The 70,583-nt window shown below is 46.7% G+C and overlaps 2 protein-coding genes and 1 non-coding gene across 3 annotated transcripts; 2 read left to right on the top strand and 1 right to left on the bottom strand.

The window, feature by feature from the left end:
- The first annotated feature begins 13,940 nt into the window (after window positions 1-13,940).
- On the top strand, window positions 13,941-35,739 carry GSDMA (gasdermin A). The gene is made up of 10 exons (XM_060255253.1): window positions 13,941-14,180; window positions 17,284-17,473; window positions 20,481-20,646; window positions 22,933-23,026; window positions 25,498-25,536; window positions 27,857-27,889; window positions 29,416-29,576; window positions 31,635-31,785; window positions 34,677-34,750; window positions 35,449-35,739. Exons 1-10 carry the CDS (start codon window positions 13,967-13,969, stop codon window positions 35,686-35,688), a joined length of 1,362 nt encoding a protein of 453 aa, XP_060111236.1. The 5' UTR covers window positions 13,941-13,966; the 3' UTR covers window positions 35,689-35,739.
- A 6,259-nt stretch (window positions 35,740-41,998) lies between these two features.
- Window positions 41,999-67,058, top strand: PSMD3 (proteasome 26S subunit, non-ATPase 3). Its single transcript, XM_060255794.1, has 12 exons — window positions 41,999-42,269; window positions 47,563-47,753; window positions 49,900-50,037; window positions 51,052-51,188; window positions 51,882-52,072; window positions 54,337-54,440; window positions 54,571-54,685; window positions 57,956-58,075; window positions 58,341-58,444; window positions 59,647-59,802; window positions 63,824-63,874; window positions 66,556-67,058. Exons 1-12 carry the CDS (start codon window positions 42,089-42,091, stop codon window positions 66,631-66,633), a joined length of 1,566 nt encoding a protein of 521 aa, XP_060111777.1. The 5' UTR covers window positions 41,999-42,088; the 3' UTR covers window positions 66,634-67,058.
- TRNAT-GGU (transfer RNA threonine (anticodon GGU)) lies at window positions 42,863-42,934 on the bottom strand. Its single transcript has one exon. It is a non-coding gene; the product is annotated as a tRNA-Thr (tRNA).
- Window positions 67,059-70,583: the final 3,525 nt, after the last annotated feature.

Raw genomic sequence — 70,583 nt, 5'->3', positions numbered from 1 at the left:
AAATTGCTATGTTTTATGCGAATCATGGGACTCCCATGTCTGTTATATTGTTTAATGTGAATCATGGGACTCCCATGTCTGTTAGCCGCCCTGAGCCCGCCTAGCGGGGAGGGCGGGATATAAAAATAAAATATTATTATTATTATTATTATTACAAGTTTAAAACGATGATACATAAACCATTAACTATTTAAAAACAAGATAGCAGGTGCTATACAAAACCTTGAAGCATAGACAGATCAGATTATATTAGATCTTCTGTTTATCTATTGGCGGCCCTTCTGATGGGATTGCTCAGCAGCATAGAGCGGCAGCCTTCTCCAGCTAGTTACTATACGCCCGTCAAAAAAGTTCGGTTTTACAAGCCTTGCAAAATTGGGAGAGGTCCTGCAGGACTCTTATGGCTTCAGGGAGAGCATTCCACAGCACTGGAGCTGCCACTGAGAAGGCCCTGGCCCGTGTAGAGCCTAGTCTGGCCTCCCTTGGTCCAGGGATGGACAACAGATTTTGAGTTCTCAAATGCACTGCTCTCTGGGGAACATATGGGGAAAGGCGGTCCCATAGATAGACAGGTCCTTGACCATATAGGGCTTTAAAGGTCAATACCAGCACTTTGAAACGGACTCGGTACACAATAGGCAACCAGTGCAGCTCTTTCGACACTGGTCGAATGTGCTCCCATTGAGGGAGCCCCATTAACAACTGTGCCACAGCGTTCTGCACTAGCTCCAGTTTCCGAGTCAGAGTCAAGGGCAGCCCCATTTAGAGGGCATTACAGTAGTCTATTATCGAGGTGACTGTAGCAAGGATCACCGTTGCTAAGTCGCGATGCTCCAGAAAAGGAGCCAACTGCCATACCCGTCACAGATGGCAAAAGGCGGACTTGGCAGTGGTTGCTACTTGGGCCTCCATAGACAAGGAGGACTCCAGGAGCGCTCCCAGGCTCTTGACCTTTGGGGCCGGAACTAGTGGCATCCCATCAAAAGCCAGCCAGGGGATCTCCTTTCCCTGGCCACCATGACTCAGATAGAGAATCTCCGTCTTCGTCAGATTCAACTTCAATCAACTCAGCCTGAGCCAAGATGTCGCGGCTTGTAGTGCCAGGTCCAAGTTGTCCAGGACACAGCCGGTTCGGCCACCCATCAATAGATAGAGCTGGGTGTCATCCGCATATTGATAACAAAATAAATAGATAACAAAGGTAACACAACAATTAACGTGATCCTGTGATGCAAATTAAGAAAAGCCCCAGCCTTGTAATGCTACAGAGCAGCCTCTGTAATGAGCCAACGGGCATCCAGATGTTAGCCCGTTTCGTGGTTAATCTTCCTCAGAAGATATTCTTAGCAAGTCTTCCTCTGTGGTTATTTCTGTAGTATTTATGACTGCATTTATATAGGAAGTAAGTCAGTCCTTTGGTCTTTTCATAATATGGTATTAAGAACAGAAGACTAATTCGGACCGCATTATGAAAAGACTGACTTGGTTCCTATATATATGCAGAGTAATAGGGAATAATAATAGGGGAAATAATAATACCACACCTGAAACTTGAGCTGAGCTTTCCTGGGGGCGCTTGCTTTGAGGGGCTGTAACGGACATCCCAAACCCAATCTTTGCCAAACTTGGAGGGCCAGTGGAGGAGAACCTGCTGAAGACTTCCTGTGAATGTGGTGTCTCTAACTTGTGAGGGGACCTCCCAAGCAAAGGTACCACGAACCAGTTCGGGAAATCAAGCGAACGAATACAAACCACCACTTTCCCGGTTCGTTCCCCTCTCTAGTAGCCATTATCCACAGTGTTTGTTTCGCTTCTGATCTCTAATAGGCAAGGAATAAGATCCTTTTGGGTTGGGGAGACTCGGCACACATATGATCAGCTTCCATAAAAGCTGGATTTGTATTCCTTTCGGAAACGTTTTGAAGGAGAGAGACGTGTTCGTGAAAAGGAAAAGTGACAAGGAGAAACAATGTGAAATATACGAAGGAGGAAGGTCAAAAGGGCAGGGCATCATGAAGTAATTCTGATTTGAAAAAGAGGCAATGTTAATTTATGTGATGTGGAAGGGGGGACCCTCATCTACGGCTCCGAATCGTGGGTTTTATACCATCATCACCTGCGACTCCTCGAGCACTTTCATCAGCGCTGCCTTCGCACCATCCTCAACATCCACTGGAGTGACTTTGTGACCAACACTGAAGTTCTCAAGCGGGCGGAGGTTACCAGCATCGAGGCACTGCTGTTGAAGACGCAGCTGCGCTGGGCAGGACATATTTCTAGGATGGAAAACCACCGCCTTCCCAAGATTGCCCTGTATGGCGAACTCTCCATCGGCCATCGAAATAGAGGGGCACCAAAGAAGAGGTACAAGGACTCCTTGAAGAAATCCCTTGGCACCTGTCGCATCAACCATCACCAGTGGTCTGACCTAGCCTCAGATCGCAAAGCATGGAGGCACACCATCCACCAGGCTGTCTCTTCTTTTGAGAACGCACGCATAGCTGGTCTTGAGGAGATTGAGGAGATTGAGGAAGAATCGCACTGCTACAGCCCCAACCCCAAATCAGACTTTTCCCTGCAGCCACTGTGGCCGGACCTGCCTGTCCCGCATTGGTCTTGTCAGCCACCAGCGAGCCTGCAGCAGACGTGGACTATTGCACCCTTCTTAAATCTTCGTTCGCGAAGCCAAGCCGAGAGAGGGAAGGGGGGATTTGTTGGTTCTGGAACAACAAATAGATAACAAAGGTAACACATTAACATGATCCTGTGATGTAACATCGTGCACATTTTGGTTTCAACATTAGACTTTCCTTTCCTCTTTCTGCTGGAAAAAGAAGGTGACTGAGGCACTGCAGACAGAACTCTGGCACCGTCTTCCAGCTTCCAACCAAGTTCCGCAATCCAAAAACTGCTTTCCCGCAATTTCAGCACCAAATGCTGTAGGAGCCAAGCAGATAGAATAGCACTGAAAAACAATGAGTATACTTCAGTCCTTCTATATGATTTATCCTATATACAACTTTAAACCAGTGTATACAAATATCAACATCCATTTCCAATTTCTTCCCTCCAAAAAAATTACAAGTTATTAACAAACAATTACTTCCAATATTTTCCAATAGAGGGGTTTTCAGAAATCCTTTCTCCAATGTACAAAGTTCATCATGCAGTCCATAACTTCTTGTGAAATTCTTTCCGATGGAGGGGCCAGGAAATCCTTGCAGCCTTCATAAGACGTCTCTTCTAGATTTCAAGACATTTCAATGCTGGTCGTCTTCATTTAAGTAGGCTGTTAAAATGGAACCCGATTTCAATGATTTCTTACATGGACTCAGAGTTCAAAGCTACAACAGAATTGTTGGGTTCTCCAAGATTTCTTTGGAGGAGGAATGGGATTTAAATTTGAGAACACAAAAATTTCACCTCCTCCAGGAAAGAGGTCCTCTGCCTAAGTTTCCACTGAGCAAAATTCAACATGAATTTGGAGGTCAAAACAACAACAAAGAATGTCAGGACAAGGAAAAGGTTTGTGTGTTTTTTTTAATTAAAGCAACAATTGAAGATGCCAAGATGTTTTCGTGTGCATGCCCGCTTCTTCAGATAGAAGAAGAAGAAGAAGAAGAAGAAGAAGAAGAAGAAGAAGAAGAAGAAGAAGAAGAAGAAGAAGAAGAAGAAGAAGAAGAAGAAGAAGAAGAAGAAGAAGAAGAAGAAGAAGAAGAAGAAGAAGAAGAAGAAGAAGAAGAAGAAGAAGAAGAAGAAGAAGAAGAAGATGATGATGATGATGATGATGATGATGATGATGATGATGATGATGATGATGATGATGATGATGATGATGATGATGATGATGATGATGATGATGATGATGATGATGATGATGATGATATTGGATTTCTATCCCGCCCTCCACTCCGAAGAGTCTCAGAGCGGCTCACAATCTCCTTTACCTTCCTCCCCCACAACAGACACCCTGTGAGGTGGGTGGGGCTGGAGAGGGCTCTCACAGCAGCTGCCCTTTCAAGGACAACCTCTGCCAGAGCTATGGCGGACCCAAGGCCATGCCAGCAGGTGAAAGTGGAGGAGTGGGGAATCAAACCCGGTTCTCCCAGATAAGAGTCCGCACACTAGAAGATACTAGAAGGTTTAAAGGTAAAGGTAGTCCCCTGTGCAAGCACCAGTCATTTCCGACTCTGGGGTGACGTTGCTTTCACAGCATTTTCACGGCACATTTCTTACAGGGTGGTTTTCCATTGCCTTCCCCAGTCATCTACACTCCCCCCCCCCACCAGCAAGCTGGGTCCTCATTTTACCGACCTCTGAAGAATGGAAGGCTGAGTCAACCTCGAGCCGGCTACCTGAACCCAGCTTCCGCCGGGATCGAACTCAGATTGTGAGTAGAGTAGAGTATTGTGACAGCAATACTGCAGCTTACCGCTCTGTGCCATGAGGACATATTTCCCAACCGACTATTTCAAACAAATGACCACATACGAATCTCATTTTAAATACCTTTCCTATTTAAGCTATGACCATTGCAACAAACTAGGAATATTCCTGAGTCCAGTGGTGCCTTTAAGACCAACAAAAGTTTATTCAAGGTATGAGGTTTTGTGTGTACCTTGCTGCTTCTCCTTTTGCTCTCAGCCACAATAGTGAATCTTTCATGGCTCATTTCAAAATGACAATAAAGTTATCAAACAATTTTGATGACAATAACTGGAATTACAGTTACTCAGAAAAAAAAATTCTTTAAAAAGGCCAACGCCATGCTGGGAATTATTAGGAAGGGAATTGAAAACAAATCAGCCAGTATCATAATGCCCCTGTATAAATCGATGGTGCGGTCTCATTTGGAATACTGTGTGCAATTCTGGTCACCGCACCTCGAAAAGGATATTATAGCATTGGGGAAAGTGCAGAAAAGGGCAACTGGAATGATTACAGGTTTGGAACACTTTCCCTATGAAGAAAGGTTAAAACGCTTGGGGCTCTTTAGCTTGGAGGAACGTCGACTGCGGGGTGACGTGATAAAGGTTTACAAGAGTATGCATGGGATGGAGAAAGCAGAGAAAGAAGTCCTTTTCTCCCTTTCTCACAATACAAGAACTCGTGGGCATTCGATGAAATTGCTGAGCAGTCGGGCTAGAACGGATAAAAGGAGGTACTTCTTCACCCAAAGGGTGATTAACATGTGGAATTCACTGCCACAGAAAGTGGTGGTGGCTATAAGCATAGCCAGCTTCAAAAGGGGGTTAGATAAAAATATGGAGCAGAGGTCCATCAGTGGCTATTAGCCACAGTGTGTATATATATGTATATATAAACTTTTGGCCACTGTGTGATACGGCGTGTTAGACTGGATGAGGCATTGGCCTGATCCAACATGGCTTCTCTTATGTTCTTAATTCAATTTTTCTGTAGCATAAAATTACTATCACAACTGATCACATTAGCTTGGAAATCAGCTGTAATTCCAGGACAGCTCCAGCCCCCAGCTGGGGGTTGGCAAGCCAATCAGCACCCCAGTTTGCACTTTTGCATTTCTCGGGGATTGGGGGGGGGCAAGGCCAGCCCTCCCACTAGGCAAACTAGGTGACTGCCTAGGGCGCTGGCCTTCTGGGGGTGCCCCATGTGACTTGGTGACGTTATCAGTGCAGGGAGGGTGCCAGAAGCTAGTCTTGCCTAGGATGCCAGACAGTCTGCAGCCCCGTAGCCAGAAATTTTGGGGTGGGGGGGCCCAGGGCATAACATTTTGGGTGGGGGGGGGCGTGGAGGCTTGGCTGCTTTTTCCAGCAGCCAGCTGCCCAGCCCCAGCTCGCTCACTCTCACACTCTTGGGGGTGGGAAGAGCCTGGGGGGAGTGGCAGCAGCAAAAATGGGGCTGCGGGGAGAGTGGGGGAGGCGGGGAAGAGCCCGGAGAGAGTGGCATCGGCGAAAACGGGGCCATGGGGAGAGTGGGGGAGGCAGGAAAGAGCCTGGGGAGACCGGCAGCGGCAAAAACGGGGCCGTGGGGAGAGTGGGGGAGGCAAGAAAGAGCCCAGAGAGAGCGGCATCAGCAAAAACGGGGCTGCAGGGAGAGTGGGGGAGGGGCCAGCCCCCCCCCCCCCCCCGTGGCTGTGGGCCTGAGCTTAGGGCTGGCCCTGGGTGGGGGCCTGGAGAGAGCAGAGTTTGGAGAGGAGAGGGAGCTCAGCATCAATATTATGCCAACGCAGTCCACCCTCCAAAGCCACCATTTTCTCCAGTCAAACTGATCTGTGTAGACTGGAGATCAGACATAATTCCAGGAAAACTCCAGGCCGTACCTGGAAAATGGCAGCCATAGCAATGGGAGGAATGCCAGCACTTGCCTGGTATATTTCATGTGCAGCTTGTGAACAAATGGCTGTCGAATGAAGAACAAATCTCCAGTAAAGACAGTTGTGTAACAAATAAATGGCTATATGGTGTTAAACAGTATGTAAATTCTGGAAAAGCACTGTAGTAATGGAATGTAAACAAAAGCATCCTCTAATAATTACAAAGAACCTTGCTATTATTAATTGTTCTTAAAGGATGCAGTACATGCTTATACAATGTCGAGCCGCAACATTTGAATTTAAACCCGCAGCAATAACCATGGCAACGGATGTCCCAGGTAAATCTGTTTCGACCCTTCGTCAGGCTGCAATTCTACAGTAAAGCTACAACAAAAATGACAAATTGAACATATTCTACACGTATGTTAAATGCAATCATCAGAATTGGAATTATTCTCACCCTGGAGCGTTCGTACACGCTATTCAGTCTCCTCTTTGAAATGGAGTTTTACCTGGGACATCGGGTTGCCAATCCCCAGGTGGGGAGCAGGGAATCTCACAGTTCATCAGAAAGTGGTGGGGAGTTAAATGGCACTCCATTATTCCCTATGGAGACCAATTTCCATAGGGTGTAATGGAGTTTTGATCTGCAGGTATCTGGGGCTCTGGGGGGGCCTGTTTTTTGAGGTAGAGACACCAGATTTCCAGGATAGCTTCCTATGCCTCTCAAAACATCCTCCAAGTTTCAGGGGGTCCAATTCTATGAGCCCCCGAAGAAGGTGCCCGTATCCTTCATTATTTCCAGTGGAGGGAAGGCGTTTAAAAGGTGTGCAGTCCCTTTAAATGCGATGGCCAGAACTCGCTTTGGAGTTCAATGATGCTTGTCACACCCTTGCTCCTGGCTCCACCCCCAAAGTCCCCACATATTTCTTGAATTGGACTTGGCAACCCTCGTGGTTATTACTGTGTGTTTAAATTCAAGTTTTTGTGGTTCAACATTGTATAGCCATGTACTGCATCCTTTAAGAACAATGAATAAAAGAGCAAAGTTCTTTGTGATTCTTAGTGGGTTTTGGGGTTACCTTCCATTCCTACAGTGCTTTTTCGGAATGCACATACAGTGAAACAAGACAGGAAAGGGAACTGACCAATTCGCAGCAGATTCCGGGATGGAGAGCAAAGGACTTCGCTTGGGTGAGTCACTCACTGGCTTTAAAGGAAAGTGAAACAAGAACTCTCTTCTGGCGTGAGAGAGGAAGTTAGAAGGACTGAGATTCCTGCCTTGTCGGAAGAGTGGGAAAACAACAAGAAAACCCCTTAAGGAAAGGAGGCGTCCTTGCTTGAAGACCGAGCCCCAAACCTTCGAGAGAGCTCAGCACTGAACGACAGAGGGCAGGTAAGAGGCGACTTCTGCTTAAGAGACTGCCCTGCGTGCCTGCGGTGGGCGGACGTGCGTTTCTGAGCCGCTGGATTCTCGGTTGTGTTTGCTAAAGGCTGCAAAAGAAACAAGTGAGGCAGAGGTCTTTACATAACCGCAGACGGCGTGAAATGTTGGTTCAGGGAGTCCGCAAACCAGGGAAGCAACCGGTGTTCCCTCGAAGCTGAGTTAGTGGAGTCAGCTCGCAGTTTTTTTAGCCTCTGGCTCACACATTTTTGTCTTGGCTCAGGAAAAAAAAAAAGGGCCCCAGAGCAAGCCGGTTTATGCAGTAGATTGCAGTTTTGATGCCAGTGGCTCACGAAGTAGCATTTTTGCTCACAAGGCTCCACAGCTTAGAAGGAACATCGGAGGCAACCTAAAGGGAGTAAATGGAGTGATTATCGACACCAAAGATTCTCCCACATTAGGATGGATTTTGCACGTGTCCGGAGAGCCAAAAGGGAGAGACCCCGGGGGGCCTTTGAGGCAGGCCTCATTTTGGGCGGGAACCTCGAAATGTTATTGTGCCCTTTCTTTACCCCCCCCCCCCCAAAAAAAAAAACCTTGCTTCTGGGCTTCATTGTCCAAACCTCCAGGGAGAATTTTGCTGAACTCTTAAGATTGGAATAACCCAAACATATAAAACAGACAGGTGGAAATCGTCATCCTGCCGCTGTGGCCAAATAGGAGAAAGTAATTTTAAAAGTATGATGGGAGTAAAGTTTATGATGACAATGAGGGCTTTTTTGGAGCCGGAACACAGTTCCGGCTGGCTTGGTGTCAGGGGGTGTGGCCTAATATGCAAATGAGTCCCTGCTGGGCTTTTTCTACAAAAAAAGCCCTGATGACAATTATAATTCAAGAAGCATTTTAAGGTAGATGCTGATAAAATTGAGTACACTTTCTGGTGATGTCAGGGGTATGTGTGGCATATGCAAATGAGTTATGAAAATGAGTTGTGGTAATGAACTCCAGCGCCTCTTTTTCTACAAAATGACCCCTGCTTCTAGGGCACAAAAATTCCTGCTTGGGAAAATAAATGGAAATATCCCACCTCACATACCAACCAATCTCATTTCTTTTAATCCAAGCGTTTAGAGCAGGGGTGGCCAAAATGAGGCTCAGGAGCTACATGTGGCTTTTTCACATGTATTATGTGGCTCTCAAAGCTCCCAGCACCCCATTGGCCTGCTTGGAGAAGGCATTTGGCTCTTGAAATCATTTCTCCAAGCCAAGCCAACTGGTGACGTGGACAATGCGTTTCAAGTTAAAGTTGCTTTCTTTCCCCCTGCCCCATCTATTTGCCTTCCTTCCTTCCTTCCTTCCTTCCTTCCTTCCTTCCTTCCTTCCTTCCTTCCTTCCTTCCTTCCTTCCTTCCTGAGAGCCAGTTTGGTGTAGTGGTTGTGTGCGGACTCTTATCTGGGAGAACCGGGTTTGATTCCCCTCTCCTCCACTTGCACCTGCTGGAATGGCCTTGGGTCAGCCATAGCTCTGGCAGAGGTTGTCCTTGAAAGGGCAGCTGCTGTGAGAGCCCTCTCCAGCCCCACCCACCTCACATGGTGTCTGTTGTGGGGGAGGAAGATAAAGGAGATTGTGAGCCGCTCTGAGACTCTTCGGAGTGGAGGGCGGGATATAAATCCAGTATCTTCATCTACCTCACAGGGTGTCTGTTGTGGGGGAGGAAGGGAAAGGAGATTGTGAGCCGCTCTGAGGCTCTTCGGAGTGGAGGGCGGGATATAAATCCAATATCTTCATCTACCTCACAGGGTGTCTGTTGTGGGGGAGGAAGGGAAAGGAGATTGTGAGCTTCTCTGAGACTCTTCGGAGTAGAGGGCGGGATATAAACCCAATATCTTCTTCATCTTCAATATCTCCTTCCTTCCTTCCTTCCTTCCTTCCTTCCTTCCTTCCTTCCTTCCTTCCTTCCTTCCTTCCTTCCTTCCTTCCTTCCTTCCTTCCTTGTGGCTCTCAAACAGCTGACATTCATGTCTTGTGGCTCTTCAACATCTGGTGTTTATTCTATGTGGCTCCTACATTAAGCTGGTTTGGCCACCCCTGGTTTAGAACAAGGCACTGGTAGCCAGCATTAATTCTCTGGCAGGCTGCCATGGGGACAGGGAATTCACCAAGTGTCTCAGCTTCAAACTGTTTGGGTCAAATCTAACACTTTAAAGTGGGACTGTCTGTCTATTTAGTACTGCTGTTACAGCTCTCACCCTGAGCAGAAAATAAAACGCTGAAAGCCTTTGTTTCCCTCATATTTAATTATTGCTCCTATAAATTATGCCACAGTATCCTCGGTGTTTTCTGAGTATCTGAACTGCATTCCAGCATTTGCTTATCCACAGTGTACAGGAATTGCAATGATTTAATGCATTACATAATCTTACGTAGAACAGTTTTTAGAAATAATATTGGAGGAGTAAATTTCTGAGCACTTTGTCATAAACGTGTTATTTATCTCTGTAAAAGGAAATATTCCTGAATCCTTCCAACACCCCCCCCCCCAATTTTCCTATAAAAACCTAGCTTTTGGAAAAAACAGGGAGGGGAGTCCCCCCTCCTTTCCCACATATTTTCTGGACCTTCCCATATCTGCACCAGGATCCTAGAAAGGTAAATTATTCCAGGTGTTTTCTGGGCCTTCCGATCTCTGCACCAGGATCCTAGAAAGGTAAATTATTCCGGGTGTTTTCTGGGCCTTCCCACCTCTGCACCAGGATCCTAGAAAGGTAATTATTCCGAGTGTTTTCTGGGCCTTCCCACCTCTGCACCAGGATCCTAGAAAGGTAAATTATTCCGGGTGTTTTCTGGGCCTTCCCACCTCTGCACCAGGATCCTAGAAAGGTAAATTATTCCGGATGTTTTCTGGGCCTTCCCACCTCTGCACCAGGATCCTAGAAAGGTAAATTATTCCGGGTGTTTTCTGGGCCTTCCGATCTCTGCACCAGGATCCTAGAAAGGTAAATTATTCCGGGTGTTTTCTGGGCCTTCCCACCTCTGCACCAGGATCCTAGAAAGGTAAATTATTCCGAGTGTTTTCTGGGCCTTCCCACCTCTGCACCAGGATCCTAGAAAGGTAAATTATTCCGGGTGTTTTCTGGGCCTTCCCACCTCTGCACCAGGATCCTAGAAAGGTAAATTATTCCGGGTGTTTTCTGGGCCTTCCCACCTCTGCACCAGGATCCTAGAAAGGTAAATTATTCCAGGTGTTTTCTGGGCCTTCCCACCTCTGCACCAGGATCCTAGAAAGGTAAATTATTCCAGGTGTTTTCTGGGCCTTCCCACCTCTGCACCAGGATCCTAGAAAGGTAAATTATTCCAGGTGTTTTCTGGGCCTTCCCACCTCTGCACCAGGATCCTAGAAAGGTAAATTATTCCGGGTGTTTTCTGGGCCTTCCCACCTCTGCACCAGGATCCTAGAAAAGTAAATTATTCCGGGTGTTTTCTGGGCCTTCCCACCTCTGCACCAGGATCCTAGAAAGGTAAATTATTCCGAGTGTTTTCTGGGCCTTCCGATCTCTGCACCAGGATCCTAGAAAGGTAAATTATTCCGGGTGTTTTCTGGGCCTTCCCACCTCTGCACCAGGATCCTAGAAAGGTAAATTATTCCGGGTGTTTTCTGGGCCTTCCCACCTCTGCACCAGGATCCTAGAAAGGTAAATTATTCCGGGTGTTTTCTGGGCCTTCCCATCTTTGCACCAGGATCCTAGAAAGGTAAATTATTTTGGCAAGACACAAATTCAGTTCCTCGCTGTGTCGCTAATGCTATCAAGTCCTGGTACCTACTTGTGAGGGCTCTAGGCTTATTCAACGGCCTAATCTGAAGACAGAACACTAGAGGATGCTCAAAGAACAATATACCATTACCATTGCTTGCAAATGGGAAAGGAAAAACTTGGCATTGCTCAGATTACAAGGGTCTCTCCTGATGGGCTTCCATAGCTACCTACCTGATTGCCCCTCAAGATCTCCGACACCCCACCCCACCCTGCTCTTTCTATCATATATCTCTCTGTCTGGTTAACTGGCCAAGATGGAAATCTCCAGTTTGGCATGACTTTATTATGTTGTCCAGATCCACTCATGCGATAATCCTTTATAGCTGCTGTGAGGGACCGTCAGGATCAGCTTGGGAGGGTGACCACTATAAATTTTTCCCCAGTCACCTTCCCTCAGTCCCTCAGGCACACACACAGAAATCCTGTCAGACCTCTAAGAAAAATAGACACCAGACAGTTTTAAATTCTAAAACCAAATAAATATGTATTGGATTACAAAAGGCAAGGGAGAGGGGTAAAATAATATTGATTAGAATTAATCAATAACAACAAATCAGTTGGCAGGCAGGTGATTGGCAAAATAATCAAATACTAACCCCAGAGGTTTATCAGGCTGAGGAAAAGTTAAATGTAACACTGGCAGAAGATTTTTAATCTACCAAACAGGCAGGCTTCAGAATATCACAGCATTCTGACAGGCAGGCAGGGCCTACTAGGCACTAAAAATGCTTTTCCGTTCAGTTGATATAGCCCTAGGCTACTCAAATAATAAAAATAACAAACTGACAGTCACTCTCTCCATACACACATAGAGAACTCCAGACTGGTGCCAGATTAATTCTCCCTCACAGACACTCCACACTAACTTCCAGGACTCACACCTCTGAGGTCTAATACCAGCCCCTCACTTCTGGTGTGTTTCAGCCCAAGCTAGTTTTCTGGTCTGAATCTTGGGTAACCCTGCTGACCACCAGAATCCAGTCCTCCCTTCTGAGTGTTTTTGTGTGATCTCAGTTTGTACACAGGAGACTGCCTGGATGTGCTGGCAAAATCTCCCTCAGAGAGTTTCCTTCACAGAAGGTGCCTGGTTTTTGCCCCCTTCTGGCTTCAAACTCTCCCTCTCAGACAGAAGCTAAGCCCAGCTCTGTCTACACTAGGAACTCAGCCGCACTGGCTGTTCTCCGCTCCTTGTCTAGTTGCTCTCACAACTGACCAGCCTAAGCCCACAGTCTTCACTCCAGACTCTCTCTGAAGACTTCTCTCACTGAAGACTCCAAACCCCTGAGGCATTCTCTGCCAAGCCTCTTCATTTTGCAACATTATGGTAGTGTCTCAGCCAGTCGCTGTAAGCCTGTTCTCCAGCTTCTCGGGCTAAATTCCTGAGTCCGTCACAGCTGCCTGCCTCTCTCTCTTCACATGCTGGGCTCTATCAGCCCCATCCCAAGAGTCCCATCAGACACCTTTTGTCTGAAGAAATGTTGTGCCTCCCAAGCTGCTAAAAGACTCCCTTTCTATCTGGAGCTTGGCCAGAATCCAAAGGAATCCTGGTTGGACTCAACAGGAACAGCATTCGTCCTTGAACTCCAGCAGAGAGGTTGGCATGAAAGTTGGGGGGGGGGGTTAAACCCCAGAGTCCCCCAGGGCCATATGGAGGAGGGCTTGGACTTTGCGTTTTGAGACTGGAACTTCTTATTGGAATATTTAGTCCATATGTTTGCCCATAGAAGCAGGATACTGAGTGCAGGAAATAAATCTATCAAGAAATATATTGCAAAAAAGTAAATGTACATTTATTCAAGTAGATCCATTTCACATTCAGGTTACAGTCAAAGGAAGAGAAAGAAGCCTAACCCAAAGAGCTCTTTCCCTATCACAGATAGCAGGTTTGTCTGGCATCATGTGTGTGGAAGTATGAGGGCACTGTATCTACTAGAGCGACCTGCAGAGACACCGCCCCCTACCCCCATGGCTACGAGCCTGGTGGGGAATCAAACCCGGTTCTCCTAGATAAGAGTCTGCGCGCTTAACCGCTCCACCAAACCAGAACAAAGGAGAAGATAGCTATCCTTGCTGGTAGAGGCGTTCTTTAAACAAAAATAATACAATGCATTCTATTTCTTATTCTATATGAATTTGTAATTATTATATGTCAACAATTTACCCCTCGCAACTTTCCTGCCAACCCGACTGCTGGAGTTTCGGGGATTGTTCCACTCCCCTTGTCTTGCAGAGCAGCATGTGAGAAAAGAACTTGGGCTGTCACTTATATAAGGACCTGAAGGGAGAGCTAAAATTGAGAGAAGATAGTTTGGGGTGAAGAGATGCCTTTCTTCCACGACCTCTTTCTTCCACGATCTGAGCCCAAGAGGAAGGAAGCTCTCGGACAGATTGTGCAAAAGGTCGCAAGTCACAATTTTGTTTCTTTTCTTATTGCTTCTTTCTTAAGACCAAGCCGCGAAGCTCCTAGAAAGGATGTTCCATAAGACAACCAAATCGTTGGCTAAACAACTGGACCCAGAAGGAGACTTGATCCCAGTCCGCTGCCTTGTAGACCAGAACCATTTCAGACCTCTGTGCCTAGTTCAAAAGAAGAGCAAGGTCCCATGGTGGCAGAAGGACCGTTACCATAAAACCGGCTACAGCCTACTTGATGTCCTCTTGCCAGAAGAGCATGCTTCACAACCAGGTAATCTCCCAAGATCGAGTCTCCTAATCGAAATATTCACAGGGTTGTGTGTATTGCTGCATTTCTGGAACCCACAGGGAAGTGCAAAATTGTAAGGTTGCCAATCCCCAGGTGGAGGCAGGGGATCCCTTGGTTTGGAGGCCCTCCCCCCGCTTCAGGATCATCAGAAAGTGGCGGGGGGGGGGGGGAGGGAGAGAAATGTCTGCTGGGAACTCTATTGTTCCCTATGGAGACTTATTCCCATAGGAAATAGTGGGAAATTGATCTGTGGGTATCTGGGGCTCTGGGGGAGCTATTTTTTGAGATAGAGGTACCAAATTTTCCGTATATCATACAGTGCCTCTCCCCAAAATGCCCCCCAGGTTTCAAAAAGATTGGATAAGGGGATCCAATTCTATGAGCCCCAAAAGAAGTTGCCTCATCCCCAAAAGAAGTTGCCTCATCCACCTATGGAAGGAAGGCATTTAAAAAGGTGTGCGGTCCCTTTAAATGTGATGACCAGAACTCCCTTGGAGTTCAATTATGGTTGTCGCGCCCTTGCTCCTGGCTCCACCCACAAAGTCCCCAGATATTTCTTGAATTGGACTTGGCAACCCTACAAAGTTGGCTGCACAATTCAGCATCCTCAGCCGCCCTGAGCCCGCTTTGGTGGGGTAGGGCAGGATATAAATCAAATAAAATGGAAATGGAAAAATCTCAGGTTTTATTGTCTTATAGAGGATGGTGTGGAGTTGTTTTCCGTGGCCCGAGAAGATCAGGCTTCTGGAATGGCCTTGGGTTATTGCAGGAGTTGTCCTTGAAAGGGCAGCTGCTGTGTGAGAGCCCACTCAGCCCCATCCACCTCACAGAGTGTCTGTTGTGGTGGGGGAAGGTAAAGGAGATTGTAAACCGCTCTGAGACTCTGAGATTCAGATGAAGGGCAGAATATAAATTCAATTTCTTCTTCTTCTTCTTCTTCTTCTTCTTCTTCTTCTTCTTCTTCTTCTTCTTCTTCTTCTTCTTCTTCTTCTTTTTTCAGCAAACTCTGCTATATTAACCACATATTCCAATAGTTTTAATATTTAAAATGTTTACTGTTTTGGTCTCCACCTTGGGGACCCTATTTGGGTGGAAAGGCAGCGCAGAAATGTTTTAAATAAAACACATAAATGTTAGGGTTGGATCCAGCTAGTTTTTCTACAGGTGTAGAAGGGGATGTGTAAAAGGGTCTGTGAAAATGAAAAAAAAAATCACCAAACAGCTATGCTGGGGTTCATGCAAAGTTGTAATATGGAGGGGACTTGGGTAAGATTAAGTGGGGGAAAAACTGGCTGAACCCAATCCTTAAACATTTTTAGTACAAAATACACCCAGCCCTAGTTATGTTAACTAGCAGGAACCCACAGGAATGCAGTTCCGGCTGGCTTGGTGTCAGGGGGCATGGCCTAATATGCCATGCCCCCTGTCACCTAATATTCCGATACCGGCAGAAGCTGAGTTCAGGCAGCCAGCTCAAGGACTGCTGTCTCAGTAAATAAATCTTATGACAAACTGGTTTCATGTCAGGTGTTTATAACTTTATTGTATACCAGTTTCTGTAACTAAATAGGTCTACTATAGTTGAGTCGAATGGTAATTCTTGGCCAGTTCCGCAGGGCCTGTAAGACAGCCCTTTTCCGGCTGGCCTATAACTAACTGGCATTGGAAACTCTACGGAAGATTGCAGTGTAGTATTCTGATAGATTGCTTGTTTTTATGTTTTACCATTTTACTGTTTTAACGGTGTAATTTGTTGTATTTTAAATCCAAAACCTATGTTAGTTCTTATGTGTTGTAAGCTGCCCTGAGCCACTTCGGTGGGAAGGGTGGGTTATAAATTGAAATAAACTGAAACTGAAATTCTATTTCTGTAATTATTATGTTCTTAATTTTCCATCAGTCGGCTCTTGGCTTATATATATACCTCTGCTCTGCAAGCTTATTCCTTGTACTAGTGCCCAGAGAGGTCGAAGACACATACATACACCCCACAAATCACAGTGTGTACCATCATGAAGATGTGTAACTGGTTTTGCAGAATGTACTGCTACGGGGAAAACTACAACTGCCAACCAGTTTCCAATGAACTTGTCCAAAGAGCTTCTGAAATTCCTGGAATTCCTGGCTCTGGTGACCAAGTGTCCACAGAAAATACCATAGCTTAAAAAAAATGTTGTGTATTTACCAAAAAAGTTAAAAGCATGCATGCAACAAACATGTTTTGGAAACCAAATGTATGGACATTGAAGTACACTTTTCCAATGTTCATGGATTTGATCCACAGGTTGTGTTCTGCCAGCAGATGGCTCCACAGTACAGCAGAACCTTTGGACCATTCTTGCAAGCGTAAGAACTTCAACATGGCTTCTCTTATGTTCTTCTGTGACACAGAGTGTTGGACTGGATGGGCCATTGGCCTGATCCAACATGGCTTCTCTTATGTTCTTATGTGACACAGAATGTTGGACTGGATGGGCCATTGGCCTGATCCAACATGGCTTCTCTTATGTTCTTATGTGACACAGAGTGTTGGACTGGATGGGCCATTGGCCTGATCCAACATGGCTTCTCTTATGTTCTTATGTGACACAGAATGTTGGACTGGATGGGCCATTGGCCTGATCCAACATGGCTTCTCTTATGTTGTTATGTGACACAGAGTGTTGGACTGGATGGGCCATTGGCCTGATCCAACATGGCTTCTCTTATGTTCTTATGTGACACAGAATGTTGGACTGGATGGGCCATTGGCCTGATCCAACATGGCTTCTCTTATGTTGTTATGTGACACAGAGTGTTGGACTGGATGGGCCATTGGCCTGATCCAACATGGCTTCTCTTATGTTCTTATGTTCTTACAACCACGTTATGCACTCATCGGCTCTTTCACGTTTTGCAACAGTTTTCGTTTTCCTCCATAATGTGTACGATCTGCTCAGCCCATTTTCCTTTGTTATTTCCTTTTCTATAATTGAGTTCTTCTATAATGCATTATTCTGTTCCTTGGGCATCCTCCCTACCAAATACAATTCTTTCTAGGGAGTCTCTTTTCCTCATCACAGGTTTTCTCCCCTTCTGCCCCTAGATATCAAAGATGAAGAACCAGTCACTATTGTGGACCACATGGATGGGAGACTAGAGGGGGACCTGACTGCGCCTTCTGACCTGGCAATCTTGGAAATTAAGAGCAGCGCCAGCATGTCTCATGCGAGGTCTGTGAAAGTGAAAAAGCGGCACATCGATGCCCAAGTTCTTGATTCTCTAAATGTAAACAGGTAAGCTGGAAGAGAACAACTGAATGCACGCCTCATTTTGGGCAGGAGCTCACAGGAGCAGAGCTCCGGAACCTCTAAATTTATTGTGGTCGTACTTTCTTACCCACCCACCCCCCGACACTAGGGTTGCCAAATCCAATTCAAGAAATATCTGGAGACTTTGGGGGTGGAGCCAGGAAACATTGGGGCGGAGCCAGGAGCAAGGGTGTGACAAGCATAATTGAACTCCAGGGGAGTTCTGGCCATCACATTTAAAGGGACCGCACACCTTTTTAAATGCCTTCCTTCCATAGGAAATAATGAAGGATAGGGGCACCTTCTTTTGGGGCTCATACAACTGGACCCCCTGGTCCAATCTTTTTGAAACTTGGGGGGTATTTTGGGGAGAGGCACTGGATGCTACACTTAAAATTTGGTGCCTCTACCTCAAAACACAGCTCCCCCAGAGCCCCAGATACCCACAGATCAATTCTCCATTATTTCCTATGGGAATAATACTCCATACGAAATAATAGAGTTCCCAGCAGACATTTCCCTCCGCTGCCCCCCCCCCGCTTTCTGATGACCCTGAAGGGGGGGGAAGGGCCTCCAAACCGGAGGGATCCCCTGCCTCCACCTGGGGATTGTGAAACCTAGAGTCCCACAGAGCAGAAACGTAATAGAAAGCCGCAAAAAAACTGTCAAACAATAACGAAAAAGACTGAAAATTATTTCAAAAATATATGTGATTAATCAAATGCCTCTTAAGCAATATAATCATTAATATCACTATAAATTCAAAAAAAAAGAGGCAAATGTGCTAGAGAGCAAGTTTACACCATCCTTTCAGTTCATCATGTCAGTTTCAGTTCATCGTGTCAGTTTTAGACTTCAAGCGCTCGATGACTATTCCCCTGGCTCCGCGGGAAGAATAAAGTGCCAGTGCCGACCAGATTTCAAGTGCAGATGATTTCAGTTTTTCAAAGATGTTTCTTCTGTTGCAGGTGTTCTATTCAAACTTCCATCTTTTTTAAAGCAATTTTAAATTCAGTGGGTTTCCACAGCCTCTAACAGTAAAGCTGCCTGTAACACTGTTTCACTTTCCTTCATCTAAGAGACGTTTCCCACTCATCTGCAATCAAAGACATACATCAGTCCAACATACGTTACCAATAATTAATACAATGTAGCCAAGTCAGAAAACAACTTACCAACAATCAATCAATCAATTTTTATTCGTATCCCGCCCTCCCCGCCGAGGCAGGCTCAGGGCGGCTAACAGCAAAGTCAATAATTTACATTGTACAATATTTAACAGTAAAATACAATTCAACAATTTAATTAAAACTCTATTAAAATTCTAAAAGCAATAAAATTAACTAATATGTTGGTGCTATTATACAGATGGTAAGCTTGCTCAGCAGTCTTTCTCTTGGTCAGTGAAGGCCATTCGGAAAAGGATGGTCTTGCAGGCCCTGCGGAACTGCTCAAACACACAAAGAAAGCACTTCTCACAGCACTAGCTTTGGAGAAAACTCTCAAAGGGTTTCCCCACACATTCTAGCTTATATTGTCACAATTAAAAACAGCTGGTGAAAATTTAAAGTGACATTTAAAGTAACGTTTAACCAAACGGAAATAGGAAAAAGAGCTGGAAGCCCTGCACCATTTCAAAAGCAAAATAGAATAACATTATAGAAAGCATGACAAATCTAATGCTGGACTTAAACCCATGGGTTCTAATGCATCCATTTTAAAAATAAGAGCAGCCTCCTCCCTAAGCAGTATTTTTTGATTTTCGCTTTGAGTTTCGTTAGTCCCTTGATATTTATACAAAACACAAAACCTCATGTCCTTCTCTGTATGATTTTTAGACACATAGTGTTCCATCAGGAGCCTCCATGTTTTTATGACGAAAGCGAGATTGGTGCTCCTGGAGATTTGGGGGTGGAGCCTGGGGAGGACAGGGACCTCAGTGCAATAGAGTCCACCCTCCAAAGCAGCCATTTTCTCCAGGGAAACTCATCTCTGAAGCCTGCAGATAAGCTGTAATTCCAGGGGATCCCCAGGTCTCACCTGGAGGTTGGCATCCCTACCTCAGAACAGCCCTGTGAAGTAATTTAGGCTGAGAGAATGACTGGCCCAAGATCACCCCCCAACTATGCTTGATGGTAGAGATTTGCAGATCGCTCTCCCAGAGGCTTGTCTCGGATTCTATCCACTATACCACATTGGCTGTTAATACAGAGGCCGTATATTGTCAAAAGACGTATATGTACTGGACTCTGAAAAATACATCATACATCACTGAGGGCAGGTGTCGTGTTACCTTGCAAAGGGTGCAGGTGTGAAGGAGGAGGGAAAGGGCGCCGGTGGCGTCGTTATCCCATCCTGAACAAATGGTGTGTGCACCTTCTTCACACAAAAGTGAAAGCGGAGAGTAGCTGATCTGGTGGCTTTAAAGGGAAGGATGAGAAAGTGACGATATGTATATTTTTCACGACTCGCTTCACCTCCCACAAAAAACGGTCAGGGGTCCCCTCCATTAAATTTAGCTTGGAGTAAATTGATTCTAGCGGCCCCGTGGCGCAGAGCGGTAAAGCTGCAGTACTGCAGTCCCGACTCTCTGTTCACGACCTGAGTTCGATACTGGCGGAAGCTGAGTTCAGGCAGCCAGCTCAAGGTTGACTCAGCCTTCCATCCTTCCGAGGTCGGTAAAATGAGTCCCCAGCTTGCTGGGGGGAAAGTGTAGATGACTGGGGAAGGCAATGGCAAACCACCCCGTAAAAAGTCTGCCGTGAGAACGCCATGATGTGACATCACCCCAGAGTCAGAAACGACTGGTGCTTGCACGGGGGAGTACCTTTACCTTTTTAAATGAATTCTGCGTAGGATTGCACTGGAAGTTGTTTGGAAAGTAAACGGTCGCTTTCTGCCTAACCTTGCAATAGACGGTTAGAAAAATTACTCTTAGCATTTATATGAATGCAACCTTGTTTTTACAGTGGATTCTCATCTCTTCCTATAGCAAAATCAACTTGGATCACCCGCTTATTAATCAATCGGAGAAGCTCCAGAGGGATCTGTATATCATCAGTGAGACAGTAGAGACTGTTGAAGCGGCCGAGTTTAGAGACTCCAGCAAAACAGAAGGCAGCATCCTCACTGAACTCCGCCTCAAAGCGAAATTTACGGTCAGATTTGTATTTCTGTGGCAGAAACTGGAGAGAGAGGTTTGGTTCAGACATAATGCAGCGTTCTGGTTTAATTAAACCAGCTATGGCTAATGTGATTGTCTGAACACAAGGCATCCCACTGTCATTGGTTAAGACCTGTCAAACCAGGATTTGAAACCAGTTTGTTGTTGTTATAGTTATTTCCTTCCCTGAAGGTCTCAGGGCAGTGGCAACAGGCTAAAATACAAATAAATTAATTTGCAGTAAAATCAGCAGCACTCGTCAATGGCATAAAATTGTACTTCATTCCCCCACCCCTCAGGTGGATCCAGGACCTGAGTGGTCTGTTTAGAGTTGCCAAGCCCCCCCGCAGCCTCCAGCGGGGGACTGTTTGTCACTTGCAAGTGATGTCATCACGCCCGTGACATTGCGCACCAGCCGCTCTAGGAGCTTCCAGGAAAACTCTATGGATGCTCTATGGTACACCATAGAGTTTTCCCTCCCAAATTGCTAGAGCATCCAGGCAAACCATAGAGTTTTCCCAGAAGTTCCTAGAGCAGCCAGCGCGTGACATCGCCGGCACAATGATGTCACTGTGAGTGATGTCATCACAACGGTGACGTCGGGGGAGAACATAAGAACATAAGAGAAACCATGTTAGATCAGGCCAATGGCCCATCCAGTCCAATATTCTGTGTCACACAGTGGCAAAAATTTATTTATATATATATACACACACACACACTGTGGCTAATAGCCACTGATGGACCTCTGCTCCATATTTTTATCTAAACCCCTCTTGAAGGTGGCTATGCTTGTGGCCGCCACCACCTCCTGTGGCAGTGAATTCCACATGTTAATCACCCTTTGGGTGAAGAAGTACTTCCTTTTATCCGTTTTAACCTGTCTGCTCAGCAATTTTATCGAATGCCCATGAGTTCTTGTATTGTGAGAAAGGGAGAAAAGTACTTCTTTCTCTACTTTCTCCATCCCATGCATAATCTTGTAAACCTCTATCATGTCACCCCGCAGTCGACGTTTCTCCAAGCTAAAGAGTCCCAAGCGTTTCAACCTTTCTTCATAGGGAAAGTGTTCCAAACCTGTAATCATTCTAGTTGCCCTTTTCTGGACTTTCTCCAATGCTATAATATCCTTTTTTAGGTGTGGCGACCAGAACTGCACACAGTACTCCAAATGAGACCGCACCATCGATTTATACAGGGGCAATATGATACTGGCTGATTTGTTTTCAATTCCCTTCCTAATAATTCCCAGCATGGTGTTGGCCTTTTTTATTGCAAACGCACACAGTCTTGACATTTTCAGTGAGTTATCTACCATGACCCCAAGATCTCTCTCTTGGTCAGTCTCTGCCAGTTCACACCCCATCAACTTTTATTTGTTGCTGGAGGATACCCCCCACCGCCCCAATGTGGGCTGGAAGGTTGGGACTCTCCAGGGTGGGGGAACCCCCACGCAGCCCGGGAACTTGGCAACCCTAGGTCCATTGCTGTCTTCAACTGTAAGCCTGGTGGAACATCTCTACTTTACACGCCCTGCAGAACTAAGCTAGGTCCCGCAGTGTGTTGTGGATGTCACCAAGTAGAGAGTTCCACCAGTCTGGGGCCAGGGCTGAAAAGGCCCTGGCTGTGCTAGAGAACAGCTGGACATCTTTTGGGCCAGGGGCCACCAATAAGTTTTGATCTTCTCAGTGCAAGACTCTTCTGGGAACATACCAGGAAAGATGGTCCTGCAGGTATGCTGGTTGCAGACCGGTAAAGGCCTTAAAGGTCAGCAGCAAAACTTTGAAGTGGATCCAGTTCTCAACCAGTGCAGCAGGCGATGCACGAACTACCTGTGCGTTGTCTTCAGGGTACCTATAAGTACCTGCGTTGCTGCATTCTGGACAAACTGTAGTTTCCAGATCAGCTCCAGGGGTAGCCCTATGAGTTACAGTAATCCAGTGTGGAGGTGTCCGTTGCACGGATCACTGTGGTAAGGCTGGGGTTGGAGAGGTAGAGGGCTAGCTGCTTGAACTGGTGCAGTTGGGAAAACGCCAGCCTGACAACCTTAGCCACCTGGGCCTCCATAGTTATGGAGGAATCGAAGAGCATGCCTAAACTCTTGACGGTCAACGCCAGGGCTAGCGGCACCCCATCGAGAGCTTTGGCACCCCGACCTCTGATCACACACACACACCAGCAACAGGAACTCTATTTTAGATGGATTCAGTCTCAACCAGCTCTGCTTCAGCCGCCGACAATACCTTGAGCAATATACTGAGCAACCTCTGTTTCGTTCTAGGGTCTCAGAGACAGCAAGAAAGCAGTCATCGTTCCCAAGGCCTGCACTCTGGCGTTCAGAGTCAAACGATTACTAATCAGAGAAGGAGCCTTGAGTAAGATCATTTGAAACCGATAAGCCCACTCTTGTTAGCTACCAGGAAGTAAAGACATCTTCTAAGCTAGGGTTACCAGATGTCCTCTTTTTAGAAGACATGTCCTCTTTTTTAAAAAAAAAAACCAAAGAAAATGTCCTCTTTTTGAGTTGGGAGGTTGAGTCTGTTTTGCTCTATAGTTCCCCAGCGGAGGCAAGTTTCAGCTTAAATATAGGAGGGGTATTTAAAACATATGAACATATGAAGCTGCCTTATACTGAATCAGACCCTTGGTCCATCAAAGTCAGTCTTGTCTTCTCAGACTGGCAGCGGCTCTCCAGGGTCTCAAGCTGAGGCTTTTCACACCTATTTGCCCGGACCCTTTTTTGGAGATGCCAGGGATTGAACCTGGGACCTTCTGCTTCCCAAGCAGATGCTCTACCACTGAGCCACCGTCCCTCCCCAAAACGACATTTGTCATAGTGATCAGTTGTTTGAAATAGTCAGTGGGGAAAATGCGTCCTCTTTTTTTGCCTTTCGAAATACGGTAACCCTATCTAAGCAGATGATGCTGGCTCTTGGTCAAAGGAAGGCACTGCTAACGCTTGGTCAAAACAGCTAAAGCAGGGATGTCAAACAAATGGCCCAGGGCTGAATCAGGCCCCCAGAGGGCTTCTATCAGGTCCCCAAGTGACTGGCTATCATCCGCTTCCTTCTCCCTCTCTCTTGCTTCCTTTTGTGTTACAGCTTGTTTTACAAGGCTTGCTCAACTGCACAGGAGCTACAGAGCAAAACCTCAATTTTCTCCATTGGCTGAGGCTCCTGCCTTGGAAAGGAAGGGGGGGAAGGAAGAGCTTGCTTTGCCAGGCTATCACAATCGCACAGCAGAGCTACTGAGCCAAGCCTCTATTGGCTGAGGCTGCTCCCCAACCTGGTCCCCTGGGGAAGGAAGGAAAGAGCCAGAGCTTCCTTTGCTCAGTTCCCTGGATCCCATGGGAGAGACACAAAGAAAGCACCTTTAAGACCAATGAGTGCTAATGTTTTAAGCATGTTTTAAGTTTTTTTTTTTTAAAGTGTTTTTCTGTGTTCTTTATAAAGTTTATATCTCTACTATCTAATCTTAAATAGGTACACACAAGGCCGGACAAAGTCTCATTTATGTCAGATCCGGCCCTCGTAACAAATGAGTTCGACACCCCAAACCCGTGGGCGAGAGTCTGTTATGGTCTCATCAATCTAATCCCATTTGAACACCAATCCAGGGATAATTTTAGTGGGAGCTAAAAATGCAGTTAACTAATTGTGAAGGGGTAAACTGTGCTATTCCTTTTCATTCCAATGGCACAGTTGTGTATCCATATATGGAGGACGGGATTCGGAGTACAGAAAGAGGCAAGGCAGCTGGAACATCTTAGGGGCCACGGGAAACAGCCATCAGGAGAAGGCAGAATGGGCAGAAGACCAACTGGAAGAGAAGGAACAAATGAAAAAATTAAAGACAGACTCGGGGAGCTGTTGCTACCATAGGGTTGCCAGCCTCCAGGTGGTGGCTGGAGATGTCCTGTTATTACAACTGATCTCCAAGTGACAGAGATTAATTCACCTGGAGAAAATGGCTGCTTTGGAAGGTAGACAGTGGCATTATACCCCCACTGAAGTCCCTCCCATCCTCAAACCGCATCCTCCTCTAGTTTTACCCCCAAAATCTCCAGGCATTTTCCAACCCAGAGCTGGCAACCTTATGTAGAGTTGAGACACTGTGTGTTGGGGTAGTAATTGTGGGGAAGGATGAGAGTGGTGATAGCCTAGTCACACAGAACATCTGAGGCTGCCTTTACTTTGTTCTGGTAGAGATTACTTTATTCAACAATGCTTCTACTTAGAACCCCCATCCCTTGGATAGGGCTGTCAAGTCCCTGGTCCCGGTGGGGAATCCCCCCCCCCCGGGAAGGTTCCCAAACTGCCGGGCCACTTTGGGCCGGTGGGGGGAACCTATCCCTGCATCACTGGCACGATGATGCCACCCGGAAGCGACGTCATCAAAATGCTGGCATGCACTTGGGGCCGCTCTAGGCGTTTCCAATGCTCTAGCCATTTGGGAGGTAAAACTCTATGGTACAATAGGTACCATAGAGTTTTAACCTCCCCAAAAGCTAGAGTGCCCTAGAGCCTAGAGCACCCCGTATATGCGCCACTATTTTGATGATGTCACTTCCGGGTAATGTCATTTTGTCGTGCGCGTGCAAATAAAGTCTCCCACTGGGACTTGAAGAGGACTTGGCAACCCTATCTTGTGAACATCAGTCACTAAAATGTGATCTACCGAATATACGTTACCTCTCTTTTGCTCTTGTTCTGGACCATGCTTAAGTGATCTTTCCAAATTAAAACATTAATAGCTTTTTATAAAAAAAACTCTTAAAAAGTTCACAACGAGGACTCTTCAAACAAATAATTTCATAGTGGTATTACCTCTTTCTCTCCCCATCCAGGCATTTTGATCTTTCCAGATGACCCAAGACAAACTTTTTGTAAGTATACTGCAGCACCGTTGTCTCGTACTTATGTACGGATTAGGGTTGCCATCGTTGGGTTGGGAAATACCTGGGGAGTGGGGAGGGCAGCGTTTGGGGAGGGGAGAGAACTCAGCAGGGTACAATGCCATAGAGTCCGCCCCCAAAGCAGCCATTTTCTCCATGGGAACTGGTTGTCTTGTCGGGAGATCAGTTGTAATTGTAGGAGATAACACCATGCGTGCATGCATGCTTTATGAACATGTGAACATATGAAGCTGCCTTCTACCGAATCAGACCCTGGGTCCATCAAAGTCAGTATTGTCTACTCAGACTGGCAGCGGCTCTCCAGGGTCTCAAGCTGAGGTTTTTCATGCCTATATGTCTGGACCCTTTTTAGTTGGAGATGCCAGGGATTGAATCTGGGACCTTCTGCTTACCAAGCAGATGCTCTACCACGGAGCCACTGTCCCTCCCCTATGATATTCACAAAGGGGGGATATAGTGTTCACCCTGTTTTTGCAGAGGTGCATTTGGCTGCAGCAGAATCTAGGGCCTTTAGACCCTGTCTTCTTTGGGGCCCACCTATAGGCAGAGGTTGCTGGGTGATACACCCTAGCTTTATTATGACCAGCATATGGGGAAAGCAAGCTCACTCACTGATAAATGGATTTTTAAAACAAAAAACCCCAAGGTTTGAATGGCTCGAACATGGTTCAGAGAATTAAGGTACAAGAAAAATGAGTTCAGGTTGTACAACAATATTTTTAAAGTAAAAGCAGGGCTTTTTTGAACAGGAGTGCACAGGAACGCCGTTCCGGCTGGCTTGGGGTCAGGGGTGTGTGGCCTGATATGCAAATGAGTTCCTGCTGAGCTTTTTCTACAAAAAAAGCCCTGTGCGAAACAATGGTGATATTAGAGGGTGTAGCCTAATATGCAAATGAGTTTCTGCCGAGACGCTTCTACCAAAAAAGTCCTGAGTAAAAGGACATAAAACACATTCTTCCACACCAATATTGTTTAAACTACACACAGGTCTGTTAAATGTAGGAGCAAAGGTTACACAGAAAATATAAAAACTTCAATTGGTACAAAACATGTCTGCAAACTTATGGTCAGGCTCGGGATACAGCAGTTATATCAGCCCAGCGCTATAAGATCTTCTCTGGATACCTGTCTTTTCAGGTACTTGTTTTTACTTTTAAGGTGCTAAATGACCCTTGAAAGTCCAGGGCTTTTTTTGTAGCAGGAACTCCTTTGCCTATTAGGTCACACACCCCTGATGTGGCCAATCCTCCAAGAGCTTACAGGACTATTCTTACAGGACCTACTGTAAACTCTTGGAGGATTGGCTACATCAGGGGGCCTAATAGGCAAAGGAGTTCCTGCCACAAATAATGCCACAACTTTCAGCCTGCCAGTTGAGATCTTTTTCACATGCCCACCTCTCCATGCCCCTGTTTGCAGAGCTGATGCTGGAGGTGCCCAGAGACGGGGCTTTTCCAGCAGTAGTACATCTTTGGAATGCCCTCCCCTGTGAACCCTGAAGAATACTTGACTGTACTTCAGGCACCAGGCCAAAGCAGTTATCTCTACCCAATATATGTTACCTTTCTTTTGTTTAAGCAAACAATTACATTGCTTTGTTAAAATGGATTATTTAAACCTTTCACATTTAGCGAAATTATCTTGTGAAGCTTCTTTATGCAGTCTCCAACGATCTCTAACCTCTATCACAAAGAGTTAACGAGCAAAATTCTTAAAAACAATCAGGGCTTTTTTTGTAGCAGGAACTCCTTTGCATATGAGGCTACACCCCCCTGATGTACCCAATCCTCCCGGAGCTTACAGTAGGCCCTGTAAAAAGGGTATGTGGCTGGAGGGGTGTGTAGCCTAATATGCAAAGGATTCCTGCTACAAAAAAAAGCCCTAAAACCAATTCTAGATGCTGTGTCTCGCCTTGCAGGATTTTCAGCATTTGTTTTGTTCCATCAGGTGGGCAAACTGCTACCATTTCACCACAAAAACACATTTAACTTAAAACAAGTTCCCCATTTGTATTTTGTCTGTTCTGTCTTTCAAAACGTGTGCTAAACAATTTTAATTCCCTCCTTTTCTGAACAAATTCTGGCCATTTAAACCTTCCAGTTTCCCTTACAATAGAACAAAACATGAGCGCGAGAGCGAGATAAAACGGTTTCCTGATGAAAACTGGCAATCCCAGGCATTCACAGGGGCGGTATTATACTGCAAAGGGAGGAGATTATCTGTTACTGTAGGACACTTGGTATTTGTACTGTCAATACCTCCCATTTCTCTCATTTATGATTCCTTTCAGTTTCAAGCAAGGATAAATATCAAGCTGATGCAGGTAAAATCTTTTTTTAAAAAATCTTTATATTATTTCTTAAAACATTTACTGTATTTTTCGCTCCATAAGACGCACTCCCCCCCCCAAAAAAAGTGGGGGGGAAAGTGTGTGCGTCTTATGGAGGGAATACTGCAAAAAGGGGGCGTGGCCAAGGGCGAGCGCCCGCCGGAGAGGACCTCCCTGGCAAGCCCAGCAGGGCCCGGATCTTGCGCTGCATCTCCCGCTTCTCGTGCCCGCTGAGGCGTCGGGGCGAAGGCTGCGGCTGCTGTGAGCAGGAAGCGGCGCGACGGGCCACCTGACGCTCCCCGCGCTCACCCGCCAGCAGCAAGAAGAGGAGCGGCAGCAGCCGTATCGCGCTGGGCGTGCTGCCTCCGTCAGGGCGGCCCTTTAAGCGGAGCGGGCCAAAGCATGTGCGAGCTGGGCGGCCACTGGCAGGGCCTGGTCTTATCCTTTCTTCGGCGGAGGCCGCAGGGCGTCAAGGCTGGGAAGGCTCCCAGGCAGCAGCCCTCCAGTCCAGCCCCCTCCCAGGAGACTGCGAGCGCTGCCTGGGTCGGGCGAGCTCCTTGGGGCAGAGACTGCAGCCACAGAGTCGCGGTGGGTTCGTGTTGCGCTCCATCGGGGCCTAGGGTTGCCAGGTCGAACTCAAGAGAATTCTGGCCGACATATTTAAAGGAACCACGCTCCTTTAAAATGCCTTCCCACTATTTGGAAATCATGGAGGATGGGTTCAGAATATTTTTTTTTCCTGTTTTCCTCCTCCTAAAAACTAGGCGCGTCTTATGGTCAGGTGCGTCTTATGGAGCGAAAAATGGTATTATCCTACTTTTCCTTGCAGTTCATGGCAGCTTTACACTAAGTTATGTATGTCGGGCTGCCTTGGGAACAGCTCAGAAACTAGAACTGGCCCGGAATGCCAGAGCCCAACTATTGTCCAGGGGTGGGTGTAGGCTTCCCAATCCCCAGGTCCCAGAGGGGGATCCCCTGGTTTTACAGGCTTCCCCCTTCCCCCAGCCAGCTGGCCGGCGGGAGAAGCCCCACCCCCAGAGCCATCATGCACCTCTATGAACGATTCCCATAGGGAATGATGAGGAATTGATCTTCAGGTATCGGGGGCTCTGGGGGGGCTGTTTTTTGAGGTAGAAGTGCCAAATTTTCAGTATAGCATCTAGTGCCTCTCCCCAAAATACCTCCCAAGTTTCAAAAGGATTGGACCAGGGGGTCCAATTCTATGAGCCCCAAAAGAAGGTGCCCCTATCCTTCATTATTTTCTATGGAAGGAAGGCATTTTAAAAGGTGTGCGGTCCCTTTAAATGTGATGGCCAGAACTCCCTTTGGAGTTCAATTATGCTTGTCACACCCTTGCTCCTGGCTCCACCCCCAATGTCTCCTGGCTCCACCCCCCAAAGTCCCCAGATATTTCTTGAATTGGACTTGGCAACCCTAGGTGGGTGGGATGTCGGGGATGTATGTTGCCCTTTCAGGGACTGAAATTAATGCAGCAAACTTTTCTCCTTACCTCTTTACAGGAATGAGATTTGGGGGAAGCAAGAAAGTAAACCAGCTGATGGAAATTAAACAGGAATGCGTGCCACTGCTTTCACTGTCCACCGATCTGTGCGGCAAGTTTTTCAACGGCTTTTTGGTTGTAATCAGAAATAGCGACCTTTTGCAAGAACTAGAACTCCAGGTAAAGATCTTCCATTTGTGGGTGTTTCCAGCAGGATATGTAGCTAGATACCCATTTGTCCTTCCTTAGCCAAATGATGATTGCCATATTGATATGATGCATCCCATTACTCACTGTAGGGAACAGCAAAAAAGGGGCAGGGGACTCAACCTGAACAAGGTACATCTATGTATTGTAGGGTTGCCAGCCCCCCAGATCCCAGTGTGGGTAACACCACCCTCAAACAGTGACATCATCAAGTGACTACATTGCACCAGGGGCGTCACATGGTGATGCTTTGGTTTTGGGGCAAACTCCCAGAGTTTTGCAACAAAACCAGAGCATTGTGCGTGACGTCATCGCATCAGGGATGTCACATGCAATGCCACACGCACCCCCAGAGTGTCCCCCGAGTCCCCCTGCCACAACAACAAGGGGACCTGGCAACCCTACTCAACTGTAAAGTGTACCATAAATACAAATTAAAAATGACATTCATAGGCAGGGCTTTTTTTTTTGTAGTAGGAACTCCTTTGCATTTTAGGCCATGCCCTCCTGATGTAGCCAATCCACCTGGAGCTCACAGTAGGCCCTGTACTAAGAGCCCTGTAAGCTCCAGGCAGATTGGCGCAATCAGGGGGTGTGGCCAAATATGCAAAGAAGTTCCTGCTACAAAAAAAGAAGAAGCCCTGCCTGGTTTGATCCAGCAAGACTCTTCTTATGTTCTTATCAGGGGAATGCCTTGGCCTCTCTGCACTGTTGTTGGTCCTCCAGAGGAACTGGTTGACCACTGTGTGAGACAGGATGCTGGTCTAGATGGGCCATCATTGGTCTGATCCAGTGGGGCTGTTCTTATGTTCTTATCAGGGGAAGGCCTCAGCCTCTCTGCCCTGTTGTTGGCCCTCCTGAGGAACTGGTTGACCACTGTGTGAGGCAGGATGCTGGTCTAGATGGACCATCACTGGTCTGATCCAGCGGGGCTGTTCTTATCAGGGGAAGGCCTCAGCCTCTCTGCCCTGTTGTTGGCCCTCCTGAGGAACTGGTTGACCACTGTGTGAGGCAGGATGCTGGTCTAGATGGACCATTACTGGTCTGATCCAGCGGGGCTGTTCTTATCAGGGGAAGGCCTCAGCCTCTCTGCCCTGTTGTTGGCCCTCCTGGGAACTGGTTGGGGCCACTGTGTGAGACAGGATGCTGGACTAGGTGGACCGCTGGTCTGATCCAGCAGAGCTCTTCTGATGTTCTTAACCTCCACGTTCAGAGGCACTAAGTCTTTGAATCCCAGAGTCAGGACAGGAAGCAACATCAGGGGAAGACTCAGCCTCTATACCTTTTGTCGGCCCTCCAGAGGACCTGGTTGGCCCCTGTGTGAGACAGGATGCTGGACCATCACTGGTCTGATCCAGCAGGGCTGTTCTTATGTTCTCATCAGGGCAAAGCCTTGGCCTCTCTGCCCTGTTGTTGGCCCTCCAGAGGAACTGGTTGACCACTGTGTGAGACAGGATGCGGAACTAGATGGACCCTCACTGGTCTGATCCAGCGGGGCTCTTCTTATTGTTATGTGATTAGAGCAGGGCTTTTTTTGTAGCAGGAACTCATTTGCATATTAGGCCACACACCCCTGATGCAGCCAATATCATATAATATAATTCTTCTGTTCCCTTTTCATGGTGCCAAGGACAAGTTTCTGGCCACTGAGTAGCAGGACTTCTTTTGAGCAGGAACGCAGTCCCAGCTGGCTAGGCATCAGGGGGTGTGGCGTAATATGCAAATGAGTTCCTGCTGGGCTTTTTCGACAAAAAAAATGCCCTGCTGAGTAGTGTTAGGCCTGCCAAATTAGTCCAGATTCCTGATGTTATGACAAATAATCCGACAGAATCAAACCTGTTCTCCTAGCACAGATCTGTACTGCCCTTGTCCCTTTCAGATCTGTACTATCCCTGTCCCTTTCAGATCTGTACTGCCCTTGTCCCTTTCAGATCTGTACTGCCCTTGTCCCTTTCAGATCTGTACTGTCCCGTCCCAGGTATAATGTAACATGTTGCCTTTAACATCTTCTCCTTTGCTCCAAACTCTTAGCTGGAGCAGGCTCTCGACGGGATTAATCCAATCAAGCTGAAGACTAGCAGACCAGAGCTGAAAGAACTGGTGGACAATTTACAAGATCCCGACGGCGCCATTTGTTCTGAAGTTGCTGAATCGGTCCTGTACTTTCTTCAAGCTTTGGATGGTAAGGAACACCACGTTCAAGTGCAGTAGCCACGAGGAGGCTGCAAGTATTTCAGTAAAGGGTTCGTTTTGCCTTGAGGCAGCTGCAGGCTCACCTCCAAATGCCTTACACTCCTGAGTTAAAGCTAGTTGAAAAGACACACCTGCTTCTTGCAAACAGAACCAGTGAGTAACCCCAGCGCCAGATTAAACTCTGTGGAGGCCCCTAGACAGTCAAAATCTCAGGGGCCCCCTTGCAGATTATCTCACAGTCACAGCGCTCACCCCGCTGCAGCCTGTGGACACCTTCTCAAAAGCCCCCTTGACAAAGCTGTAAAGGAGAGGCCAAGAGAGGCAAACTTAGTGACAATACCAGCAGCAGCCTCACCACGCAGGTCAGGCAAAGAGGGGCTCAGTTGCTGGCTGTGTGTGCAGGCTGCAAGCAGGGGGGAAACTGAAGGGGGGAGCCAGTCCAGGGCCCCGGATGGTGTGGGGGCCCATAGGCCAGTGCCCACTTGGCCTAATTGTTAACCCGGCCCTGAGAAACCCCACCAAGTTTGGAGAGCCAGTTTGGTGTAGTGGTTAAGTGAGCGGACTCTTATCTGGGAGAACCGGGTTTGATTCCCCACTCCTCCACTTGCACCTGCTGGAATGGCCTTGGGTCAGCCATAGCTCTGGCAGAGGTTGTCCTTGAAAGGGCAGCTGCTGTGAGAGCCCTCTCCAGCCCCACCCACCTCACAGGGTGTCTGTTGTGGGGGAGGAAGGTAAAGGAGATTGTGAGCCGCTCTGAGACTCTTCAGAGTAGAGGGCGGGATATAAATCCAATATCTTCTTCAAGTGTTTGCATCGTTATGGTATTTGTTCCAACTCTGTCAATACATGAGTATAACCAATTTCGCACTAGGCTTTTAATCCTGGTTTAGCCCTGTCCCCAAGGTGATATTCTACACTAAAATTATAGAATCGTAGAGAGGGGTTCTCGGATCCTAGCGTAGAATGTCAGTTTGGGGACAGAGTCAAACCAGGATTAAAGGTCTAGTGTGAAATTTGTATATGTCAGTGTTGACCAGAGCTTCTTTTAAGAACTCTCAAATTCTACTCCAGGGGAGATTTTTCTGGAGTATTTTGAAGTAACTCCAAAAACAACCCCAGGGCTTTCTTGCAATTCTGATTGCAATGGGTTGAGTTCTATGCTTTGTTCCGACTGAACAAGACTTTTATAGATTTCACCTACAACAGATGACCTGGTAAGCCCGCTCCCTGAATTTTTTTCTGAGGATCCAGTGATCCCCTGAACAGAATTTCAGGGAGGACAGCAGGTTGCTGTGGGAAACTGGCAGTGGATCCATTGCATGAGCCCTTCCATTGCAGTGGTTCCATTGCATGAAAGCAAGTTTGGTGTAGTGGTTAAGTGCGCGGACTCTTATCTGGGAGAACCGGGTTTGATTCCCCACTCCTCCACTTGCACCTGCTAGCATGGCCTTGGGTCAGCCATAGCTCTGGCAGAGGTTGTCCTTGAAAGGGCAGCTGCTGTGAGAGCCCTCTCCAGCCCCACCCACCTCACAGGGTGTCTGTTGTGGGGGAGGAAGGTAAAGGAGATTGTGAGCCGCTCTGAGACTCTTCGGAGTGGAGGGCGGGATATAAATCCAATATCTTCATCTACCTCACAGGGTGTCTGTTGTGGGGGAGGAAGGTAAAGGAGATTGTGAGCCGCTCTGAGACTCTTCGGAGTGGAGGGCGAGATATAAATCCAATATCTTCATCTACCTCACAGGGTGTCTGTTGTGGGGGAGGAAGGGAAAGGAGATTGTGAGCCGCTCTGAGACTCTTCGGAGTGGAGGGCGGGATATAAATCCAATATCTTCATCTACCTCACAGGGTGTCTGTTGTGGGGGAGAAAGAGAAAGGAGATTGTGAGCCGCTCTGAGACTCTTCAGAGTGGAGGGCGGGATATAAATCCAATATCTTCATCTACCTCACAGGGTGTCTGTTGTGGGGGAGGAAGGGAAAGGAGATTATGAGCCGCTCTGAGACTCTTCGGAGTGGAGGGCGGGATATAAATCCAATATCTTCTTCTTCTTGGAATGTTATGCTTAGAATCCACCCCAGTTCAATCATATTTGAAAACAGAAGACCGATTTCTCACTAGGAGTTTTCCGGCCTCGGAGCCTTTCCCCCCCGTACTTCTGTCCAATTTTGCACAAGTTGCCGCGGGGCTGCAACTTACCACGCCTCTTTCTCACGGCAAGCAAAAACCAGTTTTCAGAGGATTTTGCTTGCTGCGGGAAAGAGGCAGGGCAAATTGCAGCCCCAAGACAGCTTGTGTGAAATCGGACAGAAGCGGCGGAGGAGGAGGGGGCGGGGCGGGAAGGGCTCCGAAACTGGAACAAGCCCAGGTGATAAATCGGTCTGTAGTCTTTGTCAGCATGCTAGTTAGCCTAATGGGCCCAAATTCAGTGTTTTGGCTGTGAAAGTGCAAGAGAAGTCCTTAAGAGAAATGATTGGAAAGAAGATTTTGAGGATTGGGAGGTAATATACATGGATTTATCAATAAGCCAAGTTGGAACTTCAAGGCAATGTCTATATTGACCATCTTCTGAGGGCAGAAAAACAGGAAAATCATATTTATTTCACGTCTAAGCTCATGGAGTTAAGTTGCTTGACAGAATATCTTCACCAGATGTTCACAAATACGTCATTTGTTGAATTTTCATTTTGAGAGTCCCATAGTTCATTGAATTCAAACTATTCAGGTATTAGCTGTGAGTGACCACTGAATGGTGCTAAGTTTTTCACTGTTCCAGTCAGCTGTGAACAAATTGTGACTTCTACTGCAATAATTTGGCTTCCTTGCTCTCTGCCTTTCCTAGAAAGGTTCCTCAAACAACTGTCTGCTTTTTTTTACTTCTCCAGAATTGTCAGAATCTGAGATGTTGCTTCTGGAAGAATCTGTGGAGAGGAAAATTGTGCCCAAGCAGACAGCACTGGTAAGGACGAATTCTGATCAAACAAGCCCTGTACTCTTCAAGGAGCATGGTTTGATTTTTTTTAAGCGATAGAATGTATGCTTGCTGAAGATTTCCAAGAACGTCAAAATGACACAATAGGTTTTCCAAGTCCCCCACGGCCTCTGACCATAGAGTTTTCCTCCCAAATTGCTAGAGCATCTGGGAAAACCATAGAGTTTTCCTGGAAGCTCCTAGAGCAGCTGGCGTGCGACGTCACCGGTGTGACGACGTCATTTGTGAGTGATGTCATCACACTGGCAACATCAGGAGGGGATCCCGATGTCAGGTTGGGGACCACCAAAGCGGGAGAACCCCCCGCCCGGAAGCTTAGCAGACCTGTGACACAACTGCAGTTTTGACATGTCCACCACCTTCAATTAACGTGCATGCCTAGCTTTTGTACCTTCTAAGGTAACTGGGGCCTTCCAGCATGACTCCCAGTAAACATTTGGGCCACCGTACTTACAGGCCAGTGTCCTGCTGTATTCTTGAGGGTTTGCTTCCTAGTCAGCATGCACAGAAAGAAACAAGCATGCATTAAATATCAATAACATCAATAAGTTATCGCAACACCACGTTTCTCATCAGTCTGGTGTGGTTTCTTGCAGGTGTACGTATTCCATTGCTGATATTATGGTTCAAAAAGTTCTGATCTCGCTTCTTTCTTGTTTGCGAAGGTACAATCCATCCTAGAAGAAAAAGCCAGCGATAAAGAAGGGAAGCTTATTGTAGAAACACGGAAAGTCTCTCATTTGATTGAAGACGAGCTGGACATAACTGAGGCTATGATCAAGTTATGTGGACTGACGATCGAAAGAAGCGGAGCTGGTCTTCTTGTGACTGGAAACCCTGATGCTTTTTTAGCTCTCACTGCGTTGTATGTTGCTCTGTTTGTTCTGAAAAATTTATCTGAATGAGAGGATGGCTGATATTTCAGTTGAACACGTCCCATGAAACACATTTTTATTAGTCTTCTCCATGTGAACGTGGCTAGGATTTTTTGCCCCGTTGTGCATGATTCCACGCTTACCTTGATCCTTGCTTGCCACTTGTTTGCCCGTTCACTGGTTTGGGGACGTCCCTTCAGAGTTCTTTCCAGCTCACTTGGGTTTCTAGCAGAATGAATAGTCTGCGTGGAGAATGTGCAGTCGTCATTCTGCCGTCAGATTTTAGGTGCTCCCAAATGTGTCCCCTACTCATACATTGGTGCAGAGCTAGGTTTACACCTTCTAGAAACCAGAGCCCGGATTATGGCTTTTAAGTTCTGGTTAGAAATTCATTTCAGAACGGATGCAGGAAGTTTATTACACTACCTGATGAAAGTCAGGCGTAGCATTGCTTGGCTCTTTACATTTACCCACAAACTACAAAAACTTGGTATTGAGGTGGACACTCTTTTCTTATGTGACGAATCATATATCTTAAGAACAATCCAACTAAGGCTTATGGATCACGAATACCAAAAAGCGTTCCCCTCACATTCCCCTGTTTGCTCTGCAGCCAATCTAGATATACCCCAAAGACATGGGAAGATACCCCATTATTTTTTTTACTTTAGACTCCCCATTCCATCGTCGGACTTTTACTTTGGTGCATTTAAATGCCTTCCCATCAACTTCTCTATGGTAGGTTTAGACAGAAAATAGATTATGCCCGTGTGAATTAAGAGTCCTTGATTCTATATCCCATATTATTTTAGAATGTCCTCTCCTGGCCTCACAACGTAGACAATTTTTAGCTGAATACCTCCAATACAATGTATTTACTAAAAGGAAAATTCTATCCTACCTTTTAGAAGATGTTAATCCCCATATTACTACATGTGTTGCGAACTTCTTAGTAGAAGCCTATAAAATTAAATCTAGGCATACTGCTGTATTTTAATTGCTGGATATCTACTCTTTAGTATTGTTGGCTGCTATTTTAATTGATTGTGTATTGTTCTTACTGTATTTTCAGGCCTTTGTACCTACTTGTGATTGCGAATCATTATTGCTCTTATGCCAATAAAGGTCTGAACTTTGATGGAAAATCTCCATCACAAAATGCGATGGAGTAATTAGCGACACACCCAAACCATGCCAAACTGCCAGTCTGACCAAAGCCTTGGTCACCTTAAGCTAGTGCAGCTTGTGGCTGCAATATCAACAAACGGGTGGCAGGGGAACCCCTTAGCCCAGGGGTCCTCAAACTACGGCCCGCAGGCCAGATGCGGCCCGCTGAGGACGTTTATGCGGCCCGCCGGGTTATGGCAAAATCAGACCGGAAGTGACATTTGACCTAAACTCGCGTTAGCAATGCACACTTCCGGCACTGGGCTGAGGCGGCAGAGACAGAGTGTGAGGCGATACCGAGGTGAGGTGAGTTCCCAGGCTGGGGTGTGTGGTGTGGGGAAGGGAGAGAGATGCAGAAGACGGAGAACTGACGGCCCGCGGCCTTGTACAGTAACGGCAGCCACCACAACAGTCCGGCCCTCCAACAGTCTGAGGGACAGTGAATTGGCCCCCTATTTAAAAAGTTTGAGGACCCCTGCCTTAGCCAATGGGCAGAAAGGTGCATCCATTTACAAGAGCCAGGAGCAAGCGATGCAGCAGAAGTAGCAGTACATTGCTCCTAGAGTCCTACACTCTGCGTGTGCAAAAGAAATGTGTGTTGATGTCTACCCAAGCTTATAGGAAAGCACCATTAAACCAGAGTGGCACCTTTCTAAATCAACTGAGGTCAACAGACTGCAAAGGGTATAACTGCTGAATTTCAGTTGGAGCTACCTGTATGGGAGCACATCCAACCTGCCCTGGAAACATTACACTGGTTGCCTGTGGCGTTCCAGATTCGTTTCAAGGTGCTGGTTATAACCTTTAAAGCCCCATATGGCTTGGGACCTGCCTACCTTTGGGACCGCCTTTCCCCATATGTGCTCCAGAGAGCACTATATTCAGGGTCCCAAAATCTCCTTCAGATTCCCGGACTGAAGGAAGTTCAACTGTCCACCACTAGAGCCAGAGCATTCTCAACAATAGCCCCCTCTGTAGAATGCCCTCCCCTAAAAAATCCTAGCCCTGCGGGACCTGCCACAGTTCCGCCGGGCCTGTAAAACCAAACTATTTAAGCTTGCCTTCAATAGTTAAGGGGACGTAACAAATGTTCCACAGCCCTGACAGTCCCACTGGACAAATATAGATGTTGAGAAACAACAATGTGCATCTTGGATTTTATAGTTAAAATGTGTAGGATTGATTTTATTGTATGTTGTTTTTTAGTATTCTATGTGGTTTTTAATTGTTGTTAGCCACTCTGAGCCTGTTAGGGGAGGGCGGGGTATAAATCTGATAAAATAAAAATAAATAAATTTATACGTGGCTGATTTTGGCTAGGCACAGCAGATTAATAAATTCACTGGTATTCAGACTTCTCTTCCAGTCTCAGTGTTTCCTAACTGTAAAAGGAGAGGACTGTTAATTCATATCCTTGATCTGTAGTCTGTGTCTTAGCCGTGTGACCTCTCTTGCTTGTGCTTTGCGTTCTCTGTCATAGCTTAATTCATTGTCTTTGGGAACTACTCTTGATAGTCTTATTTGCAAAATGGGAAAAATGTTTTCCAGAATGCAGCTACAGATCTCATGGGAAAAAATTAATAGCAGGAGGAAAACCATCTGTCAGAGAAACTTGTCAACCATTACAGGTCCTCTATGTCAGGAGCCCCTGATACGGTTATTGACTCTGGCCTGGGAAATTCCCGGATAGCTGGGAACAGAACCTGCAGAAAACAGGGTGAGACAGACCGCACTTTTAAAAGCGAAGAAGTGCTGTGTAAACAGACAAAGGACTGCAAAGGGTTACTAGATCCAATAGATGTTCGATCCAATGGATGCTAATATCATTGAACGCCCTCTTAAATTTGTATCGAAATTAGTAGCAAATTATTTTAAACTGTTTAATGTTTTTAATGTAAATGTTTTGATTGTGGGTTGTGAACCACCCTGAGCCTGCTTCGGTGAAGAGAGCAGGATATAAATCCAATAAAATAAAATGGATAAATAAATAATACTTCTTCACAGAGCCAGAGAACCTTGAGCAACAGGCTGTTCAAGAAATCTGATTGGTTAGCATCAGTTGAGCAGAGACAGACTTTAGAGCTGAATGCTGAGGAGGAGAATTCATTCAGAATTTAGCCCTGATTTAGAGCACTTTAACAGGAGAACTGGGGGAAGTTGGCAAGGATGGCTGGGAAGTTAAATGGAGACTGCCATTCAAGCCAAGGAAAGGGGATAGATCCCCATCCCTATTCATTGAACCCGGTCAGACAGGGAGTTAGCTGTGAAGTTTGTAAAGATCCCTGGTCTGGTGTAGTTAGAAACCGCCTTGTGAAATCTTAAAGCGTCAGAGAAAGCTCAAGAAAAGTACTGGTGTGATTAGATCAGGGGTTTGGGCACAGGATGTAGTACACCAGCTAGCTCACACTTTTTAAGATTCTGGCTCATCATTTTTGCCTTAGCTCAGGAAAAATGTTCCAGAGCAAACTAATTTATGAAGAAGCTCACATCTTTAATGCTAGCAGCTCACTATGTAGAATTTTTGCTCATAAAACTGCACAGCTTAGCGGGAGCATTGCTGACAGGGTAGTGAAGGGCTGGGGTATAAATCCAACTTCCTTCTCCTCCTTTGTGGCTCCTATCCCTTGTCTGTCCCTGCCTGAAAACATCTGTGGACAATTAAGCAAAGCCTTTCTATTGCAGAAGATCATAAAGCAAATGGGAAGTCTTCAGATGCTGGACTACAGGGCACATTGCTCATGAGGGACATCTTCAAGTACTTGAAGGGCTGTCATATAGAAGATGGTGTGGAATTGTTTTCTGTGGCCCCAGAAGGTAAGACCAGAACTAATGGGTTGAAATTAAATCAAAAGAGTTTCCGGCTCAACATTAGGAAGAACGTCCTGACCATTAGAATGGTTCCTCAGTGAACAGGCTGTCAAGCATGGTAAAATGCAATGGTGATCTATGGTTTTAAGGCCCTCCATAAAGCTGGTCTATGAAACATCATGGAGGGCCAAGGTAACATGGCTCTGTTATTCTTTCATCCTCCCCCCTTCCTGCTCTATGGCTTTGTAGTGAATTAGGAAAGGAAACCAGTAGAGAAGAGGAGTGACACCTTCCCATACATTCCTGCATGGGAGAAGAGACCATCTGGGAAAGCAAGGACAAGATACTGATAACGTAGTGAGAATGTAGACTTTTATGATAGTTCATGCACCAGCTGGCATTCCTCATCCCTTCCCGTGAGAAGCCTTTGATGTATGTCTTAAAAGAAGTGTACCAATGTATTGTTGGCATCACTCTCAAGGTCCTGTACCAGGACAGCAGACCAATTTAGCAATAAACGTAGTTTTGTATCCACTTGACTCATTCTTTTGAAAATCGCATGCTTGACATTTTGAGAGTGATCCTAGAAGAAGTTTAACGGCTGCAGAGGGGGCGGCGTGCTTCCTCCGTGCCTGTCTGCCTGGCTGAAGCAAAATATTTCCTTCAATAGACCTGCTTTGCAAGAAATCTTGTGGTGTTCAATCTGACTTTTTCCACGGTTGGTGGAAATGTAAATTCATTACCACATTCTGGCAACAAATCAAAGAGCAAATTTGCTCCATCACTCAAATAGACCTGCCACTAGAACCTGATATATTTTTACTCCATAATTGGTCTGTTCCAGAAGTGAGTTCTAGTACTGCAGAATTAGTTCATATTTTAATAACAACAGCGAGACTTACTATTGCTACTTGGTGGACGGGCAAAATTATCCCGACAGTGGACATGTGGCACCAGAGAGTATGGGAAATCTTTATTTTAATAAAATTAGCTTACAATTCTTATGATATAAAATATGAACAGTATGAAAAACATGTGGTATCAGTGTGGTTCCCTCTGGTTTCTTATTTCTGTGAAAAAAACATCCTTCCTAGTTAACAGTATTACAAAAAACTAATTTATCTGTAAAAGCTTAATTTACGGTACACTAGGGAACATATTGGATTTTTGTTTATTTGGATATAGTTTGGTTTAATATGACTTTTTTTTTTTAGCTTTGTCTAATGTTGTTTTAATTCTGTATGTTATGAATACATGTAAGGATGCCTTCACACTCTGTATGTTGGAATTGCTTAATAAAGACAATTTAAAACTTAAAAAAAATGTTCTCTATATTTAGAACTTTTGGCCATTCCATACTATTGTTTGAAATGTGCTTCTAGCACACGAAAGCTGACATTCTGAATGAAACTTTGTTGGTCTTAAAGGGGATCTTTGACTCCTGCTTTGTTCTATCGCTTCAAACCAACACGGCTGCCCATTTGGAATTATGAAATAGTCGCTAAAAAAAACACCTATTGGTATCAGTGTGGTTCCCTCTGGTTTCTTATTTCTATGAAAAAAACATCCTTCCTAGTAAACAGTATTACAAAAAACTAATTTATCTGTAAAAGTTTAATTTACGGTACATTAGGGAAGATATTGGATTTGTGTTTAGTTGGATATAGTTTTTTGATTAATTTTGCCTAATGTTGTTTTAATTTTGTATGTTATGAATACATGTAAGGATGCCTTTACATTCTGTATGTTATCTGTAAAAGCGACATTTATGGTACATTAGGGAAGATATTGGATTTGTGTTTTGTTGGATATAGTTTGGTTTAATATGATTTTTTGATTAATTTTGCCTAATGTTTTAATTTTGTATGTTATGAATACATGTAAGGATGCCTTCACAGTCTGTATGTTATCTGTAAAAGCTAAATTTACGGTACATTAGGGAAGATATTGAATTTGTGTTTAGTTGGATATAGTTTGCTTTAATATGATTTTTCATTAATTTTGCCTAATGTTGTTTTAATTTTGTATGTTATGAATACATGTAAGGATGCCTTTACATTCTGTATGTTGAAATCGCTTAATAAAGGCAATTTACAACTCCCCCCCCCCCCCAAAAAGGCGGGAAAATGAGAACGACGCGAGCGGCGACTATAATCCTCGAACGACAACGGAATTACCCGAGCGCAAAGGGCGAATACGGAAAGACACGAACCCTGAAACGGAAACCCCCCGAGCATTTCCGAAAGCTGCCGAACGACGATCCCGATGAGTCAGGCGCGTGCGACGGAGCTCTCGCGAGAGGAGAGGCAATCCCAGTTCTCTACGCTCGCCTTTTTTTTTTTTTTCCGGCCTCTCTTCCTCGGCGCTCGGCTGGTCGGGCCTGCCCCCGTTTTCCCGTCGTCCCTTGCGATTGTTGCTCTGTCACGGCCGCAGCCGGTCTGAAGAAGGTGAAGCCATGAAGCAGGAAGGCGGCTCTCGCCGCCGCGCTGGGGCCGAAAAGGCCAAGCCTCCGCCCGCCGAGCCCACCCAGCCTCCCCCGCCGCCCGCCGACGTCGAGATGCACGAGGAGGCCGCGCCCGCCGAACCGGCTTCGGGGGAGAAGTCGCAGCGCGAGCTGGACGCCGTCACGCTGGAGGGTGAGGCGGGAGGAGGGGGGCCGAACTCTCGGGCTGTGAGGGGAAAGGGGCGTGGCCACAACCCCCTCCTCAACTGTCCCGGGGAAGGGAATCGGCCGGAGGGGCGTGGCTTAAGGGGAGCTGGGGGAGGATCGAACGCTTTCCGCGGCTGCTATTGGACGGAGGATAATACGGAGACGGACGTGCTCCCCGTGCTACCTGGATAATGGGCGGGGCCAAACTAGGGAGGAGGGGCTGGAGAAGGGGCGGGGCTAAGTTACAGCCACGCCCCTTGTGGGTGGGACGCTTAAAGGTTTGGGGGAACCTCTACATGTGGAGGCATATGAACATATGAAGCTGCCTTCTACTGAATCAGACCCTTGGTCCATCAAAGTCAGTATCGTCTTCTCAGACTGGCAGCGGCTCTCCAGGGTCTCAAGCTGAGGTTTTTCACACCTATTTGCCTGGACCCTTTTGAGTTGGAGATGCCGGGGATTGAACCTGGGACCTTCTGCTTACCAAGCAGATGCTCTACCACTGAGCCACAGCCCCATTCATGGCTCTCCAGGGTCTCAAGCTGAGGTTTTTCACACCTATTTGCCTGGACCCTTTTTTGGAGATGCCAGGGATTGAACCTGGGACCTTCTGCTTACCAAGCAGATGCTCTACCACTGAGCCACAGCCCCATTCATGGCTCTCCAGGGTCTCAAGCTGAGGTTTTTACACGTATTTGCCTGGACCCTTTTGGGGAGATGCCGGGGATTGAACCTGGGACCTTCTGCTTACCAAGCAGATGCTCTACCACTGAGCCACAGCCCCATTCATGGCTCTCCAGGGTCTCAAGCTGAGGTTTTTCACACCTATTTGCCTGGACCCTTTTTTGGAGATGCCAGGGATTGAACCTGGGACCTTCTGCTTCCCAAGCAGATGCTCTACCTCTGAATCATAAAGCTAGGGAGTAACATGAGGGGAAGGCCTCGGCCTCTGTTGTTGGCCCTCCAGAGGACCTGGTTGGCCGCTGGGCGAGACAAGATGTTGGGTAGATAAACCCAGGGGTCGTTTTGTAGAAAAAATAGGTCGTGGAACTCATTAGCATATGCTACTCGCCAACAGCCAAAAGCAAACCAATGCAAGGAAGGAGAGCCCTGGGCAAGTGAGGCCTGCTTGGGCTGGCTAGAGATCCATCCAGTCCAAGTAGGCCTTGCTCACCTGGGGCTCTCCTTGGCTGCCCCCCCCACCACAGTGAAAAGGCCAGCAAGCCACCCGCTGTCCAAAATCATATAAGAAGTGGAGAAAGGGTGTGCGCTGGCTTCTCCAGGGGTTAATGATGGCTGCTGGGGGTATGACAAAGCCCCTGGTGGCTGGCTGACTGCCCGCTCTCTTAATCCAGGGATTGTTATGCAGCTGCACCTACTATTGAATGGACAAGGTAGGTGGAGAGGAGGGGGGAAAACCTCAGAAAGGTTCAGGAGCTGTGCTCCTGTGAGCTCCTGCTGAATTCAAGGCCTGGATAAACCACTAGTCTGATTCAGCAGGGCTCTCCTTATGTTTTTAAGATTTGAAAGTTTTATTGGTTTTCTAGAAAGTTAAAGGGAACGGGTAAAGTGGACTAGAAAATTATAGTTACAGATAACAGTGTTATTATAATCTAATCTGCATGTAGTGTACTTTCTTAAATTACAGATATTGTCACATGTTATTATCTCTTTACATTAAATCATCAACATCTAAATATTATGTTTTAGTTATTGTAAGTCTTGTTAAAATGAATATTTAAGCTTATGTTTCCAATAGAAATGGTATTATGATAAAGAATACAGGAGAAAGGAGATATAAGTTCACACCAAAGAATCTTATTTTTTTATAAGGGGAAGGCCTTGGCCTCTGTGCCCTGTTGCTGGCCCTCCAGAGACATTGGTTGGCGGCTGAGTGAGACAGGATGCTGGACTAGATGGACCAATAGTCTGATCCAGCAGGGCTGTGCTTTTTAGTTAGAAGTTTGGGCTGGGAAACTTCTGAGGAAATCTACGGTTTAAATCAGAACCTTGTGGTTATATGGTTTTTATTTGTAGTTTTGTGAAGTAGAACCTAGATTTATAGTGAAGTCTTGTTTGTTTTTGAGCTGCTGTTATGCTCCTGTTTACTTTTTTTACCTTTTTGATGCAGTTTTTATGGGATTACCGCTGTGGCTTAAATGTTAATCCATCTGTGAAATTGGTGCTTGGTTATGTGCTGCTACATGGTATGGCTGTTTACAGTGGTCAAGGGTGAATTTGGATGTTAAAACCACCCTAAAGCAGGCTGGTTCAGATGGTCCGGGCATCTGTTGCTGTGGCTTAGGTGCTACTAACATTGACTGAGTTGCTTCCTGGTTGCCTGTGGTTCGAGTGTCGGACTAGGTTCTGGGAGAGCCATACAACCCCACTCTGCCTTGGAAGCAGACTTTCAGCCAGTCCTGCATTCTTCATCTACCTTACAGATTTATTACAGGCCAGTATGGTTAGGAATGCACTCTTAGTTGTGTTCACCTGGCTCTTTTTATTTGTTAATGTATACTTGCATAAGAGTAAGCTCTCTTGAAAGCAGTGAGTTGAGTATATATGCTGCCGTATAGCTCTGTAGGCTTCTTGATGGAAGAATGAACATGTACAAAACGTAATAAGGTCAACCAGTAATATTCTGCTGCAAGTTCTATCTCCCTGTAAGTATATGTTAGTGAGTATATGGAGCAGACTCTTAATATGGCATGGCAACTCTGGAATTCTTTTCCAAAGGAAACTTGCTGGAGTCAAGCCTTGCATTGTTTAAAAAGATGTTTAATTTTGTAGGCTTTTGGTTTCAGATGCTAGTGTTGTAAGATAGCATTTATTTATAGGGATTATTTGTGATTATTGATCTGTTTTGCTTGAGAAAGGTGCAGTCCATTAGCATGTTCGTATGCAAGCAAGATATTTGCATAGTTCATAAAAGTCAAGGGAAAACTCATCTGCGTTAAGTAATCCTTAGTGCACACTCTTGTTTAAGAACAAGATCCAACCAAGGCCCACTGATGCAGTTTACTGGAAGCCTAGAAAATGGTAGCTGGTTCACAGAATATTGGACAGTGGATCACAGTTTGCCTTTGGCACTGTCCAGCTGTAAAGAAATAGCACACGGTATAGTTCTAGGTATTTTCAAGTTGAAGGAGCCTGGAATTTTGCAGCAGATGGGGGAGGAAGTGCTTCATTGTTTGCTCTTTATTGCTTCTTGGGGTCAATGAGGAGGCAGGAACATGCGCCTGGGCTCTTGTAATGAAGAAACCAACAACAGATGAACCTCCTGTTTGTGGATCAGAAGTACCAGCACCATCTTATTCTGGCTTATTCCCTGTGGCAGGAGTCTTTGAAACATCCTATCTGTTTCAGGCTGATGAAGTAAACTCGGAACTGTTTGCAGTCCATGCATGATGCTGCAGCTTTCGCATTCCATTCTTTTCTGTTGACCATTTTATTATCAAGATGGACTGGTACTCAGAATTCATTCATAAACCTGCATTGAAACAGTGGGAAATAATCCACATCGCTCACTGTGCAGGTAACAACAAAACTGGCTAAAGCGTATAGAGAAGCAACTAATAGTTCTCAAGTGATCTTGAACATGCAACCCAAAATATGGTCAGTAAACTATAACGGGAGCAATCCTAACCATACCCCCTGAGAGGTAAGTCCCATTTTCTTCAACGGGGCTTACTCCCAGGAAAGTGTTCTTAGGATGGCAACTGTAGTGTCTAAAGTACTGCATTTTGGGGGGCTTGTTACTTCTACAGAATGTGTCTCCCTTTCTATAATTGCCAGGGCTTTTTTTGTAGCAGGAACTCCTTTGCATATTCGGTCACACACCCCTGATGTCGCCAATCCTCCAAGAGCTTACAAGGCTCTTAGTACAGGGCCTACTGTAACCTCCAGGAGGACTGGCTACATCAGGGGTGTGTGGCCTAATATGCAAAGGAGTTCCTGCTACAAAAAAAAGCCCTGAATCGTCAGACCATGTGGTGGAGCTTGCTAACATCCAGATGGTTCTTTGCCCGGCTTTTTATTTTCCACTCAGATGTGTGTGCTTCATCATGGTGAGTGTTCTGTTGCCAGTTGAAACTGACTTCTTTCCCATCATGTTTCCTTGGGCCAAATCTCCACCTGTTTCTACCGTGCAGTTTTGTCTACGCTTTTCGGTACCTTGGTATTTACTCATTGTGGGTTTGGGTTGAAAAAACAGTGGAAATCCAGAGATGTGCATCAAAAGCATTGTAGACCCCACTCAGAGATCAGGATGGAAACGTCTTTGCCTAGCGTCTCGACCTGCCTGTCTTCTGAGGGTTGCAAACATCTTAATGACCTATGAAATGAGGATCTTCTGCCTAAAATTTCGCGAGGAGGATCCCTTGGGCAGGGGGATGTCGTCACTGAAAATGTCATCCCATCGAAAGCAATAGAAAAGAAATATAATAATAAATAAATGTAACGAAAGGATTTTTTAAAATTAAACCTTTTCTAACTTGATTTATTATCTGATCATCCTTGTTGCTTATGTAAAATTCAGTTGTGTTGGTGGGGTAGACTTTGGTTCTCTGGAACTGGAGAGGCCTTACTCTCCACACCATGGAGAATCTTTTAAGGAGCAGCTGTTCTAAACGACTTGCATGTCGCTAGACCTGTTGGCTACACGTTGAAGTCAAAATATAAACGGTGCTGACCTCAGTGACAGAAAAATAAACTCATTACAATGTACTTTTGAACAGTGCGCCTAAGTAGCAGCGTCATAAGCAGAACACCTAAGTAGAAGTGTCATAAGAGGGTATTTGAACAGGTCTGGGTTGTAAGCTAACTGCGCACAGGGCTTTTTTTTTTGTAGCAGAAGCTTTTTTGCATTAGGCCACACACCCCTGATGTAGCCAATCCTCCAAGAATTTACACTAGGCCCTGTAATAAGAACCCTGTAAGCTCTTGGAAGGTTGGCTACATTGTGTGTGGCCTAATAGGCAAAGGAGTTCCTGCTACAAAAAAAGCCATGTGCACATTACTCACATAAATAAATTCTGACTGTCACCAGCTGTTGATAGCCCTATAAGTACAGCTAACTTTCATCATTGTCCAGAGAACATGTGGGAGCCGTGTTTCAGAGTCCAAAGTTTCCATAGGTTTTGTAGTTCCAGTTTAATTTTGTCCTGGTGTTTGAGGTTGACCTGCTGACTAAATGTTCAGTCTTCCCCTCTCCGGCTGTCCAGTCTGTCCCTCTGCTGAGCTCTGACACATTTGCCTTTCCTCCTCGGCCATTGCAGATATCAAAGAGCACGTGAAGCAGCTGGAAAAAGCCGTCTCTGGGAAGGAGCCTCGTTACGTCCTGCGTGCCCTGAGAGCGCTGCCCTCCACCTCCCGCCGTCTCAATCCCAATGTGCTCCAGAAAGCCATCAACGGCTTTTTCACATCCAACAGTGCTGTGCGAGACTTCCTCATCGGCTTCCTGGAAGAGGCAAGTCCAAAAACAATAAGGCGAGGCGGTATTATGTAGCCGTTAGAGTGTTGGGCTAGGACGGGGATCGTCCACGAAGCTCACTAAGGATCTATCTCTCAACCTAACCCTCTCACTGGGTTGTTGTGATGACAAAGTGGAGGTAAAAAGAAACACATTTGCATCTCTGAGCTCCCTTGGAGGAAGGATAAAAAAATGTGATAGGTTGGCAGAAGCCTTGTATTTCCACCCTAGACCAGTGCTCCCTGTAAGCTGTGAAGTCCTGTGAGCAAAATTTCTACTTTGTGAGTGTAGTGTAAAAAAGATCTGATTTGGCCCTTTATGAAAACAACCCTTGAAATTTGTAAGTCATTCACACACTGTTTGAAGCACTTAAAATCACTTGTTGCCTACAAGCTTTGTAGAATTTAGCTGCCAGAAGAATTTAGGTCAGGAGAGTTTATCTAAGGAGAATCTCAGATGGGAAAGGAGTAAAAATTGGCAAGAAAGATGTTTTGCTTAACTGAAGATGAAAAACTGTAGATAGCAAAAATTTTTCACTGGACATTATCTGAGTCCAGTTTGAAATCAAAGAAAAATGGACATTAGCCAACATGGAAGTCCATCTGCACTAGCAGGTGCAGAGAAAGATGTCAAAGTGAGATTAATAGGCAATATATTTATCTGAGATAAGTATGCGAGAAGAGAAGGGTTCTCATAGCAAAAGCTATATAAGCCTCAAGTTTTTTCCTACATCTCGTTGCCATGTCAGAGAGTTGAACTGCTTTCTGGGATGCCAGCCATTTTCTTTTAGAGATCTCTAACAGATATGTGCTGAGAGCACTTAGAAAAATTTTCAGAGTTTTTGAGATGTAATCTTTGAAATGCTTAGAAGTCTTGGAATTTAGCAGGTTCAGAAAATTATAAGAGTCTAACAAATAAAGCATAGTTGTGAAAAGCAACGTCACCCCAGAGTCGGAAACAACTGGTGCTTGCATGGGGGACCTTTCCTAAGAGCCCTGTGGCGCAGAGTGTTAAAGCTGCAGTATTGCGGTCCTAAGCTCTGCTCACGACCTGAGTTCGATCCCTGGCGGAAGCTGGGTTTTCAGGTAGCTGGCTCGAGGTTGGCTCAGTCTTCCATCCTTCCGAGGTCGGTAGAATGAGTCCCCAGCTTGCTGGGGGAAAAGTGTAGATGACTGGGGAAGGCAATGGCAAACCACCCCGTAAAAAAAGTCTGCCGTGAAAAAGTTGTGAAAGCAACGTCACCCCAGAGTCGGAAATGACTGGTACTTGCACAGGGGACGTTTCCTTCCTAACAAATAAAGCATAGTGTGTAAGTGTGTTATCTATAACTGGAAATGGTTTTGCCGTTTCTATAAGCAACTTGGATACGGAGACAAATAAAGTTTTATCAGTTGTTTATGAAACAGCGACTGCGTTTCTTGTATTAGATGCTCAGAGAATAAGTTTCGTTTCAAGAAACAGTGCTACGAAAAAGTCTCTATGTCATATAAGGAAAACACCCCAACAGTGAGCTACTAACGTTACAGTTGTGAGGCTACTGCATAAATTAGTTTGCTCTGGGGCCATTTTTCCTGAGCCAAGACAAAAATGTGTGAGCCAGAGGCTAAAAAGCTGTGAGCTAGCTCATGCTAACTCAGCTTCGAGGGAATGCTGTTATAGACTGGGTACATGAATCCGAAAATTCCTTTCTTTCCACCTACAAGTGGCCCTTCAGAAATAAAATTATTAAATGATAAAATTATTAAATGAACATATATGAACATATGAAGCTGCCTTATACTGAATCAGACCCTCGGTCCATCAAAGTCAGTATTGTCTACTCAGACTGGCAGCGGCTATCCAGGGTCTCAAGCTGAGGTTTTTCACACCTATTTGCCTGGACCCTTTTTAGTTGGAGATGCCGGGGATTGAACCTGGGGCCTTCTGCTTCCCAAGCAGGTGCTCTATCAGTGATAAAAAAGTGGCCCTTCAGGGTCACTTAAATAGGGCGGCAGCACTCATTTATCATCTGTAATTAAATCTGCTATCATTAGCTATCATCCCTAAGACTCTGGTGTTCAGCATCTTTAAGAGTCCTGCGAGAGGGGGTAGAATGACAGCCTCCCATTACCCTAATGTGCTTCTCTTTCCCACCTGTTTGTAGCCTATGGACACAGAAGCCGATCTGCAGTTCCGGCCCCGCACAGGCAAGGCGGCTGCCACTCCTCTCCTTCCAGAAGTCGAAGCGTATCTCCAGCTGCTCCTGGTCATTTACCTGATGAATAGCAAACGCTACCAAGAGGTACCGCTGTGGGGCCACCCGTCCTGTGCCTTGGCCCCCATTCAAAGCTGGAAACCGCCTAAAGTTAGCATTAGTCAGATCTGACAAAGGGAACTTTAACTGAGAGGTGATAGGATCACCGTCTTCAAGTACTTGAAGGGCTGTCATATAAAGGAGGGCGTGGAATTGTTTTCTGTGGCCCCAGAAGGCAGGACCAGAACCAACGAGTTGAAATTAAATCAAAAGAGTTTCCGGTTCAACATTAGGAAGACCTCCCTGACAGTTAGAGGGGTTCCTCAGTGGAACAGACATCCTCGGGAGGTGGTGGGCTCTCTTTCCTTGGAGGTTTTTAAACAGAGGCTGGATGAGACAGAAATGAGGATCCTGTGAATTTAGGGGAAGGTATTTGTGAGTTTCCTGCATTGTGCGGGGGGTTGGACTAGATGACCCTGGAGAATCCCTTCCATCTCTATGATTCCAGTTACTAGATCCCCAAAATCTTATTGGTCCCTGAGGTGCCACTGGATTCGAATCTGGTTGCTCTGCTGCACACCAACGTGGCTAACTTCAAGAACTTGCTGGAAAAAGTGATTGAATACAGACACGTGGATACATAACCCGATTTCTGACCCACTAGCCTTTTTCCCCCCTGGCCTTGCTCTGGAGAATGGCGGCAGCCCGGGTAGAAAGTCCAGGCGCTAAGACAGAGGCTAAACTGCTGAATATGCCAATATTAAGAATACTGTATTTGGTAAAATCCCGGATAAATATATGAATTTCATAATTTATTAACTTTCGATCGATGAATTGCTTTTTCCCTCTATTTCAATGGTGATTGGTATAATTGCTATCTATGTATTGTCATGTACTCCGTACTTGATAAGGCTGCTGATATATGTATAACTCTTATCTATGATGATTGAACTATCTGGTTCTTGAAATTGGTGTTACCGTTATATTTTATAAAAATGTTCTTAATAAAATTTAAATTATTACAAAAAAAAAAAGCGTGTGTCTCCCCGCCCCTTTTCCCAGGCCCAGAAAGTATCCGATGATCTTATGCAGAAGACGAGTCCCCAAAACCGCCGAGCCCTCGACCTAGTGGTGGCCAAGTGTTACTATTACCACTCGCGCATTTACGAGTTTTTGAACAAGCTTGATGTGGTCCGCAGGTAAGTCCCAGCAGCATCCAAACGTGCATCCAAACGTACAGCCAGTTTGGTGTAGTGGTTAAGTGTGCGGACTCTTATCTGGGAGAACCGGGTTTGATTCCCCACTCCTCCACTTGCAGCTGCTGGAATGGCCTTGGGTCAGCCATAGCTCTGGCAGAGGTTGTCCTTGAAAGGGCAGCTGCTGTGAGAGCCCTCTCCAGCCCCACCCACCTCACAGGGTGTCTGTTGTGGGGGAGGAAGGTAAAGGGGATTGTGAGCCGCTCTGAGACTCTTCGGAGTGGAGGGTGGGATATAAATCCAATATCTTCATCTACCTCACAGGGTGTCTGTTGTGGGGGAGGAAGGGAAAGGAGATTGTGAGCCGCTCTGAGACTCTTCGGAGTGGAGGGTGGGATAGAAATCCAATATCTTCATCTACCTCACAGGGTGTCTGTTGTGGGGGAGGAAGGGAAAGGAGATTGTGAGCCGCTCTGAGACTCTTCGGAGTGGAGGGTGGGATATAAATCCAATATCTTCATCTACCTCACAGGGTGTCTGTTGTGGGGGAGGAAGGGAAAGGAGATTGTGAGCCGCTCTGAGACTCTTCGGAGTGGAGGGCGGGATATAAATCCAATATCTTCTTCTTCTTTAGTACATTCTTCCAAATTTCCAACCGACTCAACCTCTTTCCCCTTCTCTCCCCCCCAAAAAAAGCTTCCTTCATGCTCGCTTAAGGACAGCGACTCTCCGCCACGACGCAGACGGCCAGGCCACCCTCTTGAACCTGCTGCTGAGGAATTACCTTCACTACAACCTCTACGACCAGGCGGAAAAGCTGGTCTCCAAATCAGTGTTTCCTGAACAGGCGAACAACAATGAGTGGGCCAGGTACCTCTACTACACAGGTGAGAAGCAGCAGTCGTAGAAGCCACTTTTAGTCCCAGACCATCTAAGACAGACAGGCAGACCTGTGCTCGGGAATCTCAGATGGTCTGGAACTAAAGATGATACTGAAAACTTGTGCCCTGTCGTATTTTCTGCTTTTTGGTCAACTGTTTTTGCCTTAGGAAAGCGCCACACGATCCAAACCTTTATGAAATTAGCCCTATACTTGCTAGTTGTTGATGGATCCAGTTATCAGCTTCCTTATTTTTGTTTACTTTAAATTTCTATCCCGCCCACTCCGCAAGCATACTCAGGGCGGCCAACAGCAGCTAAAAAATTACATAAAACAACTAAAAATTACATTTACTAACAGATTGCATTAAAATAGCTAACAATGCAAAACTAAAACCATGAATCTGAATAAAACCTTAGCACAGAACTTAGCCGATTGGATGGAGGTCTCATTTGAGTGGTCTGCAAGCAGGAAGGATTTGTAAAACGTGTCGGATTTGGCTGGGAATTTCTATGGAATAGGCGTATGGATCGCAGTAACACAATGCTCAGCCGTTTCAACTGTGCCAGATTGGCAGGGGCAAAGGCTCTGGGACTGTGGAATGCCTAGGTATTTGGTGGTTATTTAATGAGCAACCCTTGGTCAGGGTTAGTGGGATCAGATTCCTGGTCATGGGGAAAAAGGATCTAAAAATACATGTTTCTTAGTGGGAGGGTAAGCACACTGCCCACTCCTTTCTCTGTGCTGGTAGCAGGAGAAGTTGCTTGTAGGCACATTTGATTTATTTTTAAATGCTTTTTCTTCATTCTGCTTTTTCATCATAATGACACTTCCAAGGAAGTGATAACAATTAACAGTAGTGGTTAAGTGCGCGGACTCTTATCTGGGAGAACCGGGTTTGATTCCCCACTCCTCCACTTGCACCTGCTGGAATGGCCTTGGGTCAGCCATAGCTCTGGCAGAGGTTGTCCTTGAAAGGGCAGCTGCTGTGAGAGCCCTCTCCAGCCCCACCCACCTCACAGGGTGTCTGTTGTGGGGGAGGAAGGGAAAGGAGATTGTGAGCCGCTCTGAGACTCTTTGGAGTGGAGGGCGGGATATAAATCCAATATCTTCATCTACCTCACAGGGTGTCTGTTGTGGGGAAGAAAGGGAAAGGAGATTGTGAGCCGCTCTGAGACTCTTCGGAGTGGAGGGCGGGATATAAATCCAAGATCTTCATCTACCTCACAGGGTGTCTGTTGTGGGAGGGAAGGTAAAGGAGATTGTGAGCCGCTCTGAGACTCTTCAGAGTGGAGGGCGGGATATAAATCCAATATCTTCATCTACCTCACAGGGTATCTGTTGTGGTGGAGGAAGGTAAAGGAGATTGTGAGCCGCTCTGAGACTCTTTGGAGTGGAGGGCGGGATATAAATCCAATATCTTCTTCTTCTTCTTCTTCTTCTTCTTCTTCTTCTACTTAAATATAAATTAGGTTTAACTGGTGAAAAGGCAAACATATTAATTTATCTGTGAACCCATTCGTATCAAAGAGAATTTGTCCTGCCCACACCCTGGGCTGGGGGGAGTTGTACTGCTAGACTCCAGAAGTTACTTTTTTTAAAAAGCTCATGGAGCTCTGCTTTCCATAGGGATACAGTTTTTATTTGAGGACTGGCTGTTTGAAGAGCTTTGCCCTTGCTTTGTTGTAGAATATTAACCCCTTGTCATTCTTGTATCAATAATAATTGCACGGACAGTTTTGCATTTTTGTATCAATAATAATTGCACGGACAGTACCACATCCCCAGGGTACAGGGGCTACTCTAAGAGGGGGGAAATAAAGAAGTAACAGATGTTGCCTCTTCATAGTGTGATGTTCTGTTAGTGTGCTGTTTAATTCACCTGGAGTAGCTGAAGTCCTTGAGTCAGCCCTGCTGCTGGCCATCTGTACATGGGCTGAGCTCCGTTGTCCTCCTGTAATCCCTTAAACTGCCTTTTTTTAGGGGTTTCCCAGGCAGGAGGGCTGCAGGTGTGTCTCTGTAGATGCTGCACACCCGACATCGACAGGCCACACTGGGAAAAGAAGCAGGAGCAACCCAGGTGGCACAGAACCCAAGAGCAACTTCAGCGTACAATCCTGGTTCGGTTGTCTGCCCCTTCCTTTGTGGTCTTTTCCCTTCTGGTCTCCGGCAGAGCACTAAAATAGCAGTGGTTCTTAGTGCAAGCTGTCCATGAGTTGCAGTCTTAGCCCGATAAACCTATGCCAACCCTTATGATCTCATCCCTTCCAGGCCGCATCAAGGCCATCCAGCTGGAGTATTCCGAAGCCCGCAGAACCATGACAAATGCCCTTCGGAAAGCTCCGCAGCACACCGCAGTCGGCTTCAAGCAGACGGTGAGTGAGCGAATGGGGAGGGGCAGCTCCCCCAGGGAGCGGTGTTGGCCAGTGATGCGAGTACAGCTCCTTTTGCACAGAACCGACATGACAAACGGGTAGGGTTCTTTCCCCTCCTTTGGTACCCCAGGTCCATAAGCTGCTGATCGTGGTGGAGCTGCTGCTGGGCGAGATCCCGGACAGACTGCAGTTTCGCCAGCCGTCTCTGAAGAGGTCGCTCATGCCCTACTTCCTCTTAACGCAGGGTAAGCAGCGCAGCTCAGGATCCTTCTTCGCGGCTTCCGGAAGATCGTGGCTAATGGGACTGCAGGGCTAGCAATCCTGAGCCAAAATACAATAGATCGAAATGGGTTTTAGTTAATGACTGTTTCAGGATCTTCCCCTACAGAACCGTCAGCCGTACGTTTTCATGCTCGTCCTGCGACTAGTAGTCTGTTGGAAGAGATGTAGATACAGGCATGTATGTGGAATATGCCGTGACCTGGATAGCCCCGGCTAGCCTGATCTCATCAGATCTCAGAAGCTAAGCAGGGTTAGTTAGCCCTGTCAGTTCAGTTCAGTTTATTATTACAGTCATTGACCGGAACATTTTAGTCTTCTAGAACAACCTTAAAAGTACCTTATAAGGAAAGGAAAGGTCCCCTGTGCAAGCACCAGTCGTTTCCGACTCTGCAGTGATGTTGTTTTCACGACGTTTTCACAGCAGACTTTTTTGATGGGGTGGTTTGCCATTGCCTTCCCCAGTCCTCTACACTTTTCCCCCCAGCAAGCTGGGTACTCATTTTACCGACCTCGGAAGGATGGAAGGCCGAGTCAACCTCGAGCCAGCTACCTGAAAACCCAGCTTCCACCGGGGATCGAACTCAGGTCATGAGCAGAGCTTAGGACTGCAGTACTGCAGCTTTTACACTCTGCACCACAGGGCTCTTGACCTTATAAAAAGTCCCACAAATAATCTGCATGTTAAAATTTGACGACTTGAGGGTTATAACAGTAAAAAAAAGAATTTAAAAGATTATTATTTAAATCCTTTAAACCATTTTAAAAAGTCACTTTAAAATTTGTTAAAAGATTCGCAGTTTGGCCTATTTGTCTAGCTTTTTGCATTCTTTATAAATCTGGGAACAGAACCTAACCACCTGTCTTGTTCTTTGGTGGTTCCTGTTTGACAGAAGATAATCTGATTTGAGTTTGTTTGATCTGCCAGGGAACCTTTCCAACAGCGGGCTGATAATTTCTCTTCGGCTTGCCGTATGAAAGGAACGATTAAAAAATGTATGCACCAGAGAATCTATTTCAGGCTGGGAACAGGAACAGAGCCTAAGTGCATAAGGAGTCCCTTTATACCGCCTCTCTACTACCGCAGATGGCAGGAACATACTCCTAGCTAAAGTAAAGGCCCTTCTAATGTTGTGAGATTCAAGAAAGATTCTTCTTCTCCTTCTCCTCCCTCTTCCTCTTCTTCCTCCTCTTCTTCCTCCTCTTCTTCCTCTTCTTCTTCCTTTTCTTCCTTTTCTTCTTCTTCCTCTTCTTCCTCCTCCTCCTCTTCTTCCTCCTCTTCCTCCTCTTCCTCTTCTTCCTCCTCTTCTTCCTCCTCTTCCTCCTCTTCTTCTTCCTCTTCTTCTTCCTCTTCTTCTTCCTCTTCTTCTTCCTTTTCTTCCTTTTCTTCTTCCTCTTCTTCCTCCTCTTCTTCCTCTTCTTCCTCCTCTTCCTCTTCCTCTTCTTCCTCCTCTTCCTCTTCTTCCTCTTCTTCCTCTTCTTCCTCCTCCAAGGTCAATAAACAGAGTCAGGCAGTGGCAAACCATCTCTGACTGTCACTTGCCTTGAAAACACTACAGGGTCGCCATGAGTTGGCTGCTACTTCATGGCACTTCCCACTTCCACATATATCATGTGTTATATACATGTTATGTGAAATTGAAGTTTAATCTGCAGGGGTGGCCAACGGTAGCTCTCCAGATGGTTTTTTCTGCCTACAACTCCCATCAGCCCCAGCCAGCATGGCCAATGGCCAATGGCTGGGGCTGATAGGAGTTGTTGGCAAAAAAAATCTGGAGAGCTATCATTGGCCACCCCTGAATTCTGCATGGTATATGTGACACAATGCGTCGTCTTCTAGTAGAGTAAGCCAGCAAGGTGTGTTTCCCATTTCCTCCCCTTTGCCATCTCTCAGACTTCCCCAGTAAACCAGAGTTGTCGAAGACAAGTTACGTGCAGAAGTACTTTGAGGCAAGACCATTTGCTTGAGCTCTTGATTGCTCTGGTCTGTAAGCGAAGGTGCTTGATGGCTCTCTCCTTGGCATTTCCTGATCGAACCAAAGTTTAACAGTACTTTAAGGCACTACCTTTTCAAGGGGTAGTTTTTAAAATGGGAAGCTAATACTGCCATTTGCAACAGGGAGTTCTGCTGTTCGAAAATCACTGACTTGAGTGACTGTTTAAAATTGCAGTGTAAATTTTAAACTTCAGAATTTGAACTGAAGTTTGGGAACTTCCATGTTCTCTTAACATTTATTATGAGCACTTTTGAAAATGTTGTGTTAATTTTTCTGAAATACTGGATCGTGTTTTAAACATTAGGGAAGCAAAGGACCTTTCTAAATGTTGTCTTTGCAAAAATGACATTTCAAATAACCCTCCCCTTTCTCTTAAATCACTTCCTAAACTGGCCTTGTCAATGTGGTGAAGTTAAAATCCAAGAAAAGAAACAATTTTGAAAAGATTCAAGTTTGGTATCAGATTTGGGGCTAGGGGGGGTCACGTACAACAAAATGTACTGCTCTTTAGACTTGTTTTCTAAGGCTATGCAATGTGCTCAAAACGTCACAACCCCTTAGCACTCTTAAGTAATGGCATATATTCCATCTGAGGCTGTGGTTACCCTCCATTATCAGTGTCCCACTCATTGGAGGTCAGGTATCAAAAGCTACAGGTTTTAGCTGCTCCGTCTAGGACTAGTTTGAATAGACTTCCACCACAAAATGTGATCTATAAATACAGTGAAAAAAACTGCAGCTCCTTTTGCAGAGCGTCGTGATTATTTGCACAAGAGTCTTCATATTATTATTCTTTCCATGGGAGGAGCCATTCAGAAAATGAAAACCACCAACCTGTGTCCTATGCAAGTACGACAGGTCAGCTCCAGATAGGCCTTGACACCAGCATCGCTGCACGCTTTTGGAGAAAGCCTAATGCGTTGCTGATCACGGGGACTGTCCTTTGTTACTGTGGATTCACATTGTGAAACTGGAGGTCACCTGCTGGGCCAAAGCATTTGTTTTAAAATACTTTTATCCTGCCCCTTGGCACACAAGCACTCCCAAGGCATTCCAGAATGATATAAAAACCATCAGCAAAACCATAATTAACTTCATAGAATTAAATTGCGTAAAGAGTAAGCATGTGTGTTACACTGGAGTGCAAGAGAATTTCCAGGCTGTACGTTTTTTCCCTTTCCACATACCGTTCTCTATCCCTGTCCGTCCTCACACACAACCCTTTTTTGGTTTTGACAGCCGTTCGGACAGGAAACCTGGCCAAGTTCAATCAAGTCCTGGATCAGTTCAGTGACAAATTCCAGGCCGATGGGACCTACACCCTCATCATCCGGCTGAGGCACAACGTGATTAAGACAGGTGAGAAACTGGGAATCGCCTCCAGGTTTCCTTGGTCTGTTTAAGCAATGAGGACTGGACTTGGCCCTCCATTCCAAAGTCCCAGCTCAGCCAGGTATCTGTTTTCAGAGATATCGGCTCTTCCTCGTCTCTTTTTTTTTTCTGGGACTTTTGAGGATATGGGTATGAAGCTTTCCCTTGAGCAGAGAGAGAAGGTTTGCACGTATGTCTTTCCCTGAGTGCATCCACCCCCTTTTGTGCTCTGAACTCTCTGTCTCTTGTGCAGGGGTCCGCATGATCAGCCTGTCATACTCACGCATCTCCTTGGCTGACATTGCCCAGAAGTTGCAGCTGGATAGTCCGGAAGATGCCGAGTTCATTGTTGCCAAGGTGAGCTGCTGAGATGGAGGGAGAAGGAGAATCCCCCAGTGCCATGTTGTTGTTTTGCAAAGCCGGTAAATTTCAGTAATAATCCAGCTCTTAAACAAATGTTCTTTAGCTGTTAAGGAGCCTGTCCTTCTTTGCATCTCAAGAGCTGTGGAAGACCAGCATCCATACCCTAATCCCAATAAAATGTCCTCCTTGGTGCTCTGATTTCCTGATCTCAGCTCTTAAACGGGGTTTTGTGGGATGGAGTTTTAGCCATGACCCCTCTGAGTCACTCCCGGCACCGCAGACCAGTTTTCCCTCTAAGCTGTTCGTATGAGCTAGCTCACAGTTTTTCATCCTCTGCTCACAAACTAATTTATGCAGTAGCTCATAAGTTTAATGCCAGTAGCTCACAAATTAGGATTTTTGCTCACGAGACTGCACAGTTTAGAGCAAGGGTGGCCAGACTGGCTTAACGTGAGAGCCATAGAGAATAAGCGCCAGATGTCCGAGAGCTGCAAGGCATGAAGGTCAGATGCTTGAGAGCAGGAAGGAAGGAAGATGGGGCTGGGGAGAGGTGGAAAGAAAGCAGCTTTAACTTTAAATGATTTAATCAGAAAATCTCCTTCTCCGAGCCAGCCAATGTGGTAATGGGGGCTTCAAGAGCCACACAGAATGTGTGAAAGAGCCACATGTGGCTCCCGAGCTGCAGTTTGGCCACCCCTGGTTTAGAGGGGATATTGCTGCAGACACCCATGCTCTGCTGCCCGTCTTTCCCCTCCTGCTGTGTTTGCCAAGAGCCTCTCATTTCCATCTCCCGCCTGCTTCCAGATATTCTGAGCAGCTAGATGAAGACAGCCTCACGTCAGTTTTGGAGACGCTACAAGCACCTGTTGTCTGTGGGCCTTTGCTCCGATACTCAAATTAGTGGAAACCCTTCCTGTTGGGGTGGGTGTGATAAGGAGTCAGCGCTTTGCTCCTGAATCTGCTCCTTTTTCTCTGTCTTGGAACGTACATGGCACGAGCTAGTAATATACAAAGCACCGTTGAACTTACAGGGAACTCCTCTCCAAAATAACCCCAGCCTGCCCTAATACATCTAGAAAGAGCAGGTCACAGGTGTCAGGAAGGCTGATGCCTCTTTGGAAAGTAATCTCCCACAGTCTACCTTTACAGTCTACCTGCACTCTGGGCCCACAAATCTTACTGTCTCTGGTTCTCAGGCCATCCGGGATGGCGTGATAGAAGCCAGCATCAACCACGAGAAAGGCTACGTCCAGTCCAAAGAGATGACCGACATCTACTCGACACGGGAACCCCAGCTGGCCTTCCACCAGCGTATCTCCTTCTGCCTCGACATTCACAACATGTCTGTCAAGGTAACGTACATCAGTCGTCTCCCATGGAGATCCTACAAGGACCCCCTAGGCATATATCGTGTTAACAGTGACAAGAGAAAGGGGGGGGGGTGCTTCAGTCTTGCAGTGGGAGCATCCATAATGGCTCCCTGCACTCGATCACTGCTGCCTTTTAGTTGTGGTCCACTCTAGAACACCACTGCCAATTTGTTCCACATGGAGAGTGAAGTGCTCGGTGGCATAGAAGCATAAGAGTTTGAAGGGGCCATCCGGGCCATTTAATCCAACTCCCTGCTCAATACAGGATGATGATATTGGATTCATATCCCACCCTGTACTCTGAGTCTCAGAGCGGCCTACAATCTCCTCTACCACCCCCACCCCCCAACGGACACCCTGTGAGGTGGGTGGAGCTGAGAGAGCTCTTACAGCAGCTGCCCTTTCAAGGACAACTCCTGTGAGAGAGCTATAGCTGACCCGAGGCCATTCCAGCAGCTGCAAGTGGAGGCGTGGGGAATCAAACCCAGTTCTCCCAGATAAGAGTCCACGCACTTAACCATTACACCAAACTGGCTCTCTATTAGAGCTATGGTTGACCCAAGGCCCTCCACTCCTCCACTTGCAGGTGCAAGTGGAGGAGTGGGGAATCAAACCCAGTTCTCCCAGATACGAGTCCGCACACTTAACCACTACACCAAACTGGCTCTCTATTAGAGCGATGGCTGACCCAAGGCCATTCCAGCAGCTGCAAGTGGAGGCGTGGGGAATCAAACCCAGTTCTCCCAGATAAGAGTCCGCACACTTAACCACTACACCAAACTGGCTCTCTATTAGAGCGATGGCTGACCCAAGGCCATTCCAGCAGCTGCAAGTGGAGGCGTGGGGATGTCGGTGCGTGTGTGTGCAGAGGGAGAAGTGAGGTATATACAACAGTGAGCTCCGGTAAGGAAGTGAGCCAGACACCTGCAGCTAGTGTTAAAACAGTGTATTTACAAACTATATACAAAGTATCTACTAGTGCAGTAACAAACATTAACCTTAGGAACAAAGTGCTCCGCCAGCATCTATCTCTGCAATGAGAGGACTGTACACTGGCAATGCAGTCCATATATATGTCCATCAGCCAATCCAGGCAGTCCATAGTCATGTTGACTCAGCAGGTACTTTCCACCTGTCCTTAACCAGCTAGAACCGGCGTGCTGACAAGGCCACTGTGACCTAGCCTGTCAGTTAGATCTCCTGCTGGCACGTTGCACTTGTCAAACTGTGTAAAGGAAGACTTAATAACAACAGGGGAATCAAACCTGGTTCTCCCAGATAAGCGTCCGCACACTTCACCACTACACCAAACTGGCAGTCAACCAGGATCAACCTTAGAGCATCCCCAGCAGCAACAGGAAAAAAAGTTATTTTGGATGTTGCTTTCCCTCCCAGCACTTTCCATCCCAACACTTGCCTTGAGACCTCTTGCATTGCATCTCTCAATGTTTAATCCCCCCCCTCCACCCCACACTTGAATTCTGGAATTTACACAGATAACGTTTGTCAGCATGATTGAATGAACATGGGGGGAGGTGTGGAATTAGCTCCGACTAACGCCTGGGACAGCTGCTTTCAACATTGTATTTTTTTTTCTTTTTACACATGTGCACGGACTTTTGCCGCATTTATGCAGGCCACTTCACACGTTGCCCATGAGTGGAGGTTAGACACAAGACAAGGCTCCAAATGATATAATTTGCATACTGCAAAAAAGGGGAGAGCATCTCACAATTAAAGTGGGGCTGGGGGGAATGGATTTCTGTGTAGTTGCCCTTAGGGACCAATGCGGGACATATTTGCCCATAAGAGACAATGGTGGTGATGATGATATTGGATTTATATCTCGCTCTATACTCTGAGTCTCAGAGTGGTCATAATCTCCTTTATCTTCCTCCCCCACAACAGACACCCTATGAGTTGAGTGGGGCTGAGAGAGCTCTCCCAGAAGCTGCCCTTTCGAGGACATTTGCGATAGCTATGGCTGACCCAAGGCCATTCCAGCAGCTGCAAGTGGAGGAGTGGGGAATCAAACCCGGTTCTCCCAGATAAGAGAGCTCTGGCTGACCCAAGGCCACTCCAGCAGCTGCAAGTGGAGGTGTGGGGGAATCAAACCCAGTTCTCCCAGATAGGAGAGCTCTGGCTGACCCAAGGCCATTCCAGCAGCTGCAAGTGGAGGAGTGGGGAATGAAACCCGGTTCTCCCAGATAAGAGAGCTCTGGCTGACCCAAGGCCATTCCAGCAGCAGCAAGTGGAGGTGTGGGGGAATCAAACCCGGTTCTCCCAGATAAGAGAGCTCTGGCTGACCCAAGGCCATTCCAGCAGTTGCAAGTGGAGGAGTGGGGAATCAAACCCGGTTCTCCCAGATAAGAGAGCTCTGGCTGACCCAAGGCCATTCCAGCAGCTGCAAGTGGAGGAGCGGGGAATCAAACCCGGTTCTCCCAGATAAGAGTCAGCGCACTTAACCACTACACCAGACTTTTGGGCAAGCTTTCCCATGGGTTAAAATAGAGGACGTGTTTGCCCATAGGGAAGAATTGGAGACATTCTTGCCCATAGGTTAAAATGGTTTCTTCAGCGAGTGCAAGGGAGTCTGTATTTAGAGGACTGGATGTTGCCTGACCTGAGGAAGCCTCTGGCTCAGACTTCACAGGCAGTATGAACTCACTAGATGGCTTTAGGGATCCTGCATTCTCGGCCTCAGCCCCACAGTGGCAATGTGGGAGGAATAATGCTGAGCGACTCTTCCCCCCCCCCCCCCCCCCCAGATTGCCGTAAAGGTTACTGAGCACTTTTAAGCACAAAACATGGTTTGTAAACTCAGAGGCAGGCTTATGCGTGTGGCTAGTGGTTAGAGTCGAGGACCTTGGAGGCACAGGCTCAAATTCCCACGCTGCCGAGAAGATTGCTGGGCGGCCTGTGCCCGCTCTTTCCTTCAGCAGTCTGTTTCCTAGGATTCTTGCAAGCAATCAAACAGAGAGGGGGAACGTATGCGGTTCTGAGCTCCTGAGCAAAACAGTGGAGAGGGCCAGTTTGGTGTAGTGGTTCAGTGCGTGAACTCATCTCTGGGAGAACCGGGTTTGATTCCCCGCTCCTCCACTTGCACCTGCTGGAATGGCCTTGGGTCAGCCAGAGCTCTCATAGACCTTCTTCCCCTGTAGCAGTTAAGTGCGTGAACTCATCTCTGGGAGAACTGGGTTTGATTCACTTGCACCTGCTGGAATGGCCTTGGGTCAGCCATAGCTCTCATAGACCTTCTTCCCCTGTAGCAGTTAAGTGCGTGAACTCATCTCTGGGAGAACTGGGTTTGATTCACTTGCACCTGCTGGAATGGCCTTGGGTCAGCCATAGCTCTCATAGACCTTCTTCCCCTGTAGCGGTTAAGTGCGTGGACTCTTATCTGGGAGAACCGGGTTTGATTTCCCATTCCTCCACTTGCAGCTGCTGGAATGGCCTTGGGTCAGCCAGAGCTCTCTTATCTGGGAGAACTGGGTTTGATTCCCCACTCCTCCACTTGCAGCTGCTGGAATGGCCTTGGGTCAGCCGTAGCTCTGGCAGAGGTTGTCCTTGAAAGGGCAGCTGCTGTGAGAGCCCTCTCAGCCCCACCCACCTCACAGGGTGTCTGTTGCTGGGGGAGAAAATACAGGAGATTGTGAGCCACTCTGGGTCTCTGATTCCGATAGAAGGGCGGGGAATAAATCTGCAATCGTTTTCTTCTCCTCCTCGAGGGGAAGGATTGGGCTAAAAAAGCAGATTGTTGGGTTGAGCTAAAAAAAAGGGGGACTTGAAAGGTTCTGACTGTTTCTGGCTCTGGGAGAGAAAGGTGAAAATCTAGGTGACTTGTTCGGTGGAGGGATCCTGGGATATGGAGCTTGTGGACTTCATTGCCAGCATCCTAGGAGCCCCTTGTTGGTGTCGTGTACCTGGTGGCTGGGCTTCTTGTGAAACCTCTCTCTCTCGTTCGTTGTCCTAACCCTTTTCTCATTCTCTCCTCTGTTTTCAGGCAATGAGGTTCCCTCCGAAGTCTTATAACAAGGACCTGGAGTCTGCTGAGGTGAGTGCCGCCTTTGGCGACTGCCAGAGAAACTGATGTAGGTTGGGGGCACGTGTTCCTACAGCACCATGGTGCTAGACCTCCCACTGTTCAATAGGTGTCTGTGGGGCCACCTCCTCCGCTACGTCCCTGGAAGAGCATTACGCTGGACAGGTTGTAATCTTCCGGTGATCTGTGGCCCTAAAGAGGCCCGGCTGTCTTCAACAAGCGCCGGGACCTTTTCAGTCCTGGCCCCAACCTGGTGGAACATTCTCCCAGAAGACACTTAGGGCCTCGCAGGATCTTTTATAGTTCCACAGGGCCTGTAAAGCAGAGTTGTTCTGCCAGGCTTTTGCTTGCTGGGCTGGCACTCTCTTCACCTGCCCCGATACAGAATCTAGAAAGCAGATTGGTAGCAAGTTATAACATGTCACTGGGCTGAAAGTGTTCTTAAGCTGACTGGTTTTATTGTTGATTATTTGTATTTTACGCCTCGAGCCCAGCGTCGGCCAGGATGAGGCGATTCATAAATTTAAATAATAACAATAATAATAGCAATAATTTGTCTGTCAAAGCCTCCTCCGTTGCCCTCCTGGCAATATCATTTTCTGCTTGCACCTCATTTCACTTCCTTCAAAGTATTTCAAACCGCCCCTCTTTCTTGGATTGCTGGGTCCTCGCTCAGGAATAACGTTCCGCCCTTCTGTCTGTCTGTATCTGTGTAATGCTTCGTAACATAACACTTTATGCACCTGATGAAATAGGCTGTGAGTTCGAAGAGCTTATAAAATGATAACTCGGTCTTTGGGATGTCTAAGACGCTATATCAAGACGGGTAGCCGCCTTAAGAGCGAGAGTCCGGTTGTACTTTAAAGACGGACAACGTCTTTGGCGTGGGATGAGCTTTCGTGAGTCACTGCTCACTTCTTCAGATATCTTTTGTTAGCCTCTAAGGCGCTGTTGGACTCTTGCTCTTTTTGAAGGCTGTGTTTATGTAGGAAACTGCGCAGGCCACCAAAGGTGCAGTTCCTGAGAATGAGGGAAGGGGGCACTGCTGGCCAAGCGTATTTTAGCTTCCATAAGACTAGGAAGTTGCTATGTTGAGATGCTCCCGTAGCTCAGCTACGGGCCCAGTCCCAAGTTCTGGGCCTTTTCCCCCTCATAAACTCTGCCTGTGTCATGAGCAAAGGGCAGCCAGGTTCTGCAAAATGTGCTTCCTCTCAAAGAGGTCACCTCTCACACAGCGGCCAACAACAGGGCATAGAGGCTGAGGTTTTCCTTCCTCCTAGGTTGCCTCATGGCTCTCGGATTCAGAGGTTGGTTCTCTCTCACTGTGGATGTTCCCCCTCAGCCATCGTAGCTAGTGGCCACTGACAGGCATATCCTCCGTGAATCTACCTAATCCCCTTTTAAAGCTCTTCATTCCGGTAGCCCTCACTACATGGGAACATCGGAAGAGCCCTGCTGGATCAGACCAGCTTCCTGTCTCACACAGGGGCCAACCAGTTCCTCTGGAGGGCCAACAACAGGGCAGAGAGGCCGAGGCCTTCATAAGAACATCAGAAGAGCCCTGCTGGATCAGACCAGGGGTCCATGTAGTCCAGCATCCTGTCTCATACAGTGGCCAACTAGTTCGTCTGAAGGGCCAACAACAGGATATGGAGGCAGAGACCTTCATAAGAACATCAGAAGAGCCCTGCTGGATCAGACCAGTGGTCCATGTAGTCCAGCATCCTGACTCATACAGTGGCCAACCAGTTCCTCTGGAGGGGCAGCAAGAGGGGCTGAGAGGCTGAGGTTTTCCCTCAGTTTAAAATGTCTTTCCTTACTGAATTCAGAAAAGGAGAGAAGAACGCATCCATACAACCCCTTCATCAACATACTTCCTGGGATATATCTGTAACCTAATAAAGTGTTTGAAGATACTATCACAAGGGTGGCCAGACAGCAGCTTGGGAGTCACATGTGTGTCTTTCACACATATTGTGTGACTCTTGAAGCCCCCGCTGCCCCATTGGCCAGCTTGGAGAAGGCATTTTTCTCTTTAAATCACTTAGCCAATGCAATCCAGCGGGTGGCTTGGAGACAGGGCCAGTGGATGGGAGAAGGCCAGGTAGGTGGCTACCTAGGGTGCCACCTGGCATATGGGGCACCACCAGGCACCCTCTCCCCGCCACTCACAGTTTCCCTGGTCTGCCTAGACCTGGGAAGCTAAGAGGGAAGGTGAGCTCAGAGGAGAACATGCTCCACCTGGCTGCTTCCGCCTTGGGTGTTGGCACAGCTCAGCCTTCTCGGGGGGGCTGTGGGTAAGCTGCACATGTGCAGTGCGCTCTCAGAGGTGCTCCAGGACTGCCCTTCTTAGGGCCCAGAGCCTGCCCAGCTTTCCCCTGCAGCGCTGCTACGCCTGCCCTCCCCACGGTGGGGAGATGATGGTGAGGCAGGGGGGCAGGTGATAGCCTGGGGCGCCCGAGGCCCTCGTGCCAGCCCTGCTTGGGGAGTGCATTTAAAATCAAAGTTGCTTTCTTTCCACCTCCTCCCTCCCTTTCTTCCTTGTAGCTCTCAGACATCTGACGTTTATTCTGTACGGCTCTTAGGTTAAGGAAAGTTGGCCGCCCTTGGTCTGTCACCTGAGAAAGGGGCGAACCCTAGCCCCAGCATCCCGCCTCACCCCACATCAATCCCACTGTCGCTTTGTTCCGCAGGAGCGCCGAGAGCGTGAGCAGCAGGATCTAGAATTTGCCAAGGAAATGGCTGAGGACGACGACGACGGTTTCCCTTGATGCTCTGGCGGATGGCTGCATTTATTTTGTTTGTTTCTTGCCCAATACAAACCGTTGTCTACTGGCTGAAACCCAGAAATCGCCTTTCTTTCTTATATTCTGCATGTCAGGGGTGGAACCGAGAAACTCACACCCTCTAAGTGCCGCGGTAGAGGGAACAGCAGCCCCTCCCCCCGAGGAAGGGGTAGGCCCCTCCTCTTCACTAGAGGTCGCTTTGTGGCTTTCAGTCCTTGACGACCCCGCGAGGCGCCAAAAGGATCCACTGTCGTCCTTGCCGGTTTTTAGGTGGACGCAAGAATGGGTGGGGGAGACAGTGGCACCGTGGACACCTCTTCAACTCCAGCTGGCGGAGGAGTCATTTCGGTTTGGGAGACTTTTGTCAGACTTTGTTTAGGGCTTTTAAATAAAAGTTTGGGAAAAACAAAGTCTTTTGCCTACAATGTTGAACAGGAAAGTAGTACTGGATTTAATTGGGGGGGGGGGGGCGGGTGTCTTCGGAAGATTGTTTTCCAGTCCTGGATTTAATGGGGGGGGGGCATCTCCGGAAGCACTTTCTCCAGGTAGTTGCTTCTGCAGACCTGCTTCCCTCCATCCCTTCAGCAGGATCAGAACTCAGGCCCTGGCAAGAAACAAATACAGAGTGGTAGGCAAGAAGACAACGACATTGGATTTATATCCCGCCCTCCACTCCGAAGAGTCTCAGAGCGGCTCACAACTTCCTTTCCCTTCCTCCCCCACAACAGACACCCTGTGAGGTAGATGAAGATATTGGATTTATATCCCGCCCTCCACTCCGAAGAGTCTCAGAGCGGCTCACAATCTCCTTTACCTTCCTCCCCCACAACAGACACCCTGTGAGGTAGATGAAGATATTGGATTTATATCCCGCCCTCCACTCCGAAGAGTCTCAGAGCGGCTCACAATCTCCTTTACCTCCCCCCCCCTCAACAGACACCCTGTGAGGTAGATGAAGATATGGGATTTATATCCCGCCCTCCACTCCGAAGAGTCTCAGAGCGGCTCACAATCTCCTTTACCTCCCCCCCCCACAACAGACACCTTGTGAGGTAGATGAAGATATTGGATTTATATCCCGCCCTCCACTCCGAAGAGTCTCAGAGCGGCTCACAATCTCCTTTCCCTTCCTCCCCCACAACAGACACCCTGTGAGGTAGATGAAGATATTGGATTTATATCCCGCCCTCCATTCCAAAGAGTCTCAGAGCGGCTCACAATCTCCTTTACCTTCTCCCCCCCCCCCCACAACAGACATCCTCTGAGGTAGATGAAGATATTGGATTTATATCCTGCCCTCCATTCCGAAGAGTCTCAGAGCGGCTCACAATCTCCTTTACCTTCCTCCCCCACAACAGACACCCTGTGAGGTAGATGAAGATATTGGATTTATATCCCTCCCTCCACTCCCAAGAGTCTCAGAGCGGCTCACAATCTCCTTTACCTCCCCCCCCCCCCCCACAACAGACATCCTCTGAGGTAGATGAAGATATTGGATTTATATCCCGCCCTCCACTCTGAAGAGTCTCAGCGGCTCACAATCTCCTTTCCCTTCCTCCCCCACAACAGACATCCTGTGAGGTAGGTGGGGCTGAGAGAGCTCTCCCAGAAGCTGCCCTTTCAAGGACAACCTCTGCCAGAGCTATGGCTGACCCAAGGCCATCCCAGCAGCTTTAAATGAAGGAGTGGGGAATCAAACCCAGTACTCCCAGATAAGAGTCCGCACACTTAACTATTACACCAAACTGAAGATTGACTTCAGAGAATAAGGTCACTTCCCACTCTAAGGGCCTCCTGCCATTGGAGATGACAGTGCATTGTGTTTTGTCAAGGGACCGCTTCTGGCCAGGGCTTGGAGGACCCTGTGGCTTCTAAAGGAAGTCACTCTTCCACGTTCAGTGCAGGACCACAAGAGGGAGCTGCTGAACTGAAAGAACAACCTTTACCACGGTTTGTGAGGAAAAGCCAGCCCACGCACTGAGTTGACGCTTCCTAATGAAACCCACGTTTAGTGCTGCTGCCGTTGAATGATAACTGCATGTCAACAGTAACGACCACAAGTCATATTGATTGAAACAGAAGGAAGGAGCATGGTTTTTTAATAACTTAAAACATTTGCATTTTGCTTATCTTCTAACAGTTCGCAGCTGTGCATGTAATACCAGAAAACGTAACTACACCCAAAAATTCAACCATAGCTTCGTCCCAACAGTGTTACATACAACAACCCTTTATAATCAAAACTGGGCATAAGAACATAAGAGAAGCCATGTTAGATCAGGCCAATGGCCCATCCAGTCCAACATTCTGTGTCACACAGCGGCCAAATATATATATATATATATATATATATATATATATATACACACACACACACACACACACTGTGGCTAATAGCCACTGATGGACCTCTGCTCCATATTTTTATCTAACCCCTTCTTGAAGGTGGCTATGCTTGTGGACGCCACCACCTCCTGTGGCAGTGAATTCCACATGTTAATCACCCTTTGGGTGAAGAAGTACTTCCTTTTATCCGTTTTAACCTGTCTGCTCAGCAATTTCATCGAATGCCCACGAGTTCTTGTATTGTGAGAAAGGGAGAAAAGTACTTCTTTCTCTACTTTCTCCATCCCATGCATTATCTTGTAAACTTCTATCATGTCACCCCTCAGTCGACGTTTCTCCAAGCTAAAGAGCCCTAAGCGTTTCAACCTTTCTTCATAGGGAAGGTGTTCCAGCCCTTTAATCATTTTAGTTGCCCTTTTCTGAACTTTCTCCAATGCTATAATATCCTTTTTGAGGTGCGGCGACCAGAACTGCACACAGTACTCCAAATGAGACCGCACCATCGATTTATACAGAGGCATTATGATACTGGCTGATTTGTTTTCAATTCCCTTCCTAATAATTCCCAGCATGGCGTTGGCCTTTTTTATTGCAAACGCACACTGTCTTGACATTTTCAGTGAATTATCTACCATGACCCCAAGATCTCTCTCTTGGTCTGTCTCTGCCAGTTCACACCCCATCAACTTGTATTTGTAGCTGGGATTCTTGGCCCCAATGTGCATTACCTTGCACTTGGCCACATTGAACCGCATCTGCCACGTTGACGCCCACTCACCTAGCCTCAACAGATCCCTTTGGAGTTCCTCACAATCCTCTCTGGTTCTCACCACCCTGAACAATTTAGTGTCATCCGCAAATTTGGCCACTTCACTGCTCACTCCCAACTCTAAATCATTTATGAACAAGTTAAAGAGGATGGGACCCAGTACCGAGCCCTGCGGCACCCCACTGCTTACCGTCCTCCACTGCGAAGACTGCCCATTTATACTCACTCTCTGCTTCCTATTACTCAGCCAGTTTTTGATCCACAAGAGGACCTGTCCTTTTACTCCAAGACTCTCAAGCTTTCTAAGGAGCCTTTGATGAGGAACTTTATCAAAAGCTTTCTGGAAGTCAAGGTAAACAACATCTATCGGGTCTCCTTTGTCCACATGTTTGTTCACCCCCTCAAAGAAATGTAACAGGTTAGTGAGGCAAGATCTTCCCTTGCAGAACCCATGCTGAGTCTTCCTCAATAACCCGTGTTCATCAATGTGCCTACTCATTCTGTCCTTGATAATGGTTTCTACCAACTTTCCCGGTATTGAAGTCAGACTGACTGGCCTGTAATTTCCCGGATCTCCTCTAGAACCCTTTTTAAAGATGGGGGTGACATTTGCTACCTTCCAGTCCTCAGGAACGGAGGCAGATTTCAATGAAAGATTACAGATTTTTGTTAGAAGATCCACAAGTTCAACTTTGAGTTCTTTCAGAACTCTCGGATGTATGCCATCCGGACCCGGTGACTTATTAGTTTTTAATTTGTCTATTAGTTGTAGGACCTCCTCTTTTGTCACCTCAATCTGACTCAGGTCTTTCAACACCCC

Source organism: Heteronotia binoei, chromosome 15 (assembly GCF_032191835.1).
Source record: "Heteronotia binoei isolate CCM8104 ecotype False Entrance Well chromosome 15, APGP_CSIRO_Hbin_v1, whole genome shotgun sequence".
Classification (NCBI taxonomy): Eukaryota; Metazoa; Chordata; class Lepidosauria; order Squamata; family Gekkonidae; genus Heteronotia; species Heteronotia binoei.
The sequence above is the reverse complement of the archived record's forward strand: the minus strand, read 5'-3'. Positions and strand labels throughout refer to the sequence as shown.

Bases quoted from the DNA above. Each gene is read 5' to 3' on its own strand.
- GSDMA (XM_060255253.1), top strand. From the start codon at position 13,967: ATGTTCCATAAGACAACCAAATCGTTGGCTAAACAACTGGACCCAGAA. The intron at 17,474-20,480 runs GTAAGCTGGAAG...CTCTTCCTATAG, and splicing joins GATTCTCTAAATGTAAACAG to CAAAATCAACTTGGATCACC. The intron at 29,577-31,634 runs GTAAAGATCTTC...CCAAACTCTTAG, and splicing joins TGCAAGAACTAGAACTCCAG to CTGGAGCAGGCTCTCGACGG.
- PSMD3 (XM_060255794.1), top strand. From the start codon at position 42,089: ATGAAGCAGGAAGGCGGCTCTCGCCGCCGCGCTGGGGCCGAAAAGGCC. The intron at 50,038-51,051 runs GTACCGCTGTGG...CCCTTTTCCCAG, and splicing joins ATAGCAAACGCTACCAAGAG to GCCCAGAAAGTATCCGATGA. The intron at 63,875-66,555 runs GTGAGTGCCGCC...TTTGTTCCGCAG, and splicing joins AGGACCTGGAGTCTGCTGAG to GAGCGCCGAGAGCGTGAGCA.